A 70,383-nucleotide genomic window follows, 5' to 3' on the forward strand; every position below is an offset into this window, starting at 1 on the left:
TGTGCTTTCCGCTCCAGGCACGGCCATTATCACACCATGCCACGATATCAGCGGTTTTCACTTGTTTTTGTTTTGCTCCTCCTGAATTTCATCAAAATACATTTTTCTCTGGTTCCAAACTGATTTGAACGCTGCTGTTTTTGGGGGATATTTACCTACTGTACAGTATTTTCTTTCACAAGCCTACCTTACATTAGAGGGAAATAGGAAAATGTTTTGGGAGTGTAACTTTCCAGTCAAATTCATCACCAGCATCCAGTGATGTGGTGCATAAGTTGGTAAACACTGACTGGAGATATAACTTACATCAGTTTGACAATAATGTGTACTATGAATTTATGTCATAAGTGCAGGTAAACTGAGTTTTGGTGGGCTTATTCTCCACTCCAGAATAGTTTCAGGACCCTTTGTCATTTCCCCGTGACCCAGATTTGGGTGCTGAACCCGTCTCTGATGTGAAAGAATACAGCTTACCCACTGTCTGCATCAGCCAGCAGATATGATTTTACCACACAAACAGGGGCTGCCTCTGTCATTTCTCTTACTTCTCTTAAAACAAATGAAAAAAGTGAGAAATGTCACTTGCTTCCATTGCAGTTTCGACTGTTTCACCTGAGAATAATCTCCTGACGAAACATCTTGAAATAAGGCAGATCACTCCCATAGTATCAAGATTAACATTCTTGAAAAAAGGTGATGTGCATTGGAAACAAGGGGAATTATCTCACCCCAACTGACAGATTTATTCCCTTGTTGTAAGAAAACATTCTGTGCAATGTAACTTGTGTTAGAGATGAAATTAGTCCATACAACAGTTGAAAGATAGGCGGTAGGGGAAGGAGAGGGGAGGTGTAATTTGCATGACTCAGCTCTGAGGTAAGGGCATTCCTGGAGACAGCATCTCCGCTGTCTAAAGCACTGGGGGGGGGGGGGGGTCCGCGGACCTCCAGGGGTCCTTGAGGGGGTTCCAGGGTTCCCCAGAAGAAGAAGGAACAGTTTCATTTCACTGATATTTGATTGAAGTCACTTCCCTTATGCAAAACATTTTTAAAACCAGATTTTACCGTATCATTTTTTTTTTAATTAAATGTCAACCACGCATTATCAGATGAAGACGGCGATAAATGGATAATGAAGGATTGCACCCCGCTTGTTTGCATGCATACTTCTTACTAAATAGGAAAAAGTTCTAGGGGGAAAAATCACTATAATATTCCTATATGTTAATAGGGATTTCAACTGTGTCTGTGGTACTCAAATGTGCATTAATACCAACCTTATCATAGTTTATGGTGTTTTCATCTCCTATGGTAGCACTATAATATTACTATAATATTCCTGCAGGGACTTATAGTTTTGCTGTGATCTTTATAGCTACGCTATCCTTCTAAAATGCGTTATAGGATTACTATCCTTCTTTTGCATACGAGTGCATAAGTCATGTTTCATGCATTATAATGTGTCCATCATATAAACAACAAATGACTTACCTTGAGAGGATCGCTGCGGCGGAATGCAGGCAGCCCGCACACTTGCTGGGGATATATTGCATAGATAACCCGATCAGAGCATTACAGTAACCTTGTAGAAACACGTCGTATTGGTTACAGTGGTGTTTATCTCTGTTTTAATCCGCGAAGAAACTGAAACCACTGTTTGCTGTTTCTGTTGATGTCCTCTGCACCTCAGCTCAGAGAGGGAGCCTACCTGTAGTAGCCAAAACCCTAGTCTGTCTGACAGAGAGAGAGAGAGAGAGAGAGAGAGAGAGAGAGAGAGAGAGAGAGAGAGAGAGAGAGAGAGAGAGAGAGAGAGAGCGCGATGCTGCCTTCAAGTGTTGCTCGTAAGCCTATAGCCTCAACATCGGGTAGGTTATATATTCTAATTGATTTTTTAATTAATTCATTAATTCAATTCATGCTCTCTGCCCTTTAAATGTCACATTTCGGGTGTCATAGAAATTTTCAGCTTTGCCAGTCATTTGTTGCTCATGTGCGCTTCACTTGTAATTATGATATTTCCGACAGCACATGAAGGCAACGAGGGCAAGAATAGTGTGGAATATCTACGACAAACAAGACTTTATGCATGACATTACTCAATAATTAACGTTTAGTTCTGAATATTCATAAAAGTGAAGAGAAGAAGTGAAGTGATAGAAGAAGAAGAGTGTAATTTTCTCACTGAAAAAACATAAACAAAACAAAAAAACATCTCACATATAGCCCAGATATACGCACCTCAGACTATGTTCAGAGATTAATTTCAAAACACACAACAAATAGCCAAAACTGATTTTGTAGATGACATTCATTTGAAAAGTTCGGACACTGAAAAAACACTCTTTTCAAACGCGCTTTTCACAACATAGTGCTTCAACTAGGCTATATCCAAAATGTTTTTTGGCCATACAAACTATATTTCTAATGGCTGTAATTTCCCCCTTTTGTCTTTTTTGTGCACTATGCCCCCGTGTGGTAGTCTCTATGAACTGCAACAGTTGGGTGTAAACTTCTGGGTAACTGTAAAATAAATAAATAAATAAATAAATAAGAAAGAAAGAAAAAAGAAAAATGCAAGCAAGTTAGCAGCCATTTCACAATAATGTTTCACAATAATAATAATTTCTTTTCAGCTTCACTTTTTCCGCACCTGTCATCTAAAACGTTCATAAACGTCTTGATATTTGGCTTTCTGTTCTATATATACGTATATTCAATCAGATAGTCCACATCCTATTCCAGCCTGTGGGAAACCTAGTCCGCTAGACTGTAACATATAGACCGAACGTGAGGGTCTGCCGTTAAAACAGTTCCACTTTTAACTTATGATAGCTCGATAGCCAATGGGAATGCCAAGCGCAATACAGGCAGGAAAGTAAACCAATGGGTGCCGGGAGGAGGCGGGCCGTTTGTTGTTGTGGTTGACGTCTCACTTCCTGCTTTACAGCGTGAATCGATAAACTGCAGCGACTATCCGGACAGAAAAGGAGAAGAAACCAGAGAGCTGGCAGCCACTCGGGTAATTGTCAAACTGTTTTTTAGCTGTTTTCATTAAAGACTTCCTAAATTCACTCGTAGTACGCGAGAAAATGAAGGTTTGTTTATTAATTTGAGTTGAATTGGAACAACCCACATTCTTTAGCTTATCCCTGATGCTGCTGCTGCTCACAAGACTGAGGCATGTGATATTGATTAGAGAAACACGCGCACGCTCGCGCACTATTTGAGCTCAGTCTGGTCGACAGACAGCTAGCTAGAGAGAGATGAAGCTGGACGAGCTAACTTTCTTTCTCCAAATTAGAGGTGTCGTTTTGTCCCTTTTGTTACACCTATGTTGCTTTTTTACTTCTATTGCATCTCATTCATTTTAAACATTAGAACTGTTCTTTTTTGGGGGAGAAATTGGACTCGATTTAAAATAACGTTGACATTTGTTTTTTCCAGCGGTGGTGGCAGGTCTCTTGCTGGATGAAGCCTCCAAGAAACACTGCCCAGCGGGGGTGAATATACTGTAACACCAGCAAAAGAGGAGAAAATACCAGTAAATATTATATTTCCATCCAGGACTGAATCAGCTCTCCAAGACGTGGACTCAACATGGTGCATGTCTACAACTGCCATCCATTCGCCTCACAGCAGATCGTGCAGGTCAGTGATGGAGCCTATACACTGTTAAAAGAAAATGTTTTCAGTGATCATCAGCATTGATATTGTTATAGTCTATCAAATCCACTTTCCTTCTTTGTGGCTTCAGGTGGAGCAGGAGCCTGGACTGTTCTGCTGTGGTGGCGGAGCCCTGTTTGTGGTGGCTGTTGGAGGATGCAAGGTTCTATTAATATTTGTATATTTTTACACTAATATCAGCCCTATTTAATTGCTTTGTATATTTAAAATGTATTGAGTTCTCTGAAACCACACCCCCACTGAGCATTCTGTTTTGTTTTGTTTTTCATATCGCTGTCTTGGAAGATATATTGTCGAATTGAGACACAGAAAAACACCCAAACTATAAACAGAAACCACGCCAATATGGGTTTTTGAAGGTCGATATGGATATTTTTAGACTGAAGTCGCTGCTAGCAGCTACTTTGTGATATTCAATATCTTTAAAGCATATTTTTTGACCATTTTCATGCCAAACAATGACAAGTAGGCTATTCATTGTTTCCCCCCAGAATTGTGTTCTTGTCAGGATGGAAAAGCCTCTGAAACCGCATTTAGACCATCATGGGACACTAAAACTCTCCATTGAAACCCAGACTAATGAAATTCTCTCAGGGTTAGAAGCCTTTTAAGGCAGGCTGCCCCCCCCTCCCCAGCTGTGGTCAGGGAGGAACCTCCGTCATATCATAGGTGGATGACACCCACTGGCTGATATTCAATATTTAATAAAAGGCCAATATCGGCCTGATGTTTACCTGAAGCATTAAAGATGTGACCTTTTGGAGAAACGCTGACAGTGTTGTGTTGAACTGAACCCAGGTGGAGGCCTACAGTCTGGAGCAGGAGGGCTGCCCTCTCCTCTGTCGCTTCGCCACCATGGGCACCGTGAAGAGCATCCAGCACAGCAACATAGGTACAGCTGTCTGTCTCTGTAACTGCAAGTATAGGCGTGGATCTTCATCTGCTTGTTTGCTTTCCGGCAGAAAGGCAGCACAGTAGCAGCTACAGAAGCTGATTTTAGTGTGTGTGTGTTGGAGAGCGAAAGAGTGAGAGAGATCATTTTAACCTCCTGGCTTTCCTTTCTATGACCTCTCCCCCACACCCCCAGGAGACTACCTGGTGACCATTGAGGAGAAGAACAGCGCCACCTACCTGCGAGCCTACACAAACTGGCGCTACCAGGTCAGCCCTAAGACTGGCTATGTTTTCTCACAGATACCTTGAATTAATTAAGCACCATCACTGCCTGTCCAGCCAACTTGAAATGATCAGTGTGGCTCTGAGAAGGATGACTCGCCTTCTTTTGGTTTTCGTATTCTGTCTTTATTCCAGGCGGAGGAGAAGGCGCGTGTCGGGGTGCGCTTGTTGGGCCACCTGCTGCGCGGGGCGTCCCTGCGGGGCGCGGCTCAGATGGAGATCATCGAGATCCCTCTGTCGGAGCGGCCCGTTGCCATGGCTTGCTGCTCGGTAACGGGAGATCTACTGGTCGGCTGCGACAAAACTCTGGTGCTGTTCACTTTGAGGAGACAGAACCAGCAGAACCTGGTAAATTATCCACGGTTAAGGCCTTAAAAAGTATTAAAATATCTTAAATAGTTATTAGAGGTCTTGACTTTTTTCTTGTTTTCTACACAAACACAATTACGTCATGTCCCTTAACAATTAATTTCCTTCCAAATACCACGTCTTCATACTTCAACCTGGTGTCTTCACTGGTACACTTAGCAAATACATTTTTATGCATCTGGCCTATTTTGTATCGCATTTCATGACTGTGTCCTTTGCAGTATTTTATGTTGAGGTGAAATACTGTATTGTTTGTTTCACCTGTTTGTTGATAAATGATGTAATGACATATCTCTCTTTTAAAAAAAAATAAACAGAGTCAGCAGACCCTTCAGAGCCCTTGGCAGAACACTCAGCAGAGCTCCAGTCAGAATCAAGGTAACTCAGTATGAAAAGTTATATACACGTAAAGTATGAAAATATCTTCTGGCACATGCTCATTTTGTGCCAAAACTTGAATCTACTCCTTATAGAAATAGGGGTGGAGCATTGTAAATTGTACTTTCCTTTTACTGACCTAAATACTGATGCATGTACTGTGTGGCCTAGCTCACAGTGGGAGGGGTGAGGGATGGGGATTAAGGGGCCATGACGAAAAAAAGTGTTTGGCCCAGCTGTCTGACTTCTCCTGGGTTTTCTGCTCCTAGGTCAGAACCCTGGTTCAAACCAGAACCTTTCCATCCTGGACTTTGAACGCTCAGTCATCCTGCATCTGCCAGGAATTATACCCAATCAGGTACTTTCAACATGTTCTTTTCTCTTCTCGTCTTTTCTTTTCTTTCTCTTGTCTTGTCAAGAGACACATTAGCTTGCTAAACCATTTTTGTTTACCAAATTTGTTTATTGAAATTGTTGATTGGAGGGATAGCGAAAATCCTAGATATTCCTTGATGAGTTCACACATCAAGGACATTGGCACCACTCTGGCCCCCTAGGTGGCGCTGTGTGGGGGATACGTGGCGGTGCAGGCAGAGCTGGAAGTGTTGGTGCTGAAACTGGATGCGACCTCTGATCCTAAGAACCAGGAAGAAGCCCCAGACACACCTCAAACTGGTAATAACACACACCCTCATCACTATCAGAGAACCAGCAGACCTCTGGCCAAGGCTTAGTTGACCAATAAGGACTTACTTTATATTTGTGAACTAACTCTGTGTGTGTGTGTGTGTGTGTGTGTGTGTGTGTGTGTGTGTGTGTGTGTGAGCGCGCAGCAGATCCTGTTGAAGACCCAACTGACTTTCTGCTCCTTCCAAGACACCAGGAGTTGCTAGGCAACCGAGCCAAAGACTGTGGCTTATCTGTTACCATGGAAAAGACAGGGCTGGAGGACAGAGGACAATACACAGTGTCCTATGTTCTGTACAGGTGTGTGTTTGTCTGTTGCTATGTCTGTGTTAAAGCTGGAGGGATTCTTAACAATTTTCAACACATTTTTCTTTTTATTGAGAAAAGCAGCCAAGTAAGGTTCCATTCTGTTAAAGAAAAGTAAATGGCATGTATAAATGTAATGCCAAAAGTAATTTTCTCTGTCCCCTAGCTTTCATTCAACATGGCATCTGAATGAGCATCAGTATAGAAACATTTCCAGCTGTGCAAAACTGTGTGTGTGTGTGTGTGTGTGTGTGTGTGTGTGTGTGTGTGTGTGTTGTATGTGAGTTTGAGCCTCTCTAATTTCCCTTCTGTAGGCGTTTTGCTCCAGACTTCTTCCAGGGCTGCACTGTGGAGGAGACTCGACTCCACTCCCTACAGCTCCACCCACTGTTCACCAGTGAGTACAACATATGAGATGATGATGATTCATTATTTGGTTTGAACATGTGCTATACAACAGTAAAGAAGCATCAATATCTATAAAACCGTGGCACACTTCCAAAATTGAGAACATGTACATCTGCTCACAAAAACGTTTCAATGGCTTTTGGCCCGGTGGTTATGTTTCTGTCTCTCTCTCTCCAGGTAACCAGTCAGTGTGCGTTGACGAGCCAGCGTGTGTGTTCTGCTTCTTCTCCCTCCCCAACACCGGCTACCTCTACAGCCTGAGGGGCGGGGTCGAGCTGCTGTCGGCCTATCAGTATCCGGAGAAGGCCCTGGAGGCGGTGCTAACGGACCACCTGCTGCACGTCATCACCAAGTGCGTCTGTCGTCACATTTCCTCACTTATATCCTCACTTCCAAAAATATCCATCTTAAGAGTCGTTTAGTCTGACACTGTTCACGCGTGTATGTGTGTGTGTGTGTTAGGAGTGCGTTGCAGTGCTTCTCAGTGCGCTGTGCGGCGGTAGCAGCCAGAGTTGAAGACCCCTACATTGACACCACCATGAGGGTAGGAGCCTGACCCCTAACTGCTAATCCCTGCCTGACCTTTAACCCCGACACCTAACCCACACACAACCCATACCTCCTGGTTTATCATTAGATATGTATGTTCTTGCTATTTAGAACATAGATTTTAAATATTTGTGTATTTATATGTGCATGTATACATGGGCGTGTCTCTAAATATCTCTACGTATGTGTGTTTGTCTCTGTTTACGAATGCACGTGTATTTTATTATATATGTGTATGTCTGTGCAAATCCCTGTATTTGTGTGTGTGTGTGTGTGTGTGTGTGTGTGTGGGGGTTTTAAGGCCTGCCCTCCCTGCAGCCTGGAGGTGTGCGCTCTCAGGATGCAGCTGTTCATCGGCCTGCGCTCGGTGTGTGTCCACGGCCGCCACGTCGTCCTGCTCTCCGCCGCCGACACGGAGACGCCGGAGGAGGCTGAGCGCAACGCGCAGCGCCGGACCATGTACGTCACACACACTCAAACACAAACACATACATAAACACACTTGTGACTAAAACACCGAATTGATCACACACACGTTTCATTCCTAAAAGTTTTGTCGGATACATCATCAAACATCTCGCAGTGAGCTTCAGAATACGCTGAAGAGGGATTTACTAAGCACTGGAGATGTGTGCATGCGCGAGTGTACATGCATGCATTTATGAATTTGTTGACTGTGCGTGTGTGTGTTATTATTGTAGTGAGTTCAAAGAACACACCATGCTGACTGGTATTTTCCTGGCCGTGGGAATCGATCCCTCAACCACGCCGGCTCTGGAGAGCCTTTTGTCCCGCCCCTTCCTGTAAGAGACCCCACACCCCACCCACCTCCCATCCCCTCCATCTCGGTTATCACCTCCTGGCCAAGCTGCAACGCCAGAACTGCTCTTAATACTCACCCTAGCAGATGATTATTAACTCAATCCTTAAATAAACCCTCATTTTAAAGGGATACCCTGACACTTTGGATTTTCTTCACCACGCACGTCACCAAGCAAAAGGCTTTGTCTCTCAGCCTCCCTTGCATTCGTCATTGAAACCGATAACACTAGCTGCAATATAACAGAGGTAATTATCCTGAACTGGAATACCAAGGAAGAAAGTTTTCCCCACATTATGACAAATGCCTGGTGAAGAAAAATGACAGGCACAACTTCAAAATGTCAAGGTATCTCTTTGGCCTCACTTGAGACCTTCAGTTTAACCCTAACCTTAAAGGCAGTAAAGGTATTACGTGTAGGACTTATGAATGCACCACAAAAAATGGGAAGATTTTCGGACCCCTATAGCCCCTGTGAGCTGCCTCCCATCAGCAAAAACATTTTCTTGGCTGCTTTTGATTTGCCACTTGCCAGCCCAGTTGAAAGGAATTCAAACACTTAGCACTGTTTTGAACCTAAAACCTCCAGTGGAATTATCAAGTAAATCATGGATTTGCAGTAGTGCCACTTATCCAACAATTAGAATGTACCATGACAGTTGATATAACCGCAATATATGAGGAAAGCCATATTAAATCAAAGAAATCTATAGTCTACTGAGAACAATCTTAAAATTTACAATAGATTTGATGGCAACTTTTTTCTGATTAAAGGAAATTTTAAAACATCCATAACCCACAAATGCTATGACAAATGTATTGTATCTCTTCCTTGCATAAGGCTTCTGAATAATACCTTAGGTTTTGGTATAAAAGGTTCTTGCGTCTGCTCTCTGTCTAGGTGCAAAACCCTCAGCAAGGAAACCATGATAGCAATGTATCAATTCCTGCACATAGGATCTTAAATAACTGCCCCGAGACAGCCAATGATTTCTGTGTGCGATCGTAGATTTTCTAAGATACGGTTTGACTTTGCAGCTTGGTCTAATAGTGAGAACACTTCCTGTTTTTAGTCCCTAAGCTCAGCCAATCATAACCTCCCTAACTGTGTGCAGTGTGCGTGTGTCTTGTGCTCACAAACTAATCACATTTGGTTTGTTCTAACACACACGTACACATACAAACATGACGACACACACACACACAGACACATAGGCTTTTTTTTGTCCAGGGACCATCACATGAGACTTTTTGAGCCAATAAACCAGTTAAGGAGCAGCATGTTACCCTGAGCATCAGGCTCACTAACTGTTTGTCTAGTCATGTATAATGCATTACCTCTGTAATATTGTGCAGTTGATGTATTACATGGCAACAATACCCAAGAGTATGTTCTTTACTGTGATTATGGGTATGATGGTGATGTGAATAGTGCCTACAATTACAGTAAAGAACCCCCTCTCTGGTATAGTAGCTTTTATACAACGGCTACCAACACATGTGCGATGTCAGAAAAGTTCTCCTCAAAGTAGCGTGTTTACATATGAGTAGAAAATGGTAAAAAGCAGCTAACTAGCTGCCTGTTCCCCACTAGCAACCAGCAACATGGCTGGAACCCCTATCTGGCCAATCAGATCGCTTGGCTGGGAAAACCCGTTGTATAATGTGCGGTATACTGTATGTGTGTATGTGCCTTATCAGTGTCCTGTAGAAGTCTATCTAGAAAGGTTTTTCAATTACAGCACATAAAGGAAAATTAGAGATGAAAGGTTTTTGTGAGACACCTAAAGGAAACCCTAGTGTGCTGTTTGTACTCTATATTTATACATTCATTTGCCTGCTAAATTACAAATGTCTTTAGAATACTATAGTATAGTATATAGTATAGTAAGCTATAGCTCAGAACATTTTAAATATATATATATATATATACCAGTAAAATGAACTGATTGTTGATGAATGTTGATGTTGCATTAATGTAACTGTTGGTGTGTTCTGTGTATTGCTACTGTGTACTGTTTCATAGGAGGTATTCATTATGAAAGGCTGAATCTCAGTATCCTCACTTTTTCACATCACTGACGCCAGGAATTATGGTCAGTTCCCAAAGTTCACACTTGCTGATTTTGCAGCGAGACAGCCCTAAGCCTTTGTGGACTTTGTCGCTTCAAAGTCTGTGAGACGGTGAGACCGGACGTTTGGATTCGCCTAACCTCTCTCTGTTTGATTTGACTTCCCGTCGCCTCTCTGCGCGACCTCTGACCCCAGCAGTAGGAAGTGGACAGGTTCTCGTCCCAGAGAGTCCAGCGCGGTGGGACACGGGTGGAACCTCTACGTGGTCGGCACCGTCTCCCCCATCACACTCTACCACGAGATGGTAACACACACACTCACTCTCTCACTCGTTGTACAATAGACTCAACTCTCTGTGCGTGTGTGTGTGTGTGTGTGTGTGTGTGTGTGTGTGTGTTTGAATGTCTGGTTTGTTGGCTTGTGTATTTCTTCCATTTTATTTTGTTTTCATATACACAATGATGAACGATGAGCAGAAAAAAAAGTATAACCAGCACAAAAACCACACATGAATCTAACACACATAGCACATGCAGAAAAGAGAAACAGAAAGGAAACCAGAACATGCAAATGGAAAAAAATACGAAATACGAAAAGTATGAATTTGTGCGTGTACACTCACCTGTGTGTGTCTGTGTCAGGTTGAATACAGCCAACGCTACGCGGAGACCAACCCGCAGGCCCACAGCTGCCGCCACCTCCTCAGCGAAGCCCACCTCCTCCTCCGCGCCTCCTTACTCCAGCCAGCGGAACGGCAACGGACCGGCAGCGCCAACCCCGGAATTCCACTGCGGACAAACACAGACGGAGAGGCGGAGAGACAGATGGATATGTGCACAGACAGAGAGGCTGACAGACAAGCGCTAGAGGAGGCCTTCAGAGAGAACTGCGCCCAGCTGGCAGACTGTTTCAGCAGGTGACACACACACACACTTACTCACACACACACAGACTCTTTCTCACATCGAGCTCTCGCTTGGTCATGGAATTTCTGGAATATCATGGAATTTGGAGAGCGGGTAGGGACACATCGGCAGGCTGAATGCTTGCTTCCAGTTCTCTTTAATCACCAAGTCCTTGAATCTTGCTCTCTTCTATGTTGTGCTCTGTTCGTCTATTCTACTCTATTCTATTCTATTCTATTCTGTTCTGTTCTGTTCTATAAGGGGCATCCAGAGGGACTGCCACCTCGCTCTGCCGTACTACAGGATGTCCGGTCTGTCAGTCACGGAGGTCATCGGCAGGAACCGCCCCTTTCCCAGCAGTCCACACTCCTACGGCCACGGCTTCCTGTTTTACCTGAAGCACTTCCTGTTAGAAGAAACGGACCAGATCCTCAGTCAGGTACACAAGTATTTACAAGTATTTACAAATACTTGTTAATCATTAATATTTAATACTTAAATACTTAATTAAGCATTTAAAAGTGTTTACCTGGATACTAACAAATGACTAACACATTGTTAACTAAGGCAATCAAAAATCATTGATATCATTTCTCAACATTGTTTATTAACATGTCATTAATTCATGATTAAATAAAGTACACTATGCCATTTAATATTAACTAAACAATGTAGGAAATTAATAAGTTTTGTAAAATCCTCTTACACCCCCTTCCAACACACACACACACACACACACACACACACACTTGCACACCCACACACACACGATAGAATAAATGAAAGATCCCTTCAGAATAACCTTTTAAAAGAAACATTCTCCCTGCAGGAAGCGGCTGATGAGGTAATAGAAATTTTCAGCCAATCGGAGCCCTCCCAGCTCGTCAGTGTGTGTGCCAGCCCTGGCATGGTACACGCCAGTCCCACCCAGACGTGGCAAAGGTTACGACACCTAGAGGACGCCACCGGCGTGTCGGTTCCCCTGACCATCGCCATGGCAACCATGGCCCTGCGCTTGGACGACCTGCTGCAATACACACAGCTGATGGACAGACACGCTGAGGTTAGAGAGGGGAGGGGATGTGGTGTGTGTGTGGTGGGTGTAAGCGAGTTCATAAAATTATTGGTAACACTTTGTAATAACCATCTTTACAAAATGGTGAATTAATCATTATTTATGTGTGTGTGTGTAGATGATGCTGGTGTATGGGTTCATCGAGGAGCCTACGCTGTTGCTACATGGCGGAAGCGGCGGCAAGGACACACACACGCACCCCACGGCGTTGGCTCGCCACCTCACACACTGCCAGCCCGGACTGCTGATGGCGGCCATGGTGGCGCTGCATGAGAACAGCAAAGTTCAACTGGAACACGCTGACCAAGTATTCAAGGTGCGCATGTGCGTGTTCTGCCTTCAAATGGGAACTGCGAGCATGGAATGAGCCGGCATCATCTTAAAATGGAGGGATTTGAACTTTGCATGAATGAAATGATGTGTGTGTGTCTCCAGGAGCTGGGCTGTGAGGATGGCTTGCTGGTGGATTTCTGGGAGGCGGTGCTAATGGCCTCATCACAGGAGGTTGTCATCCAGGAACTCCTCTTCCGATTGGCCTCGGTCTACATCGACCGACTGGCGCACACGCAGCCCGACCCTCCACATACACCCGGTACCAGCAGGTCACTTAAGAGCGCTGACGACCTGGTACAGTTGCAGATAATAGTTTTTGATACAATAATTGGTTGATTGGTTTTGTCTTTGTTCTCCCGGAATCTTTTCTGTTTCTTAACAGCTATCATTTCCACCCATACGTAGGAAATATTTCATGACTGAAGGGACAAGCCAACAAATTATAAACTGCGATGTAAAACGTGTAATGCATCCTTGTCAATGGGCATGCCAGTTTTTCTCAAATTGACTTTGTGGAGATACAAGATTTCTGTTGGGGATTAATAAAGGGATATCTTATCTTATCTTATGAACAAATGCAAAAGATATCACTAGACTGAAATTAATTGATCTAGAAATCACTCCTAACTCCTAAGATGGAATACATTTTACAGAGAACTATGGCAAGTCATAACTCTGAGGTTTTAATGTGATATTGTATCATGTATTATAAATATATATACTGTATATATGTGTTTGTGTTTCAGATCAACTCATGCTCCCACTACGGTGTGCTGTACCCCTGGCTCAGCGTTCTGACTCCAGCTCACCCCACCAGCTCCCCACAGGAGGAGGCGCTACACAAACTGCAGGTAACGCTCTCTTACGCTGAATAATTAACTTAGCGTTTAACGTATTGGCCCCATGAACCCCCATCATGACAAACTCTCTCTCTCTCCAGTCTCTCCTGTGTGGGCCGTCCCTCTCCGTGTGCTCTGTCGTGCCTTTGCTGGAGCGCCTGTCAGAAGAAACGCTGTGGGGCTTCAGCCTGCACCTCCTCTGCGCCACCAGAATGGGGCAGTACGACAGCAGCATGGAGAAGCTGCTGGACCGATGCCCTCAGGCCATCATTCCCTACGCCAATCACCAGTTACAAGACACGCACATGGTCCGTGTTTTTTTTTTTTTTTAGAAGGAAAAGAGTTATAGCTGTTTCCTTGGTTAATGTAGAGCCTGTGAATGGCTGAGAGGAAAATAAAATTAGTCTACACTCTGGCTTGTTTAAGACTGAGTGAAAGTGATCATGCTGAATATCTTACTGAATATTTAGGGTTTCATTCACGATCCGGATGATGAGTATTGTTAAACAATACTGCTTCTAGGAATTTATATTAAAAACAGTTGTAGTAAAGTAACCTGGACTAAAGCCAAAACTGGCTCAGAAATAGGAATGAAGTTGAAACCGAAATGACAAGTGAAATACTGGTGCTGTGAACGGCTTGTTCAGTGTTGTTGACACTGTCTGTCTGTCTTATCTCATCTCTCTAGGCATTATGGTGGCAGAAGTTGCTCCCAGAGCTCTGCAACAGGACGAGAGCCGCTGCAGACAACAGCATCCTATTGGCTGCCCTCAAAGGTATACATTTTGTTGTCATTATTTCTATTGAAAATAAATGTATCACAAAGAAATACAAGTTACGAGAAAAAACTTAAATCAATTTTATTAGCTCTGTTTTATGTGATGCGTTTCCATACCAACAGAAACGCTGGTTGTGGTTGCCATGGAGACGAGCCCTGCAGAGTTCCTGGAGCTGTTGCCTGATGACGGCACGGCGTTGTACTTCCTGCCTCACCTGTTGACCTGTAGCCAGAGACACCTACTGGCCTGACACACACACACACACACACAGACTTGGGTTACTGTACTTAAGAACTAGCCCAGATTATATAACAACACTACATTAATAAAGGCAGGTGAATTGAATGTCTATACAAACACACCGGAACAACCACAGAAGAATGTGCCAGTCGGCTGAACTGGTTTAGTATCTGCTGGTCTGGTTTTAAAGCAACGCCCTTATTTATCCAGTGATAGCCGACTGAGCGCGCTTGCTCTTTTCCAGCAACGTCAAGCTTCACATTCATTCAGTTGCACACATTCACACTGGGAGCTGCCCAGTACAACCACAGTATCCAACCGGTTGCCACTGAGAAGCTCCGCTGTAGGAGGTGGGGAGTTAAGTGTCTTGCTCAAGGGCACCTTGGCAGTAGTTGTTGAGAGAGGGGAGAGTGATACTCAGTCCCCATCCACAGTGTCCCAGCTGGACCAGGGATTCAGACTGGCGACCTTCAGGTCACAAGCCAGCTTCTCTATCCTCTTCAGACAATCATGTACAGATATCACATGTGTCACAACACAAATACTGGATCAACTCCTCAGTGTTTAGCAATGAAGGATTCCTCTGCTTTCACTTAATGTCGCACACTCCAGTCTGCATCCATTTTGTGTTCCTCTTAAGCATGCATTCTGTTTGAATCATATGGGGAGAGAAAGTGATGCAAAAGCAACCCGTTCTCGTGAAATCCTGCAAGTATTTCAGCTTACAAGTTTACTACTAATGTTCAGCAGAAGCCAAAGTAAGCCTGTGTTATGATGCACAGAACCATATTAAGAGTTTGGTGATGAAAGATTTCATCATTATCCTCTGTAACACCGCCATTGGAATGATAAACTGGTGCAGAATGCATAGCTAAATACAACAAGATTCCTGTAAAAATGGAAGAGTCAAAACTCCTTTAATCAGTGGCTCTGATGATGTATCCTCCTGTTTTTTTTCTGCTGAAATAAAACCAAAGAAATGAAGGAGTACAACTCAGCTTTCAGACCTCTCAGTAGCAGCATCCATTCACTTATATAATTACACAGCCTTTTCATTATACCTGTATAACTGTTTGATAGAGTTAAATGTGGGTAATCGTATACGGTAACCGCTCAATGTTTTGCAGGGATGGAAAATGGGATTGAGTAATAATGTTTCTTTCCGCCTGTGTCCTCCCAGTTTTTATCGCTACCTAATGGTTCTTAATTTATTCTCTGAAGCATTTGCTTTGAAGCACACGTTTCCCTCTTTGGCTTAGAGTGTGAAGTCATATCAAAAGAAATAATCAATATAGTGTGTTTTCAATGTCTGCTTTTGGTAGATCATTACTCGGTAATCTATGTCTTATTTTGTCAGCCTATTGAAACTCTTTTCATTCTGCTGACTCTATCCAGCACACAGCTTGATTAGATAATCGGCCTAATAGATGGCTTTGTCTAGTATCTGGTATGTGGGCTACTGCTTAAGTCTGCAAACTTGAGTAATTAGTCAATTGTGAAGTTTACCAAGAAGTTTACAAAGTTCAAGAAATGCTTGAACTTTGTATAACTTTTTGGAACCCTATCTGCTTACAGTGACACAAAAGTCGATCTTGCTTAGATTCTTTTGAGGGCTTTTGGAGGCCCAATGAGACTTAAAGGAACATGGGCCATGCATGTTGAAGGGCCTGGGACCGTCAAGGGCCTTGAAAAAAAAATCATAAAATGAATATTTCCATACTATGTCAGCTAGCTTCAGTACTTGTACATTGTCCAGTTTTTAGTGCTGTGTTGGTGATCGCTGGCAATGCAGAGAAAATATGCCTAGATTTTAGGAAATGTAACATTTATTAAAAAGTAAGCAACAGCTTCTTAGGTCTACCATGAAGATACTCATTTTACTCTGGAATAATGTTGAATTATGTCAGAACAGGTGAAATTTAGAATATTTTATAATTATGGGATTCTTTTGGGGACTGATGTTTTTGTTTAGGGTTAAGTGGTCAATTAATTAAAAATGACTCAATCATCACATGGCTGAGGGAGGGGAAGGGTTGATTAGTGGCGTTAGTTGTCTATTGTCTGTCTTTTCAGTCTTGTGGATTGGCCTTCTACAGCCTCTACCTGCCCCCAGATACACTACCCACCTGATGAAAAGACACTTCTGAACCCAGGAATTTTCTATGGAGAAATTGGATTCATGTTTTTCTGAAAGCAAACTACTGAAAAACACTCTGAAACACAGTGGTTGGTTTAGCTTAAAAAGCTTTCTGTTCTGTCTCATCAGCAATGAATCAGAAGCATGTGAGGATGTAAGTCTGGTCCTGTTTTATCACCTCTCAACCAATGAGAGCCTGAAAACACACAGCTGAACCAATGAGAGCTTTAGAATGCACTTCTGAGCCAATCAGAGCTTTAGAACACACTTCTGAACCAGTCAGAGCTTTAGAACGCGCCTCTGAACCAATCAGAGCTTTAGAACACGTCTCTGAACCAGTCAGAGCTTTAGAACACACCTCTGAACCAATCAGAGCTTTAGAACACGCCTCTGAACCAGTCAGAGCTTTAGAACACACCTCTGAACCAATCAGAGCTTTAGAACATGCCTCTGAACCAATCAGAGCTTTAGAACACGTCTCTTAACCAATCAGAGCTTTAGAACCTGAAAGATCTCAGCTTGAGGTAATAAGGAATATGGGAGGTACTGTTTCAATAAACTAGAGAGGAAATCAGAAGGAATACTAAGGAGGAAAAACAAGGAAAAGCAACAAGGAGACAGACAAGGGCAAGAGGGAAAGAAAGAAGACAACATAAAAGAAGAAAGAGTGTATTGACAGCAACAGAGGAAAGGCAAGGCAAAAACAAGGACAAGGAACAGAGAGAGAGATGAAAGACAGAAGGAGACCATGGTAAAAGAAAAGTAGATTGTTGCGATAAAGGGCAGAACAATAAAGCTAAAAACGACAAGCTAAAAAAAAAACAAGAATAAAAGGTTTTTATCATACTGGAGAGGATGAAGTTGGGGGAGAGGAGGCCGGCGGTGCTGGTCATCACAGAAAACATTGAAATGGAACTGTTCACTTCAGAGGAACCCTGCATTGTGATATCAACACAGGAGACAGAGGAAGAACACGGCTTTTACCAGGTGTGTGTGTGTGTGTGTGTGTGAGGGAGAGAGAGAGAGAGAGAGAGAGAGAGTGTTTTGAAGTCAGTACCTTTAGTTGCCATTCTGTGTATTTGTGTTTTAGTAAAAGCCCTACCTAATGCAGCAAAAGTCCAAATATCACTTTGCCCGTGAACTGAACCCCCTGTGCCCCGTGTACCCAGAGGCACCTGGAACACCCTCTGGTCCCTGATACTGAGGAGGAGCCAGAGCCGCAGGTCCAGACCCACCCCGGGCAGCAAGCCAAGCCCAGCACAGTGCCCTGCACCAGGGCAGAGGACGAGGACTACCCCCCTGTCCCAGGCTGGATGGAGGAAATCGAGATCGAAATGGAGGTAGGTGTATATGGAGGACCCAATGTGCCAAAATAAAACCGAAATTGATAAATATGCTCTGTAAAAATATAAGAGCCTAAATTAAAAATGTTATTCTGGTGCCTGGTGGGTTAACTTCCGTGGTTTTTCCACCTCCTTTTCTTTCCTTTTTCTTTCTTTCTTTCCCTCCCTTCAGGTGTTTCCTCCCTTCAGGGTATCCGAGAGTGAGCTAGTGGAGATAAAGTCAGACCATCCCTCCATAATGACCCCGGTAAGTCTTGGAATTTGCCGATTAGCCTTGCACGCATCTACTGATCTGTCTATCAACCGATTTTACTGATCTGTCAAGTTAATCCACTCTAATCCAATCTGTCTGGTATTGTATTGTGTGCTGCAGCCGTCTCAAGCGGATTCCCCAAACAGAGCTGGGCGTCTCAAGTGGAGGAGACTGGCTCCACAGAGGACAGGACTGGTGGTTAAAGACATCGTCTGTCTACCCAGAGGACACTATCTGGCACAGCTAGATAGGTAGGTGTGCTATGTGTGTGTGTTTTGGAGGGAGATGGGGAGAATTTGTCTCTCTAATGAGCACTGCTTGGTTCAGTGGGCTGTGTTGGATTGATATTATAATATCTGCACCTCAGTGAGACTAGCCTATCCCCTTGAATCTAGCCATGCAATGCCTATGTGTGTTTTCAGCTGGGCTATGTCTACCATGTTATTCAAGTCTAAACAAAATCTTGAAACGCTACTCACTCTTGGAGATGTCTTCAGTAGTCTCAGTTCGTCTCACTTTAAAGAGTAACTAAACCCCAAAACCAAATCTGTGGTGAAGCCTAACACCTAATGGTGAAAAGTAGGGTACTGATCTGACCATCTGCTATTGGCTGGTCTGTGTGCCAGGTGATGTCACCACCTGTTTTGCTCTACAGAAGGTGACATCACCTGGCACAAAGACCAGCCAATAGCAGATGGCTAGTTCAGTACCCTACTTTTCACAGATATGGGCCCAATCCAAATGTCCGGACTGCAGACTCGCGGACTGAGCCCTCGCGGACTATGGTTTTATGTATGCTGACGTTGACTGAAGTGCTCAGCGTAACTACGTGAGTTCGCAAGGACTCAGGGGTGCGGGACTGCATACAAGGGGTGAATGGGACGGGACTTCTCCCCTCGCTCGTTGCCGCGGATACCACCGACGCGAAATCAAGGTTAAACAATCGATCACTGAAGGGTGCAGAGCAGAGAAGTCCATTAGCCGTTACAGGCTGATTACAGTCAATGCTGGCTGAATATATGCTTTATCATATAAGTAGATGTTAATAACGTACACAGGAAAACCCTCTTTGGCTGTTTTTCCGTCATGTTTGACATCTGCCTTTGTTTGTGTCAGCTGATGTATACATCTGTCGTGCAATGACCGATGGGAAATATTGCCAGAGAAGTCTGCAAGGTAGCGGACTCGCTGGAAGTCTGCATGGACCGCTCCAAAAGTCCGCATGAGAGCCCTTACAGACTTGATAAATTTTGACAGTGGACAGCCCTAAACCCTCCTGGACTTCACGGGAGCGCGCCGTAAAGTCTGCAAGTCTGCCAAAGTCCGGACATTGGATTCAGCCTTGGGTTTGGGGTTACGTTACTCTTTAAAGGCAAACCACACACAGACTACTTTTCAGGTTTGACTGACATCTACTGGTTAAAAGCGTGCTATTGCAGGCGCAATCTGCTATTGGCTGATCTTGGTTATATGTGTGATGTAGGTTACCTGGTTTTGTCATGGTTTGTCAGTAGTGTTGGCCAATTCTTTAACCAGTAGATGTCAGTCCAACCTGAAAAGTAGTCTGTGTTTGGTTTCCCTTTAAAAAAAAATTTTGTTTTATTTTCTAAAGTGATGTCAACAACATAACTCACTTTCTCTGTCACCTTTGTCTTTCATAAACAAGGAAAGTTGAGATTTTACTGATCTGATTGTAAGCACAATGGGCCTCCAGTCATGACAGTGGTCTATGGTGGTTTAGAAACGTGTTGATGACATAATCATGAACAGCTGATGTATCAAATTCCGATTGGCCAATGAACATATAGAAATAAACTAAATATTGCTCTCTCTCTCTCACTACAGACATATTGTTCCACGAGGCAAAGATCGAGCAGCACTGGTCGCCATGGGAATGACTGCTCGCATCACCATCGACTATGGCTGGTCAGCCAATCAGATGGAGAGCAGACTGGCGGTGCACTTCCGGGGGCGGTTCTTAAGACAGCCGGGACAAAGGTTCTCCTTCACGTATCTACAGGTGTGTGTGTGTGTTCTTGTACTTCTGTACGTCTTGTACCACTTTTAGGAAATGAGAGGACGCGATTCTAAAAATACTCAAGTGTCTCTATTTGCATTTTGTGTACATGTCTTGGTGTGTGTGTGTGTTTCTGATGGTGTGTGTGTTGTGCAGTGCGTGCAGGGCTCCAGGGTGCTGTTCATCCCGGACCCCCCTGCTGAGGGCTGGACTGGAGATCAGGTGCTCAGGATCGCCGGACACGGACCGCTGTATATCCTCAGCCACCAGGATTACCCCCAGGTGAACAGCAGCAGCTAGGCTTTCAAACATAATGTGGGATTATGGGATATATTTTTGTTTTCGCTGACAAATTGAGTTTTATGTATTTGGAGTAGGTAAATCTTCAATGTAAAACACAGGGATGATAACTGTCAGTGTTTAGAGTTTCATTGGGATAAACTTTTTTTCATCTACAAGTTCCACTCTTCAAGAATCTCTACAACTATACAAATTGACCAAAAAACCCCAAAAGAAAACACTGGTTTCGAGTTGAATTTGAGGTGAAAATTTTTTGGCAGACTCCCTTTCCATCTCTCCAATGTTGAATATTACCTTTTTGGTCATACTGGTACATTGTATGTGTTTTTTTTCCTTGTTTCTTCTACAGTGGATCATGTCTGGATAGATCATGATCCAGTGTTTGTCACAGTTTTGTAGTCTGCTCTATGCCCAATTGTAGGCTTTATTTAGCCTTTTTTGTTAATAATGTTAAGATAAAATGTCTGTGAAACTTATAACGTTGACACCCTAAATCTTCTCTTACCAGACAGAATCTGATTGGTCAGCAAGCAAGACACCAGTGGTGAACAAGTAAGCAACAAGTAGTCTTATCTTTCATTATTTAAACAGTTTTTCAATGCAGGGTTATATGGCAAACTGTCATTAAGGTGAGTTTGTGCGCAGTAGGTTCTGCTCATGCCAAAAATCACATTCCATTTAACAGCAGCTTTGATGGAGAGCTCTAGTATTATGTGGTTTAAATGCTGTTTGAAAGGCCGTCCCATCCCACCAAGTAACATTTCTGACAACGTTTATATGTCTTGAGTTGGTGTAAATGTGGACCGTCTCGTCTCAGGAAGGAGTTTTGTCTGGAGGCCAGCACAGAGAGCTGCTCCGAGGAGGAGAACCGGCTGGGAAGACAAAGCCAGCCTCGTGTCCGCAGGACCACAGAGGAGGTCAGTTCATTCCCTTATTCTGAAGAGAAGAAGTGCTACTATAGCAACTTCTGAAAATGCATTTTCAAGTCAACACGTCTCTCTGTCCCTGTCCCTCTCCCCTCTGCCCCGTCTACACCTCTTCTGCCCCTGTAGTTCACCTTAGACTTAGACACCGTTCTGCGTCTGTTCAGACAAGAGAACATGGACCGCGAGGTGGAGGCCCACGTCCAGGTGAGGAGGAGGGATCCGCTGCACAGCGCTCTGAAGGCGCTGAGGAGGCCGGGCTTCTGCTTCAGGACGACACCCATCTTCTCCTTCGCTGGAGAGGAGGCCAACGGCCACGAGGGACCTCTCAGAGAGTTCTTCAGGTTACCGTTATTTCCCTTGTCTCAGAGCTGAAGCGCACGCAACCCGTTTTCTTAGGTGATTTCAATTGTGCATCTTAAAAGTCCCATATCGTGGAAAACAGGATTTCCCTCGCCTCTGTGATTATAAAGGAGTTGGATGTGCTATCTAAACATGGTGAAAGTATCAAAACGCACGGTCGCCAACTAAATCCACACAATCCATATTAGAAAAGCGAGCCTCTAAACGAGCCGTTTGGACTTGAACTTGAAGCGGTTAGCCAATCAGAACAGAGGGGTCGTTAATATTAATGAGCCTTAAAGACACAGCGACAGAAACAGCCTGTTCTTGGTAAGGCTCAGAGAGATGCTGGAAAATGAAATAAAAATAAGCATCCCTCTAGATTACATCAATAAATGAAGCACCAAGCCCCTTCTCTTGCAGGGAGTTCTTCAAATACACCAGGTGGTATTTAAAATGTTTTCAGCCTCAAATTTGAGCATTTTTTAAAGGATAGTAGGTACTTATAGTACTTGGTTGACACTTTTCCAGACTGGATATTATATATTTAGAGATTAACTTTAGATACATTTTTTTCCATAATGGATATATACTGTTTTGCTGTGGAATTCCTCATTCATGGTTCGTCATATTACACAGACTCATTAAAGCATACTAATACTCTTGGTCTCCCAACCCATAATCTATGAATCACTGAGCTAAGATGTTGTTTTTCCATTCCTCCTCCCCAGGCTGGCTCTGCTGGAGCTGCAGCAAAGTTCTGTCTTCGAGGGTCCTGAGGGGCGCCTGCTCTTGACCTATGACCTCACAGCTCTGGAGGACAGGAAGTACTACGAAGCAGGTGTTCTGATTGGCTGGTCACTGGCTCAGGGCGGGCCCGGCCCTCGGTGTCTGCACCCTGCACTCTACCAGGTAGAGTTTCTGTTTGAGACTTGGTTGACTGAATATAGCAGTGTGTTACATATGAAGAGAATCGGATATGAATCTGCTGGGAGATCCAATAGATTTAAAGAAACATGGCAGCTTTTCCTTGCTTGTTTCCTTGCTGCATTGTTCAGTGGCTGTGATTAACTTTATTTCTCCATTGGCATTATATTCTTTCTCATCATGCTGTATTGTATTCTCACAGTTGATGTGCGGCCAGAATCCCTCTCTGGAAGACTTCAGCTGGAGAGATGTGGTTGATGTTGAGGCTCAGATCCGACTTCAACAGGTGACACACACACACACACACACACATACACACACACACACACACACACTGTCATAATTAATTTGATCAACAAATGTATATTTAGAATTTGCGCACAGTTTCACTCTCTTGTATACAGACTCATTCTCACTCTCTCACACACACAACATGCACTCTCTATCACACACCCAATTTAGCTGTATGTATCTGACCAGACCAGTGCATGTACACACACACACACACACACACACACACACACACACACACACACACACACACACACACACACAAACAAAAATAACACTCTTCCCCTCTCCTCATAGCTGCAAAGTTGCACCAATGCCAAGCTGCTGTCTCCCAGTCTGTGTGACTGGGTGGCGAGCTGTGGGATCCCTGGTGTCTACTCTGCCCGCTCTGCTGACCTGTCAGCCATCTACACCCGCCTGGTCAAACACTACATCTACCACAGGTAGCACACACACACACACACACACACACACACACACACACACAGATAACAACACATGCATTCACATTGCTCTCTGTCACTTACAGTGGAAATCAAAGCTGTCAGGCTGGAGTTGCCTTTTGTGTTTGTTTTTTAATTGTAAAATTTAGTATTAATTGATTGTATTTACTGAAAAAAAATAAAACATAACCATAATACATAGCATAACAATACAAACAAAGAGGTCAAAGACAAAAACAAACAATAACAGATACAAAAATAATGATGACAAGACAATGTGTTGGGTATGTGATAAGTAATATGTGTTTTTAAAAAGATCCATATAGTCAGCCATGCAGTAAAGTACCATACAAAAATACTATACAACGCACTAGTCAGTCAATCAGAGAGTCACTCGGCCCCTCTGCTCTCCTTCAGGGTGGCCAGTATGATCGCCCAGTTCACCCAGGGGCTGGACAGCTGCGGAGGATTGTGGGATACGGTGCGGTCCCACTGGGAGGCGTTTGTGCCGGTGATGACCAGCGCCGGGCGGCGGCCTCTCACCCTGGAAGAGTTCGCGCAGCTCTTCACTGTCTGCTACAGCGGTCCAGACAGCCGGCTCAGGCTGGCCGAAGAGACGACAGCTGCACACTGGGAACGAGTCCTCATCTTGGTCCATGGTAAGAAGAGATGGAGGGATGGAGGAAGAGAGAGAGAGTCTTGTAACTCTCGACATGCACCGGAGGGAGAGGAAAGATTCAAGATTTTAAATTTAAATGGATGAATAGGAGGACAGGAGGAATGAAAAGAAAAAAAGCACTTAAGTGATATGGAAATGCAGCAAATGTTTTAGTCCCTATCACCAGTGCTATTCACAGTAGTGGTAGGGGAGAGCGGGGTAAGTTGTCTCAGTGGCTTTATTTCTGAAACTAAATATTTTAGAGGCAAAAGTCCAATCACAAAAATGTGTACTTTCTTAATAAGAGGTTACCTATGTTAAATACAAAAGTCAAAACACTCAACTCAAACATTCAGTCAAGCAATTTGTATACCTAAAAGTAAATAATGAATAATAAAAGTGTGACAACATGCCCTGCTCTCCCCTACTGTGAGAAATTTTACGCCAATAATAACGTCTTTCTCCTTGTTCAATCAGACAGCCAGACAGATTTTTCCTTTGAAGACCTCCTCGCCTTCATCACCGGAGCCGATCACCTTCCTCCTCTCGGCTTCCCCAGATCCATCTCTCTGCGTTTCTACTGCCAGGTCGGTAATCAATTCATGTGACACGGAAATCTCACTTGAAGCCAATGCTAATGAAATAGTTTAAGGTGATGTGGCTGTATAGGGGGAGCCGTCTCAATCTTTTCACCAGTAGGAGAGACACTGCTGTAAGCTTTAAAGGGCAAGCAGGGGGAATGTGGCTTCCTGAAGTTTTTGGCACTTGTGGTGCTGCTCAGTTCAGTCAGATGCGGCCTCTGGCTCCCCCCGGTGGAGCTAAGTGGCAAGTCATACTGTAATAACTGCCGGATAATGAAATAACTTGTCAAAATGTAATGAAAATGGAGCAAAATGTGATAAAAACCTGTTAATGTAATACATTGCTGGATAATGTAATAAATGGAGTCCAATTGAAGGGAATAAATATAATTAAACTACACTCAATATGTGGTTTGGTTATGGGATGTAACATATTTTTAAATGATGATGTAACAATAACATTGACTAATTATGTAATACCTTAAACCATTCAATTCTTCTCATTTTTAGAAAATGTTACATTATTAGTCAGTATTATTAATACATCATCAGTTAAACATATGCTGTACTTTTATGACGTTAATGATGGCTGGTAAATGATGTAATGGAATTTACCATAAAACAGGTTTGATTAAATTTTATTACATTATCCAGCAGTTGTTACACGCTAATAAATAATGATACTGTCTCACTGTTGCCACACTTCCTTTAGTAGTAACTTCACTTAGTGAGACCTTTGATTGCTTCTCTATAGTATAACCTGGCTGACAGCAGAGGCTTTACCCTCAGCTCAGTACATGGTTTCCAAATAGAGCGTGTCTTCAGGTCATGCGTGTCGAGGTGAAGCATCAACCTCAACGTCCCCAACACGGCGACGGAAGAGCTAGGTGTCAAAATACCAGTGGCTTCCTTAAGATGAATATCGCTGTGTGAATTCCCCACCTCCTCTGCCAATGAAAATCCAACCTCACCATGGCAGGCGTTTACTTGGCACTCGTTAGTAGAGTAAGCATCCAGGTTGTCTTGTTTTGTGAATATAAAAAAAACGACATGCATGTGACACTGCAATGTATCATGCCATTTGTTGCTCTATACAGCTTTAAAATATGGCTGAGTACAATCAAAAGCAATCTGTAGGATAGTCATTTGCTCATGTTTGCACAAATTGCAGTGTATGTGTGAGTGCATATGTACATGTAAAATGTACAGTATATACTGTATATGTACAATACGTAGTTCTTCTTATATCTACATTATCTAGCTTGTTATCAGCATTATCTCTCTCATTCAGTTTTTAATATCAGCTGCAAGTTACACCTCTGTATACAATAGACTGACACTAGGCTAACATGTCATACACCTACAGTACACTATGGACCCTTTTCACAGCAGCCATTTTGATGTGTCATAGCAGGTGTAACTAATAACATTATGATGGTTCCATTCCATTTAGGTGTTCCAGTGCCATTCCAATGAGTCAGTGTGCACAATACAAAGGCCCTGGCACTGGAACACCTAAATGGAATGGAACCATCGTTAATGTGATTAGATACACCTGTGTTTACCCTGCTATGCCACATCAACATGGCTGCTGTGAAAATGGTCTATTCCTGGCCCAAGAGCAGCATTTTATAACCTGTATACAATAGACTTATATGAGCGTTCCATGATAAATGCCTACAGTACACTATTCCTGCCCCAAGAGCAGCATAACTCTCACTCACACTTGAGGTGGGAAACTTTACCCGGAAGAATGGCATAATATAAAGTAGCATTACCTAAACACATAAGTGAGAACAAAATAGTAAATTATGGCAACGCTTCCCATGCTGGAGGCAATAACGCCTTGAATCCACTTTTCCAGGACGGGAGCGCATCAAGTACACGTCTGCCCCACGCCTCCACGTGCGCTCTGGAGCTGTTCCTGCCGAGGGGGGCGGGCAGCACTGAAGGCCTGTGTGCACTGCTGAGCAGAGCCGTGCACGAGGCCCTGGGCTTCGGACGCATCCAGACCGAGGGAGACGGAGAGGACGGCTGCTCGGAAGTGGTGACATGAAATGAAAGTGAAATAAAAGGGGACTGTGGTTCCTGCAGGATATTAACAATGTGACCGAGAAGACGACGACACCACAATTAGGTCCAACTAGCTTACTGTTGAAGTGCGAGCGCTGGTCTGTGAGTGGTTTGTTTCTGAAGTCAAGAGTGTACGTCATACAGTCATGTGACCTGATTAGAGACCCTGGATCAATGTTTGTGTTCATTGAAGCTTAATATTCATACAAGCGGCTGTGCACAGAAATGTTTCTGGGTCATGGGAGTATGACAGCAGCAGCAGCAGCAGGTGTGGTGAGTTAGTATAGGCTGCTGTAGTTCAGATCTACACACACACACACACACACTTTCAAAAAGCCTTTTTTCACTTGCTGATCACTGTACATTAATTTATTGAAGAAATGTTTTGCATTACTTAACAGTAACAAGTTCACTTTGTATCTTCATCATTTCTTGTATTTTCACAAAACAATTTTAAGGCAGAAAATCACATTTTAATATTTTACCTGTCATTGCATATGCCTTGAAATCATAGTGAATAAAGCATTTTTTAAAATTATTTATTCTAAAACTTATCATTTGATGTTTATCTATGTTAAAAGAACAAACAAAAATATGTTCACAAAGAGTGAGCAGTAAAAACAGACATGCCCAGTTGTTCAGTGCATCTTCCAAAATGGAAACATTTAAAAAAAAAAAGAAAAGAAAAAAAAAAAATCACATTAGAAACATTTGGAGAAGGGTAAATACATTCTGGTAAGATACAAAAATGTTCATCCGGTCAACACTATAGTCAAATATAGAGGAAACTACGAACTACTTCATAGTGAAAGTGCTGTACCTAAATCAAAATGTGAAAAATCCTACATTGTTTCTACAGAATTCATTGCTCCTCCTCATAGCCCCTATCTATCATGATCTCTTGTAAGCCTGTTTTACGTTCCTGCAGGCTTGTACTTCCTACACTTCACTGTCTAGCCTGTTTAGATATTAGATATAAGGGGCATCCCATGCAGACTGCTACTGTCCTTCGGAACATGTGAAAATCCTTCATGTACATTCAGATTGAACTATTTACAGGTGGGAGGTTGGCCTTGACAGTTCTGAAATGGCCCCGACCTCAACTGAAAGACACTGCAAACAAATTGACACACTAAATGTCCATTTTAAAAAGTCTAGTGTACACGAGGACAATAAATTAGATATATACTAGTATATAAGCTGAATATATCCAATCTTGATATTGTGAGAGAAACTAGATTCACATTTTGTATAGGTGGATGTGCAACTCTGATTCAAGGTGTGACAGTCATACACATGCACATGCAATGATAACCTTGGCAACCTTGGCGCCTCATCTGAGGCGCTTTGCACAAAGGCACAAAGAGCTTCCTGGTTGCCAGACTTGCCAGCATAGCAGCTAATCCTGTTGTTATAAAGCATAGGAATAAACAGCATTGCTTGAACACCACTTTAATCGATCAGATTGGCTGGAATTTTCCATTGTATAGTAGAATTGATTTGACAACTGAGGTTGATTTACTTATTGTCACAGGGAGTTAATGTTAATGTTTTTGATCCATTTACAGTATTATGGATTTAATATGACAAAAGACCATGAGGCAAAAGAGTGGACCATGTCAGCTTTAGCTTCTGAGTCTTTATCGGCCTCCATGTTTAAACTGTTAAAACAATGTCCCCAGCATAAAGGACTAACCTTGGCTTGCAGTCCTGATCCTTTAACTTTGACTACTGTACATGTTTCTGTTCATGTGAAACCTAGGGGTTAACTCTTTGAATGCTTCTCACTGTCACCGTGTGGACTGTTCCATTAAGCTGGTCTCTGAAAAACTGGAAAGGGAGACAACACAGAGGGAAAGCATCAGTCATGAGCTCAATTAGGCCTTCCAATGTAAAGACATATAGGGGCAGATGTGTTTAAATTGCACACTGCTGACTGCGTGTTTGCGTTGCTGAGTTATCTTTGAAAATGGAAGATAAAGATCATTCACAAACCAATCTCTTTCCCGCACACCAGTCTCTCTCACTTACCTGTTCAATAAGTTCAGTGATGGTTCCATTGCTGACCTCACTATACGAAATCATCTTGATCTGTAGATGTGCCAGAACTGATGGGCCTGTAGGGTTAAAACATTACAAACAGGGAAATAACTAACAAGCCAAACAGAAAAAAAATGACTTAATCACACTTATATCCTGGTAATTTGCCACATGATCCATAGTGTGTTCTTAAACAAGACTGTTTATAAATGCTTCACTCTGCTCCTTTAGCTGAGTAAATGTAGAGTTTCATTAGCAAGTTTCAAGGTAAAACAAGGAAACAAGCACTAAACAAGGCGTATGAAAAGAATGGCTCTGTTTACAGTAATCGTCAAACCCACATTCTCGGAACCCACAGAGTTTATCAGTCATCTCTCATGCCAGACTTGCAGATATACTGATAATGTTTGTATTCAAATTGCTCATTACTGCTTCCGAAAACGAAAAAATATTTTTCGTCCTCTTCTTGGACTCCTGGCTGTGGAACTTTTTTTTACTGTTTTAGCAAGTAACTTGGAACTTCGTTAACAAGTAGACATTATTTACAGCAGCAATTTGGATATCAGTCAACATATCTGTGAACAAGCCACATATACTGTACATACACAACATATCTGCATGAAATTAACCTTGACTAAATAAAATTCCAAATTTTTGTGTGATGGTAGGATGCTTATCATAAGAGGACAAAAGATCAGGGAGAAAGACATGATAACATTACTATCTTTCCTTTTAGTATTGTCCAACATGGTGGCATGTCCCTAGTAACCACTCTACAAACACCCCATGACCGGCCTATGTTGAACTTTGTTGGCTTACTTTCTCCCATTTGCAAGGCTTGTTAAGTTGTCCAAGTATATCAATGATAGCCCAACTAAAATCCAAAAGATAATCAAAAGTACTGAGGAGTCACGTACCTTGGGTTGGAGTTGTCAGAGTGGTAGGAGTTGGGGTCTGGCCAGTTGTCCTGGTTGTGGTGTGGATTGTTGTAAAAACAGGAAGACCTGTAGTAGTCGGGGCCGCAGTTGTAGTAGTTGAAAGTGCAGTTGTAGTTGTTGGGGCTGCAGTTGTGGTAGTCGAGGCTGCAGTTGTGGTAGTAGTAGTTGGGGCTGCAGTTGTGGTAGTAGTAGTTGGGGCAACAGTTGTGGTAGTAGTAGTTGGGGCTGCAGTTGTGGTAGTAGTAGTTGGGGCTGCAGTTATGGTAGCAGTAGTTGGGGCAACAGTTGTGGTAGTCGGGGCTGCAGTTGTGGTAGTAGTAGTTGGGGCTGCAGTTGTGGTAGTAGTAGTTGGGGCTGCAGTTGTGATAGTAGTAGTTGGGGCCGCAGTTGTGGTAGTAGTAGTTGGGGCTGCAGTTGTGGTAGTAGTAGTTGGGGCCGCAGTGGTGGTAGTAGTAGTTGGGGCTGCAGTTGTGGTAGTAGTAGTTGGGGCTGCAGTTGTGGTAGCAGTAGTTGGGGCAACAGTTGTGGTAGTAGTAGTTGGGGCTGCAGTTGTGGTAGTAGTAGTTGGGGCTGCAGTTGTGGTAGTAGTAGTTGGGGCTGCAGTTGTGGTAGCAGTAGTTGGGGCAACAGTTGTGGTAGTAGTAGTTGGGGCTGCAGTTGTGGTAGTAGTAGTTGGGGCTGCAGTTGTGGTAGCAGTAGTTGGGGCAACAGTTGTGGTAGTAGTAGTTGGGGCTGCAGTTGTGGTAGCAGTAGTTGGGGCAACAGTTGTGGTAGTCGGGGCTGCAGTTGTGATAGTAGTAGTTGGGGCTGCAGTTGTGGTAGTAGTAGTTGGAGCTGCAGTTGTGATAGTAGTAGTTGGGGCTGCAGTTGTGGTAGTCGGGGCTGCAGTTGTAGTAGTCGGGGCAGCAGTTGTAGTAGTTGTGGTAGTTGTGGTTGCAGTTGTAGTCGTTGGAGATGCAGTTGTGGTCGTTGAAGGTGCAGTTGTGGTAGTTGGGGCAGCAGTTGTGGTAGTCGGAGGTGTAGTTGTAGTCGTTGGAGGTGCAGTTGTGGTAGTCGTGGCAGCAGTTGTAGTTGGAGGTGCAGTTGTGGTCGTTGGAGGTGCAGTTGTGGTAGTCAGAGGTGTAGTTGTGGTAGTCAGGGCAGCAGTTGTAGTAGTCGGGGCAGCAGTTGTAGTGGTTGGGGCAGCAGTTGTGGTAGTCGGAGGTGTAGTTGTAGTCGTTGGAGGTGCAGTTGTGGTAGTCGTGGCAGCAGTTGTAGTTGGAGATGCAGTTGTGGTCGTTGGAGGTGCAGTTGTGGTAGTCAGAGGTGTAGTTGTGGTAGTCAGGGCAGTAGTTGTAGTAGTCGGGGCAGCAGTTGTAGTGGTTGGGGCAGCAGTTGTAGTGGTTGGGGCAGCAGTTGTAGTCGTTGGAGGTGCAGTTGTGGTAGTCGGGGCAGCAGTTGTAGTAGTCGGGGCTGCAGTTGTAGTAGTTGGTGCAGCAGTTGTGGTAGTTGGGGCTGCAGTTGTAGTCGTTGGAGGTGCAGTTGTGGTAGTCGGGGCAGCAGTTGTAGTAGTTGGGGCTACAGTTGTAGGCATTGGAGGTGCAGTTGTGGTAGTCGGGGCAGCAGTTGTAGTAGTTGGGGCTGCAGTTGTAGTCATTGGAGGTGCAGTTGTGGTAGTTGGGGCTGCAGTTGTAGTCATTGGAGGTGCAGTTGTGGTAGTTGGGGCTGCAGTTGTGGTAGTCAGGGCTGCAGTTGTAGTCGTTGGGGCTACAGTTGTAGTCGGAGGTGCAGTTGTGGTAGTCGGGGCTGCAGTTGTAGTGGTTGGGGCTGCAGTTGTGGTAGTTGTGGCTGCAGTTGTGGTGGATGGTGCAGCAGTCGTAGTAGTCGGGGCTGCAGTTGTAGTAGTTGGGGCTGCAGTTGTAGTCGTTGGAGCTGCAGTTGTGGTAGTTGGGGCTGCAGTTGTAGTCGTTGGAGCTGCAGCTGTGGTAGTTGGGGCTGCAGTTGTGATGGACGGGGCAGCAGTTGTAGTAGTCGGGGCTGCAGTTGTAGTAGTTGGTGCAGCAGTTGTGGTAGTTGGGGCTGCAGTTGTGGTAGTCGGGGCTGCAGTTGTGGTAGTCGGGGCTGCAGTTGTAGTGGGTGGGGCTGCAGTTGTGGTCGTTGAAGGTGCAGTTGTGGTAGTTGGGGCAGCAGTTGTGGTAGTCAGAGGTGTAGTTGTAGTAGTTGGGGCTGCAGTTGTACTCGGAGGTGCAGTTGTGGTAGTCGGGGCAGCAGTTGTGGTAGTTGGGGCTGCAGTTGTGGTAGTCAAAAGTGTAGTTGTGATAGTCGGAGGTGCAGTTGTGGTAGTCGGGGCTGCAGTTGTAGTGGTTGGGGCTGCAGTTGTGGTAGTCGTGGCAGCAGTTGTGGTAGTTGGGGTTGCAGTTGTGGTAGTCAAAGGTGTAGTTGTGATAGTCGGAGGTGCAGTTGTGGTAGTCGTGGCAGCAGTTGTAGTGGTTGGGGCTGCAGTTGTGGTAGATGGGGCAGCAGTTGTGGTAGTCAGAGGTGCAGTTATAGTAGTCGGGGCTGCAGTTGTAGTAGTTGAGGCTGCAGTTGTGGTAGTTGAGGCTGCAGTTGGGGCTGCAGTTGTGGTAGTTGAGGCTGGAGTAGTAGTTGAGCCTCCAGTTGTAGTTGAGCCTCCAGTTAGGGCAGCAGTTGTAGTAGTTGGGACTGTAGTTGTAGTAGCTGGAGCAGCAGTTGTGGTAGTTGGGGCTGCAGTTGTAGTAGCTGGAGCAGCAGTTGTGGTAGTTGGGGCTGCAGTAGTAGTTGAGCCTCCAGTTAGGGCAGAAGTTGAAGTGGTTTGGGCAGAAGTTGTAGTAGTCGGTGCTGTAGTTGTGGTGGTTGGAGCTGCAGTTGTGGGAGTTGGGCCTGCAGTTGTAGTTGAGCCTCCAGTTGTTGTTGAGCCTCCTGTTGTAGTTGGGCCTCCAGTTAGGCCAGCAGTTGTAGTAGTTGGGGCTGCAGTAGTAGTTGAGCCTCCAGTTGTAGTTGAGCTTCCAGTTGTAGTTGAGCCCCCAGTTAGGCCAGCAGTTGTAGTAGTTGGGGCTGCAGTAGTAGTCAAGCCTCCAGTTGTAGTTGAGCCTCCAGTTGTTGTTGAGCCTCCTGTTGTAGTTGGGCCTCCAGTTAGGCCAGCAGTTGTAGTAGTTGTGGCTGCAGTAGTAGTTGAGCCTCCAGTTGTAGTGGAGGCTCCAGTTGTAGTGGACCCTCCAGTTGTAGCTGAGCTTCCAGTTGTAGTTGAACCCCCAGTTAGGGCAGCAGTTGTAGTAGTTGTGGCTGCAGTCGTAGTTGAGCCTGCAATTATGGTAGTTGGAGCTGCAGTAGTAGTTGAGCCTCCAGTTGTAGTGGACCCTCCAGTTGTAGCTGAGCTTCCAGTTGTAGTTGAGCCCCCAGTTAGGCCAGCAGTTGTAGTAGTTGTGGCTGCAGTAGTAGTTGAGCCTCCAGTTGTAGTTGAGCTTCCAGTTGTAGTGGAGGCTCCAGTTGTAGTGGACCCTCCAGTTGTAGCTGAGCTTCCAGTTGTAGTTGAACCCCCAGTTAGGGCAGCAGTTGTAGTAGTTGTGGCTGCAGTCGTAGTTGAGCCTGCAATTATGGTAGTTGGAGCTGCAGTAGTAGTGGAGCCTCCAGTTGTAGTGGAGCCTCCAGTAAGGGCTGTAGTTGTAGTTTGTGTTCCAGTTGTAGTACCTGTGGTCGTTTGGGCTGCAATTGTAGTCTGGGCTCCAGTTGTAGCACTAGTTAGACCTGTGGTAGATTGGGCTCCAGTTGTAGTTTGAGCTGCAGTTGTACTTGAGCCTGTGGTAGTTAAGTTCAGATAAGCAACCAAATGGAAAAACTCAACAATTCTTTTACATATTCACAGTGGTGGACACGTTTCTGGGACATTTATCTTACATATTGTACAGTAGGCTATCCTATGATATGTTCCTGTCCTCTCTGGGATTAACGTTTTGTAATTTTTTACATTTATTACATGTAAACACATTGATGCTTTGCTTTGTTACAATTATCATTTCTCTAACAACGCTACCAAACCAATCCTGCTGTAATGCACATTCAATAACCTGTGTCCTCATCATCTCTCTGATTAGGCAAACATCAATTCAAAGATGAGGTAAAGGCACCTGATGCCCTTTAGAGTGTATGAAGTATACAAAGCATTCCAAGGGTCAAATCAAACAGGAATCTGAAAGTGCCCTCAGAGAGCTCAACTAAACATTCCAGTGAATGGGCCTATTTTAATGCTGATTTTATGCTTTGAAATGCTAGGTGGTATAGGCTAATTGTCAGATATGCAGGTAAAATGTGTGTAATCAATCAAGATCAGGCAAGATAAACACAAATTAGTGTGGTTAAATTTTTAAAGATTCTGTGCAATTATGCACGCTTCAAATTATACTGTAATGACTAAACTCACTGTGGAAATTACTGATGATTACTTTACAGCTTAAAAAATAATATTTTTTAAAGCTTTTTAAGTTATTTTTCATAAGCAGCAAACAGTAGCAGTTATTTTTCATAAGCAGCAAACAGTAGCAATATTTTCTAAAATGACAAAATGGAAGAAAAAAAAAGAGGAATCAAACACATTATTATTATTTTTAGGGCTTTAACTGCTTTGCAACTCATCTTCCTGGAGTCCACTCAGAACATGGTATGTTGCAAAGTAATGTAAAGACAATGCCAGGACAAAACATAAAAACTCAAAAGGATTAATTATGACGCATCGTCAAAGCCATAAATAATATCACTTGTAATGAAACTTGTAATGAATAGTTACCTTGGCCAGCAGATACATGAAAATATCCAACCAAAAATATCAAACAAAGTATTTTTCTGTCCATGTTGCTTTACACCGGAGACCAACACTGCGTCTGTGACACTGCGCTTGCTTTGTGGGTTGATCCTCTGTCACCTCTGGAGGCACATGAAACTGGTGGTGGCAGCCACTTTCATATAACCTGAAAAACAAGGTAAATCACAGAGCTGACCACATGAGGAGTTTACAAAATATAAGACGCTCTTGACAAGCTGTCACTGAACTCCATTAGTGATCCTTGTCAAACAGGTTTTCAGTTGTTTCTGTATTACCCTGCCAACATCATCATACCATTGAAAAAAGCTGGCATGACCTTGCACTATGCAGCATTACACTATGTTTACTCCAGCTCTGAAAGAATTACCTACAATCAGTTCAATCAGCAAACCAGTGTATGGATCAGTTCTTTGTAAATCATGGTCATGGACTTTTGGATTCCTGTTGGACTGTGGTTTTTCATCAGAGAAATTACCATTTTCTTGAAGGAAGACGTCACACATATGGTTCAATAACCAAGAAGGCAAACTCTTACAAGTGCTGTATCATATACAGTTAATCCGTGATTGTGGTTTGGCATTATACCGTACACGTTTTGTGTCACGTTTCAACACTATTAAAAATTAATGACAACTTTTGACACAGACACAACCTTTTGTCTCAAAGTAACATATGATGAAAATGGCATATCCTGTTTTGATTCACTAAATTCATTATGTAATAATAATAATAATAAATACAAATAAAAGTAATGAAAATAAAAATAAATTAATAAAAGTTCAATGACACCAAAGTCTGACAGAATTCTGTTTATTTCGGAGCCACAAATCTTTCTAGCAATGTCATTGGCTGGCAAGAATGTAAACAACAATTTAAAAATGTCATTACAAAGTGACAATAATATAATTTGGATGAAGAGCTTCTGAAATTGTGATGGGCAAGCGTCTCATTTGCAGAATAAAATATCGTGATATGTATTGTCACATTTTGGATATTGCGATATATTGAATTTCGATATATTCTCCCATCCCTAATAATAAAATAAATGAAATATTCAAACTGCTTTTCAGTCTTTCCTTGTGCATCCTTTAGAGGCTTTTTAGTTCATCTTTACATAAGAAGCCAATAATTCCTGATGTCCCTATAATATTCATCCTTCTGATTGGCACCTTTCAATTGGCTATACCTATTTTACCTTGCCTTGCACTCACAAAAATGTTAAAATTAAAAATATTAAACAAATAGTTTTGCTTTCCATTGTTGATGCACAGGCATCCTAGACTGCCAGGAGACTGATACTGCTTAAACTATTGACATTGCTCCTGGTGTGTGAACTATTATAGCAGCTGGTATAAAATAACTGGATAATAACTGGGGGAAATAGCATCACATTGTGAGTTCACTAGTAAAATGACATTGCGCTTCATTGGCCTTTTGCCAAAGCCAAACCATTACTGGAAACTCATCAAGATTCTTGTCAAACAGCTTTCTGCCCTATGTGCTCTTCCTCATGTTTCAGTCAGCCTGCAAATATATATATACAAATATACGCTCACTGATACAGGACATCCTTTGTGACCTGGGGTTTCAAACCAACAACAGAAACAACAATATTACCAAGATCACTGATCACATGGGATGGGAAGAGAAAGAAAATGGAGGATAGTAAACTCCGCTGAAACCATTATTGCTACAAACAGGGCCATCAGAGTTGGTTAGGTTAATAAACAGGGAAACATTCAACACCAAGAATCATCTAGTCTAGTCTAGAAACCAATGATGTGTTCAGTGCTACTGCCCCATGGGTACAGTATGAGTCAGCTAAGTATGGGGCAATGAAAGGGGCAGGACACAGGGAGACCTAGGGTCATAGAGTGAGCGAGAGAACTTCTGGATAAGTTCAAGAACAGATCAGTACAGTCTGTAGTGGGGCCATAGAGATGTTTCTTGAAGGCCATGCTGTATAAGTGTATGTGTCATAAGCGGGGTGTGTAGGGAGCGTGACCCCTTCATCTGGGCCTCTATTCCAGGCTTCCAGAAAGCGCAAGCACCAGGATCAACCAGGAAAGGAACATACACACTCCATTTATATCTACTTTTAACGTAGGTTCTACATTTTTGTCTGCTATCTTAATCAATGGCGCTTGGATGTGATTGTGATCTGTACCTGTGTGTCCCAACTTCCCTATTGCCGTGTGGGGAGGTGGCTGCTGGGAAGTGCTGAGAACTGCCCAGCTCCGCCTGTGAAATAAGATACTTACGCAGCCATTATTTTGGTTTGCAACTGGTCTCTGACTTGTTCCATAGACTGATTGTGAGAGGCTATATTCAACACTTGAGACATAGTCTGGTTTTGCCAGACGATTCTTTGAGTTTAGGCTGTAAACCACCCACAAAAGGTTTGTAATTAGGAACGTGGGAGGCAGGTTTCCTATTTCTGCTGCAGCCATGCCACTACTGTCATAGCTGTAAGTGGTTGTATTGTTCTGGAGATTCTTTAACGCTTTGTTTTGTGGCATGAATGACTGACCAGTTCACCTTGGGTTGGGTTTCTCTGCAGAACCACCTCAGCTACCAATCATCAGGATTATTATTACCATAATTGTCAAAGGCCAGTCATCTTTAATTTGACCTCTGATGTCCGAAGGCAGGATCAGGTTAATCAATTGATCTAAATCTTGCAGATTAGGATTATACACAGAACACACAGTTTCCTATTCCTGGTTCCTGCACCTACCCCGGGGGTCTTTGTGTACATCAGTACAATGTTTTTGGATGCAGTGTAATTCAAATTTAGACCATGGTATGTGAATTAATTATTTGTGACCACTATCTACACTATCTCCAGCTGAACCTGAATCATCAGGTGGAGGACTTGGCTTGTAGAGATGGATATACGGCTTTAATAGGTTTAGATTGTTTTTGCCGGATCTGGACTTCTGACTGTTATTTGCCTGTTGTTCCAATTCAGCTTTTTGTTTCTGGAGAATTTACTTTTTCTCACAGGTATCTTTGAATGAGGTCATATGAGATTATAATTTCTTGCATTCCCAGTGAATGAATGTCTTCCATTTTTCGAACATATTCTCTTACATTACTCACTTTAGTCAAATCAAAACTGGTTTGGAGGGAATTTGAGGAGGCCACCCTCTTTTGTCATATGAACCCATTTCTTAATTTTCTCGATACTTTCCTATGTTCAAACTGGACCTCGGCACCGCCCTTCTAGCTGTCACTACAACCCATTTTCTTTCTTTAAGTCAATCCTTTTTTTCCTAGTTTATCATTCTCTGAGTGTTCCCCGAACACTATTTAAACACTGCATCAACCTTCTTAAAGACTCAAAACAGACTTTTATTGGGTTTTCAAATGTTTCCCTTATCTCTTTAAATTTGGATAATGGTCAGGGCACCAAATTGTTGAGGAAAAAAATCTGTCCTCACTGTAGTTAGGTGTTGTTCAGCATTCAAGTTTTATTATTGCATATGGTGTACAATATACAGAGATAGTAGGCTATTAGTCTGTCTGAGTAGGCTGAACAGACAAAAGATAGAGCAAGGCCATTTATACAGTGGAATAAAAAATCCATGGGAAGATACTGATAAGGGAGTGAGCTAACACTAATAGCAACCTTTGTGATACTACTTTTACTCAATAACATTTCTGCGTGCAGGAAGAAAACTCCCAAACTCCCGACCACTATAGTTCCTAGACGGAACTTGTTTCTCACGGTACAGTTTAAAATGTAACACACTTCTCCAGACTATGTACGGAAAATGCTGCAGTTTGACGATGTTACTGTTTACTTATTATAAATTAAACGGTTTGTTTTTCGTATAAGAAATGGAGCAAGTGGGCGAATTGAAACTACCAAATTGCTGTGAGTTTTTGCGTAAGACGAAAAAGTGCTAAAACAACAAGCTAGCCGTTAGCACCACAGTGTTAGCATGCCTAGCGTGAGTTTTGCTAGCGAACGACGACTAACGTTGCATCACTCAGCTACCTCTTCCCATACATGTGCAATATTTAGCTAACTTAGCTGGCTATTTGACCCACTTGTTAAATGCAACTGGATATGTCCGTGGAAATGTCTGTTATGTTCTGTGTAACGTGAGTTAAAGCCCACCCTGGCTAATTTGGTAAAATAGTTTTAACGATAGTTTACTAACGTTAGGTAAACCATAGTACGTTAGTATTTCAGCCATCGCAGCTACGATAAATAAATTCATTGCCCACTTCTTTTTACCTGTTGTAGGATGATGTGATAGCAGTCATTAAAGAGCAGAGAATGGACAGAGACTTATTGAGGCAGTGTCTGACCTATCATGGAGAATCACTGTTCAACACCCTGAAATGTGAACAGACAGAAAACCCAGACTTTCAAGCTGTAGTCGCTGACCTGTCCAAGGCTACATATGAGAGGTAAGCCTTCACTTTTATAAGATAACTATGTAAAGAGTGGGTATGGCTTCTGTCATTGCATCTCCAGATGTAACCGTCATAGAAGTCCAAGATCCTAGCCCTGGATATACTGAGTAACTGTGATACACAGTACTTGCATAAAACAACTATGCTACAGAGGATTACATAACAAGGAGCAACTGATGAGTGTGTGTGTGTTTTGTGTGCAGGGCGGGTGGAGTGCAGGGTGGTCACTTAGTGGAGCAGTTCATTGCCAGGAAAGCTGACATCCTATTCTGTCCTGCATGGAAGACCGCCACACCTCGAGAGGAGGAGCAGGAGGAAGAGGAGGCTGCAGGTGTGTGTGTGCGCTGGTGCACTTTTGTGTATGTGTATGCACATGAGCACATATGCATCTTAATATGTTAATGTGATTGAATTGGAGAATCTATTAGTGGTGGGCCTGTCTGATATACAAAATAATATCTATGTTTGTGATATACCTGATTCAACATTCTGTCTATCCTCTCCTAGAGCCCTATGCCATCATGCCACCAGTGGAGCTTTTCATGGAGGTGTCTTTCGAGGAGAGGAGAGCCATGCTGTACAGGGACCTGGAGAGGGGAGACGTTGTGGTGGGGAAGATCAACAACATCAGAGAGTACGGCTTCTTCCTCACTCTGCTCTGCATGGCAGGGGGACTGGAGAGAGACATAGAAGACCTAGAGCTGTCGGTAGGTTTATCACCTAAGCCAGTTAATGCACATTAGCCAATGAATAAATACTCTGAACATTTATGTTCCAGTATAATTTGGGCACATGACACATAACTACAACGTTCTTGTTGGCTTTGTGGCATGTCTTTCTCTTCCCCGATCTTTCCCCTCTCTCTCTCTTGTGACTGTCTAATAGAGGTGAAAATGCCCCCCAAAATAATCTTAAAAATAGTTTTTCTGTCTTTGCTACCTCTCTCCCTCCAGGCGCTATGTCACATCAGAGAAATCCCCTCCACTGGCAGCCACGATGACCCTCTGTCCTACTACCAGATCGGAGACCTCATCAGAGGTCAGTGTCTTTGTTGGCTTTGTCATGAACAACCAGCTGAAGCTTAGCTGTGTCAAAAAATAAAAATAAATAAATAAATTTGGAGGATTATGGAGGGTCGATCCTAAACAAGTCGACTTCTTGACTCATACATTTTTTAATGTCATTGTCGATCAAGGTATAATTATTATAATAATCGGTTTATCAGGGTATAATTATTTGCTATACTTGTGAAGAGCTCCTACAGCCGTCAGTAGGAGCTCTATCACAAACAGCCCATTTGTTTCCGTCAGTCAACCACAAAAATCCCAGAGTCATACACCACAACTTTATTTCATAGTCACATTTTAATAGATGGAACAAAGATGCCAAGATAATAAGATGCATGTGCGAAACCCAGCCCTTGATGGAATGTGGCGGTTCAAGAAATGCAAATCAGCCTTTTTCAGGAAAAAATAAAAAAGGATCAAGAAGATAAATCAGGATTCAAAACTAATGTGGTTCAAAGAAAATGTATGCCCTTCCTAGTCCCTCACCAAACATTTTTTTCCCCCAAACCATTTCCTACTTCCTGTCTATCTTACCTGACACACCTGCCTGAACATAGCCCCTCCCCTCCCCATGCAATTCTCAGGACTAAAGCAAGGTGGGGTACTCTGGACTAAAGGATACACATGTAACATTAGTATATGTAAACAATCCAAAATAGCAACAAATCTCAATAATAGAATAAAGAATAAAGAGAATACTCCAAAGAAAGGCATAATGGCTCCAACAGGAACTATGAAACATAGTTGTGTACGATTCTGGGATCTCTGCGGTTGACTGACGGAAACAACTGGGCTGTTTGTCAAGGCTGACGTCATTCGACTTACGAGGTCTATACCTGGCCTGCTGAAATTTCAAAAGCAAAAGTTCTAGACTCCAGATAAAACAGAAGTATCCCCATTTTTTATTTTCTTTATGTATTTTTACCTACCTGCGCTGATAAGTAAAGGACCAGATGAGTGCAAATTATCAAGACCTACCTAAGGCAAATCTTTACTTAAGCTCTGTGCTTTCTTGTAGCTGGAGTGAAGGACATTGACCGCTACCAGGAGAAAATCACAGTGTCCCTCCAACCGTCCTGTCTTTCCCCGAGCCTGGAGCACATCAAACTGGGAGTCATTGCCCGGGAGGAGCTGCCCATACACTACAGGTAACACACTATTCTGACTGTCAGTGTTTAAGTTGGGGTACTCTGCAGCCCCGCTGTGGCAGATCCACATGTGTACACTGTTTTTCCTGGCGCAAAGCCAAGAAGGGTAAGAATTGTCCTTGGCAGATAAATCAATAAGGGTCACCCTCCATACTGGCCGGTAACTTTCTGAAACCATAACATTTGAATGCCTCAGTTATACAGTCTTTTGTCTTTGCCTGTTCTCAGACTTTTACCCTGCTGACCACCATACACTGACTGACCGCGAGCCAATCAAATCAAAGCAGAACAATGTCTCTGTATCTAACAGGCTCCTGTTTGGCTGCTTGTTGCGCTGCTCTACACCATCTGGTAGCGCCTAAACTTCTGTAAACTTTTCCTCCTGTGTCTCTCCTGCCTGGATGGTCAGCTAGCCTAATATTAGTAAAAACAAAGGTTATTACTGTTGACTAAAACTGAACTAAAACTTTATACTAGAACTGAAACTAAATAAAAACTAAACCTCTCCTCTCCTCTAGTCGTAGCGTTCGTGCAGCCAGCGACACCAACGAGACGTATGAGCGTCTACTGAGGGGTTGCCATGGTTACCACAACCCCTCTGTCGTGGAGTACCTCCTGGGGAATGTGGGAGTTAGCGACACCCAGCCGCCATCAATGATGAGAGGCCTGCAGAGGTAAACATGTTGGCTGGCTGGCCAACACACATTTACTGACAGGTTATTACTGGTGGGAGTCAGTCTTAGCCACACAACTGTCACTCAACATAGTGTATGCTAAAGTGTTAGCATGGAGCACTGGAGGGAACATGGAGGATTTGGTGTCTATGTTCACATCACTTAATGGGTAATTTGACAAATGGGCCGATCTCCCAAAAACAAATATGTGAGAAAAGGTGTTCATACTTTGAAGAATCGATTATTAGACCGACGGAGAGCAAACCTCATCTCCTCTAAAGTCAAGGACCTTTTTGTATTGCTGAACCAGCTGGGAGAGGCTTCTTTCCCATTTTTAAAAGGATTAACCTTGTAGGTAGGAGAGTGAGTAGAAGTAACCTTTAGGGGAAGGCAGCCAGCAAGGTCGCAGGAGGACTACTTTGAATGTCATTATACTGAGCAATGTATCCTATCCCTCTCTGTGCCTCCCTCCTCCACAGTAAACTTTTCAAGGAGGAGGACTTTGCCTCTGCGATCAGAAAGAAGCAGTCTGCATCCTGGGCCCTGAAGTGGTAATTCTCCCCTTTTAACTTTCACCACAGCAGACTAGGTCTCTCTAAGATGCTCATTGTCCCACTGATGTAACTAAGGTGGTCCTTCAACTAACTTACTTTCACCAAAGGAAAGGTAAGTAAGGAACTAAAGCACAAAATAAACTACTTAACCTTGGGTCCTGACAATTCTGGTCTCTTGTATTTTGCTCTAGTTATCAGAATTCTTCAGTTTCAAACATTGACTGGTCTTGCCAACATTAACTTGACCTTGTTTTCTGTCTGTCTGCCTGTCTCTCCATCTCTCTTTGTCCTGTCAGCGTGCGTGCCGGGGTGGATCATTTTAAGCACGGTCGCCATGTGGAAGCGATGAATGAATACAACAAAGCCTTGGAGATCGACACTAATAACGTGGAGGCTCTGGTAGCGCGGGGAGCTCTGTGAGTTCATTTTTATTTAAGCCCATATAATCCACTCTTGATATTATTATATTTTTTGGCACTTCTGCGCGGACTGAGAATTGCAGTCCACAAAACTGCAAGTTCTGGATTCAAAGCGATATTTCACACTGGTCGAATATTCAGTTTTCCTTATTAGTTTTCTTGTGGAACCCATGTGATCAGTATTGAGGCTTGTTTTCCAAGCTCTCAATATCAATAACAGGCAACAATTACCTCTTGAAAAATGTTACCCTAAACATAGAATGAAATGATTTTGCTTGGGGCTTAATTGTTCATGTCATAAATGTGTGAGAAGAATGACTTAGACTTGGTTTTTAAGTGCAACCGTGAAAAGTGTAGGGCAAAAGGATGTGCTAATATCAGATTGCGGAAATGAAGCCTTTACAGGAGGTATCGTTCATTCATGTGCTATCGGATATATCGGAAAAGCAACCTTCCTACTTTGAAATTTCACATGAACACCCTCCAAAGTCGGATTAAGTTGGAAACTCAGAGAAAATTTTCCTACAAGTTATGACACAATGGTGACCTTTAAACGTCTCAACAAGGCGAAGTGTCAGTATATAAATAAGTTTTACGTCTGGGATAGTTGTTTAGCTATCGGTCTTTGATTGTAGTAAGGCCACTTTGTGTGAAGGGTTTGGAAGTGAACTGGGCATTTTATCAATTTTCTAGTTGCATTTTTATGGTTCAGGGCTTATATAGACATTAGTGGTCTACAGTTAATTACATACTACAGACATATCGGCATAAATGCTTATAATGTCATGATCACAAGTGCCTATCAGTGCCAGTGGCCACCTGTTACATAATAACTGACTCATCCCACCAATTACAAACAAACACTACCCTCAAAATACACCTTGCCAAACATTCAAAATATACATATGCAACAGTCATTCACAACAATTCACAACAGCTCACTCAATAAGTTACAGTCACAACACACAACAGTAGCCCCTCTCTTCAACATCTTCACAGTTCTTACCTTCTAACCCATAGTCTCTCTCATATCTGCTCTTAATACCATTGAATGGCTTACTTTAAAATATTTCTCTCTTTCTATCTTAGACCTCAATCATAATACCAATCTTTTACCCACTCCAACATCCCTAACAAGGCTACCAAAACAAAAACAAACCTACACAAAGAACCACACTAACAAAAATAATCAGACTAACACCTGCTGCGGTCTGTGTACTGAATTGAGTACTTGTTATCTTTGTGACTGTTAGCTTGAATAAATAGCAGTCTGTTTTCTTAAGAAGTGGTTCGTATCTCCTTTTTTTTCTAGACTATGTTTGTAAAATGAAAGCGTGACTATGCATGACAGTGGATTGCTAAAGTGGCCAGCATTAAGTGTTGAATAAACGCCAAGAGTACACATAAGGAAATGCATTCTTGCGGGTACCGCCCTCTTAACACCGCCCTCTACCGCATGCAGAAATTGTAACATATCTTTGGCTTGGTGCCAAAGCAAAGCAAATGCAATAATACGTGTGAACACATGTAAAAAAACAAACCAAAAAAAACACTGTACACGCATAAAGCGTTACCAAAACACTCGCTGAGTGCTTTGCCTTTGAAACCTAATGAAGCACTGTTATAGTGTGACAGTTTAACATACAATAGAGCCTCATTTATTAAACATCAAACTTTACTGCTTAAATGAAAGAGGCATAACAAATAAATGATGCCGCTATGTGAAAATAATATTTCAGTAATGTTGTTAGGTTTCAATACATATGCAATATATGCTATTAAAAGCATTTCAACTGCAAATTAAACCAGACAGTGTTTTAAAACCGTAAAAAACTACATGCATTAGTAATATATTAAAACTAATAGAAATTACCTGAAATATAATTGTAAGGTTTTTCTTCATATTCCACTCCATTATGGTCATCTGAATAACTCACTAGTTTGAACAGCCACTATTTCCAAGGGGTTTGGGTTAGCAATCTTATACTGTAGTTACAAGTGGAGAAGTAACCTAGGAGTAGCATTAAGCTGTTTGACAGAAATCTTAAGTGCTTTCCCACCATTTAACTAAAATGAAAAACCAAATCCTTCTAAGGAAATGATTACCCAGTCGCGATAGCTACTGCTAAAAAGATGTTTGTTTTCTTTCTTTGGATGGCTTTTTTCCTTACTCTAGTGTTTCCCTCACTGTCGTGTCCCAGGTATGCCAACAAAGGCAGCATCATGAAGGCTATAACAGACTTTGAGCTGGGCCTGGAGAGCTGTCCTGATCACCGCAACGCCAAGAAGTACCTCTGCCAGACACTGGTGGAGAGAGGAAAACAGTGAGCACTGCTACGCTTTTGTGTGTGTGTGTGTGTGTCTGTGTGTGTGTGGGTGTGTGTTGTCGTGACAATACCAGAATTCTGACTTTGATGTCAACCAGTTTAGGTGAACTGGGATTTAGTTGTGGGCGTGGTAGACCCCCCCCAATCAGTCAGGAACATTTCAGGCTCAGAATGTTTTTTTGCTTTAAGCCCTGATATTATCAAGATTATTGAGATTTAGTATCAAGGAATTATGGATTCTTGTTAAATTTAGAAATACCACAGCCGTCTTGGAGAGTTTGCGGTGTAACGGAGACAAATCATGACCATGTTTCTGGGAATTCACTCATATTGGGAAGGACTGTGGGCACCAATGCATCAGGTGCTATGTTAACAAATAGCAAAGACCAGTCTGGCTCTGTATTTGGAGGATATCCCTGATGAAGTGATGAGGAGTGAGAAACATTGCAGCACGGAAGAAGGCCTTCACTTGTAATGGGCTGCAGATGGAGCCCCTGTTTACTGAAAACTGGATTGAATTTGACTCGGAGATTTATGAAATGGAAAGGCTTAAATCTCTTCTTTTTAGACAAAATGATAGTAGTGGATCATTTAGAGTTTAGAGTTTTTTGTATATAAGATTATGTCTGGCATGCTGTTTTTTTTGTGTGTGGGGAAAAAAAGGTAAAAAAAAAAACAGCATTAAAAATGTCTTAAATTGAGCTAACTAAATTCACAGCCTTGAAAGAGCTTAGATACAGAAAAATACAGCGTTTAGGTCTTAAATAGCGTTTCAGAGTTGTTAAAATAGGTTGGAATGTCCAAATAGGTTTGGCCAGGGCCAGGTCAGTATTAACAACACTGGGCTGAACGCACTAAAGAATGACAGAAATGCTGTTTTGTCCCTGTGTTATAAAGTAGGTTAATGGAGTGACCAGAGGTGTAACCGCTGCCAAGAGAGCATTGTTATACTTAAGTAGATTGGGCGTATATGATATAATTATGTTATATTATGTATTATATAATTGAATAATAAGTTACTGATTCAAACCCATGACCTTGTTTGCTCAGAGGTGTGTGTGTGTGTGTGTGTGTGTGTGTGCACTCTAGGCTTGAGGAACAGGAGAAACTAGTGACAGCGGAGGGGTTGTACAGGAGAGCTCTGTCTCTAGATGACTCATACCCCGAGGCACAGGAGGCCCTGCGCAAGATTACAGATACAATACAGGTGAGTTGGCCACGACACACACACACACACACTCATGCTCGCTTGCATGGATGGACACACACATACGGACAAAATATGAATTCACACACTCATTCAGCATACACACACATGCACACACAGGGCGTGCGTGCAGAAGCAAAGATACCATCAGATGCACACGGTGTATGAAGTTGCAAGACACACACACATGACACTATGGTTTGTAATACTGATGAAGTGTTTTGGTGTGTGTGTGTCTCTGTGACCCCGGGACTCTGCCCTTTGACCCTCCGACTGCCACGGCCTCGTCACCTGCCTGTCGGGGGGGAAACAAACAAACTACCAAACCACAACGACTCTCCCACTGGACGCTGGTTTGTACCAATGTCCCCGGTCCTAATACGGTAACTGTGAAACCCTCTCCGTCGCCATGGGGAACAAACGCTATGTGTGTGTGTGTCTGTATCTCTGCGTATATCTCTGTCCACCCTCTGTCTGCCTCTACGCCAACAACCTCGCTCTTGAATCACACCGCTTTCCACATGGTAAACGTGTTTGCCATAAATCTCTCCATCCTTCTGTCGTCGCACTTTCTCTGTACTGTATCTTCCTCTTTTTTTTTGGTCATGATGTCCTTCTGTTCTTCTTCTCACCTCGCCCTCTCCTCTCTCTCCTTCGACTCGTCCTTTCCTGTCCTGCTCCTCTCCTCCGATTTGAATGAATGGCTGAATGCTGTTTCGGGCTCTATTGCATGTCTGGTGTCAATGGTGTGTATTTGTTTGAATACGTTGCCTCTGCGGGTGTCGGGCTGCCAATTGTCCTGCCTCCCGTTGCCTTGCCCGGCTGCCTTTTAAAGAAATCGATTCGCCTGCGAGAAGAAGCGCTGGCTAAGGAGCAGGAGAAAGCTAAAAGCGGCCAGACCAGCGCTGAGAAATTGCGTAAGATCTTAAAAGAGGAGAAGAGGTGAGTTGATTCTGTTCGTTAAAGGTATGGAAGGTAAACGGACTGCTGGTAAAGGCATGTCAGTTATGTGCTGTATGTAAGTTCAAACGTATAAGGAAAATACACATTAAGAAACATAAATAACTTAAATCGGATAGCATAATACACAAAGACTTGCACACACAGGATATGCACATGGTATTCTTTATTTAGATGTCAATTGAATCGTAGAAGCAATGCAACTTTACAGCATCATCTCTGTGATCAGATTGTCAGTGGATGTCCTCTCTTTATCTCCAGGATGAAACGGAAACAGAAGAGACCGGCCTCTTCCTCGTCGTCCTCGTCGTCGTCCTCCTCCATGTCCAGGCGCTCCTCCTCTTCCTCCTCTGCCTCCTCCCGCCGGAGGTCCAAAAAGAGGAAAAAGAAGCGGAGGAGGTCTGACCGGGGGCGGGGGAGCAAGTGCCGCCGCAGGGTCTCCTCTCGGGACGACGGGAGGAGCGAGGAGGGCAGCAGAGAGAAAGAGAGGAAGGGGAGAGAGGAGGAGGAGGAGGACGAGGAGGAGTGGTATCCCGCGCCGCCCAACACCTCCGCCACCTTTCTGAACCAGAGCGGGGGGTTTGGGTTGGAAGAGAGGGGGGAGGAGGAGGAGAGGGACGCGGAAGACAGGAGGATCAGCCAGCTGTACTCCTTGTCAGCGGCCTCGGAGGACGAGGGCTCCGACTCCTCGCGCAGGGAGAGGAGGAAAAAGGACGGAGAGGAGAGCAGGAGGGGGAAAGAGAGCGAGAGTAGAAGCCCCGACAGAGATGAGAGGAGGAGGAGGAGGAGTGGAGAAGGGAGGGATAGGAGCAGGGAGAGAGGGAAGGAGGTCAACGGGAGAGATAGGAGAGACAGCGAAGCTGCCAGGAGGAGCAGCTTAGACGAGAGGAGAAAGCGAAAGGTGTCCTCCTCGTCGGCCGAATCCAATTCCCGATCCGAATATTCCCAGAAATCTCAGAGCCGGGACACGGCCGCCCCGAATTTTGACAGGAACTCTGGTTCTGCTTCCAAACGCCCCGACGGCAGGGCGAGAAACGACTCCTCCTCGTCTAAGAGGAGCTCCTTAGACGGAGGTAGGTATGAGAGCAGAGGGCGGGAGGAGGCGGAGGAGGCCACCGGAGAGAAGGAGGGGAGGAGGGAGAGAGCAGCGGAGGAGAGCAGCAGAGGCGGTGGCAGGTCAGAGGGAGGGCACGGCGCGAGATTGACAGGCGCCGGGAGCCGTAACGGACAGAGTAGCGCGACCTCAGTGCCAGGGGGAGGGCCTAAAAAAGCCCTCCCCGCCAACCTGTTGGATATCTTCAGTCAGATTGCCCAATTTGAGAAGGAGAAAGGAGTCAGGCCAAAAAAATAACCCTAAACCTTTTCTTTTTTTTGGTATTGGAGTCAGATTGTCTTCATTTGCAAAGTCCAGGGTGTGCACAATACAAGGAATCTTAAATGGAATGGAAAAGTGAGGTAGAGTTTTAAGAAAAAGAGACTGCCAATGTCTTTTGATGCCATGAATTCACTGTCTGGGCTATGCATGAAGAAACTATAGCTGGAATGGTGGGAGAATGTTGTTGTTAGTTACCTTCAGTGTTGGAAATAATCTCCAAATTCATTTTCCGTTGAAATGTCTTACTCTTAATCGTAGATTAAGGCCTTGTCACAACAGACAATGTAATAACTGGCAGATAATATAATAGCAGGCCATAATGCAATAAAATGTCCCTCTAAATGGGTGAAAATGTAATCAAACCTGTTAATTTCACCTCACATTATTTGTTTAACTGGTGATTATTATTTCATAAGAGGTGTAACATTTTCAGTAATGATGTAATAATGTAATAAATTGTGAGAATAACAATTCAATAGCTTGAGTTATTAGTCAATATTGTTACATCATCAGTTATAAATATGTTACACCCCTTATGAAATAGTAATCACCAGTTAATGGAGCTATGTAATGTAATGATTAACCCATTTAGATACATTTTCTTTCAAGTTATTACATTATCCAGCAGTTGCTACATTATCAGTTGCTACAGGCCTTAATATGTTCTGTTGTTGAAGTGGAATTCCGATACGTATGGCCTGTTCTGTTTTATTTTTTTCTTAAGTTGAGACATTTTTGTGTTCAGAAGATACTGCCTTATGTCTGCCATGCCATTTTAACACACTACATTCTTGTTAAACCTCTTCCAAAACAAGCTGACTGTTAGTGTTCTGTGTGCAGCTCTAGACTATAAACTTGTTCCATTTAATTCCAAAACATGTTCACCGTGGTAAAATGAACTCAATAATCAAATCAATAAAGCAAGTACAATAACTGAAACTGATCCCGCCACAGTGTCTTTTGTTTTTAGAAACATGATTATTAGAACCGATTATGTGTTCCGTGCTATATTACTGATTTTAGTTTGGTCAAAAAGCCCAGCTGCTGTAGGGTCTGACGTCTATGAGAAGCTGATTTCATTTCTTTAACAGACTCAAGACAAATTATCTTTGTGCTTTATGTCAACATACAAATGGAATGTTATTCTTTGAGGGCTTGCGTGTAGCATTTTTTAACATCAATATACCATTGTCATTAATTAATTATTACCTTGCTATAATTGCTGTAAACAAATGAGACTATGGTGGAGACAATTGGTAGCCTCCATATCACACCAGTGGTATTGTTAGTGATAGTATTTCTCAAAATTAAAGCCCCTACCTATAGAATATTTACCTCAATATAGCATTGTCAAATTTTGATAGCATAGTGTAATGGATGTAGAAAAATTAGACCATTGTGGTGAAAATTATTCATGTTATTTATGCTGAAAAAAACGATTACATTATTTTATTTGATTGAAAAATTGAGTTTGTTCAAACATTCTTCATTAAAATTGTAAGTATAATATATATGTGTATATATGTGTATATATATATATATAGTAAAGTAGAAATTTAACAGTGTGGGCCATATTTCAGCAAATTTTCCTATTACACTCCTCGCCAGCTAGTGTTACAACTTACCCCAGTAGTGGGGTATGTTGTAACAGTGGAACTTTGTATTTTAACGTTAGTACTAAAATCTGTAGTATACAAATAGGGTTGGCTTGTATCAAAATTTGAGAGATCTAGCACAAACAACCACTGAGATGTAGAGCAACATAGATGGACATTATATTGCCAACTATGTTGCAGGACAAATTATAAGAGAAAATGTATATTTTCATGTATTTTCATTCCTTATAACTCATTGTTATCCAGTGGATGTTGTCTACCTTCCAAACCAAGGCAATATTGCTGTCAAAATGTTGACTCTGTATGATGGCATATACACATCTAGTTGTCTCTCACCCTTCAACTCAGGAAATTAAACCCCGGAGTGGCCTTATGGCTTATTGGTGCTTTAAGCTACTTGGTGTCACATATTTGATTTAATAACTGGACACACACACACACTTGCACACACCAGTGGCTTGTGCGACCAGCCATGCATCGGCCCGTGCCAAAGTAGCTTACTTCAGGCTTAGCTGCCAACCTCTCTCGTTCCTCCTCCATCATTACTGGGCCCATCATCAGTGATGCAGCAGGGAGAGAGAGGCTACACGTCTCACTCTATCTTGTTAGGGCAGATTAACTACTAATATACAGGCAGCAAAGAAGCCTCTTCATCCATCTAATACCATATACACACAGGCTCCTGATCCTGTTCTTTCTGTCTCAATGGCCTGACATCTTAATCTTCATAAATACTGACTAGGAGATCTTGTAGCCGTTCAGCTGGTTCCTGTGTTCAGTAGGTGCTTGCTTTGTGGGTCATTATTAGTCCTTTAAAGGAGGGAAGTTGTTAAAAACTGGACACAAGAAAGAAATCGGCACAGACAGACAATAAAGTCAAATCTGATGTCATATCATAAAGGTAATAACACCAGAAGAGTGTCTTGTTAATCCAGACAACTTTTATATCTAGGCCTTCACAAAGGGAATGATTAGAAACTTTGTGGCACAGGTCTGATCTCAAAATAAGAAAAATCAGATTCCTTGTAAAATTAGATCTGTTCCAACGAGGAAAAACACATATATTGCACCTCTGTAATTTCAGCTGTAGTCACCACAGAGCATAGATGCCATAGTTAGTTCTTCTGGGTTCTACCTACTCAACTCAGCGTTCACTCTGCCCATTAAAGCAGTTAAAGTTAACACAAACAGAGAGGACAAAAGAACATGAGTTGGAATAAGAGAGGAACTCAGAAGCCCAAATACACCACTACATCCAGAAATCTCTCTACTAAGTCTTTTTATGTGATCCTTTCACCATGCGTTTTCAGGGCTATATTCACAAAACCTACAAAAAATGTTAATGCCAGAGAATTGAATGTGATAAATGCACATTGTAACCACTCGGTGTCCGATTTAAAAAAAAAAATCCTCAGATTTGTGTTTAGGTCCAATCAGAGACCTCTGTGAGTATAAAAGAATACACTTACAAAGAAAAAATATCCACTGTACATGCTGTACTTACTGTATAGAGTACGGGGGCCTTTTAGACTATTTGTGAATATTACGCTCTGACCCCCTGGATGAACATGCCTAGATATTTCTTAGGTTTCAGAATAGATTGAATAAGAAACATTCCTCATCACTGTGTGCAGATGAATGAGCGAGGTCTGCAGTGGTGCAGCTGTCCACTGGAGGGCAGTGCAACACCAGCTCTGTGGACACATGGGCCTCTCTAGGTGGTGCTGGAAGTGGAGGGCAGTGGCTGTTAGGAAAGAGTCCAGAGAGAGAAGCATTATAGCCTGTTCTTGATGCTCTCCATCGCTACTGCTGGAGCTCCCCGCCTTTGTTTGAATTGTGTTTCATGTGGAATAAACATTAATATAAGTGTAGATCCGTCTGTGAGCGAGCCTAAAAACAGATCACACACACTATAAACAAAAGTGTTAATTAATGAATGAATGAATGAATTACATTTTCCTTTTTGTTTTTAGTGTTTTCTACATTTGTTTCAGAAACTTTTTGGGGTAACACAACTGCAAAATGGAGGGAAATTATGTTATGTTGCACCAAAATATTTTCTGATCATGTCAAAGCAATATAAAAAATATTGTATTTCTGTAGTAAATGTTAGGATACTAAAGAAACATCATAGCAATTTTTTTTTTTTTAAATATCATGCGCCTACTGTAGTTAAAAAAATATATAAGAGAAAAAGAAAAGAAAAAGAAAAAAACCCCCAGCAAAAAACAGGAGTTAAAGTACGACAAGGTCACTATAAACTCACTATTGAGTACCACAGACGCATAAGTCCTTATAGCAGTATTAAAGGAATATTTCTGTGCAAAAGCCATGTTTTTGGAATGCATCCTATACATGGATGTAGTAAAGGATGAACCCACCCAAATTCAATTTTCCCATCTTTTTAGGCAGAAATAAATGATATAAATTCAGAGTATTTACCACATCACTCATCCTGTGGGTATATCTCCGTGGAAAATTCCATTTACACACTATCACCCATTCAGGGACACAAGTAAACACATGTTCATGTAGATTTCAGACACACAGACACATTGTCGCTGTCCTCTTCTGCCGTCCTGAAGGACTTTATTTCTTAGGGAGGTTAAATCCTGACCCTGCACTGTTGCAATAAACTGAGAGTGGGAAAAAAAGTAGCGGAGAAGGAAAGAAAGAGGAAGCGAGGGAGAGAGAGAAGAAAAAGAATAAGAAGACCTTTAGTCCTTGAAGGTCTGAGTCTCTCCATAGGTTTGGGAGGTCAGCGGCAGCAGCTGTCCTGCTTGACCGACTCTGATGAAGCTGCAGATTCCAGCCTTCATGAATCATCTCCCTCTATTCTCCTCCTCCTCTTTCTCCTCCTCCTCCTCCTCTCCCACCTGGACTCCTTTTCACAAAGAGGGGGGATTCCTCCTCTTAGGACTCTTTCTTCAGCGCCGAGGCAATCAGACTGTTGAACACGTGGAGGGAGATGAGACATTTTAAATTAGTGTTAGGAGAGAGAGGGAGGGAGAGAGAGAGAGGAGGGGAAAAAATGACATTTTTCATTTTCTACAATAAAAGGTACTACATTGAATTCTCGGAGCATGACAATACAGAGGAGTAGGTAATGGAATAGGAGCGGACGTGGTGTCTGTGTGTTAGTGGATAATGAGGAATTTAAAGATGTAAGGTCCTCTACTGCCATTCAATCAAACTCTGCACACTGTTGCTGTCGCCGGCCCTCTGGCTCAGCACCGTCACAATGTACAGCGCGCGTTTTCAAAGTTGTTATACGGGGAGACACCTTTTCTAAATATGTTTTTGTAGTCGCCCAAAACTGATTTTACAGGCTTTAGAGTGTAGGCTAATCAAGCAGCATGCACCCTGTTACTAGCCTGCTAACCCACTGCAACAGTGATTCTCAGCCTTTTTCATATCAAGGACCCCTAATTCAATATACATTAGGGCCACAGACCCCCATTTGATGAGATTTTGTCTCTCGGACCCAAATCTGAGAATATTTTTATTGTTAGATATGATTTTGTCCAGAATTCCATGACTATCTGTATTGTAGGTAGAGAGATAACTATGATCAAAACAGTCATTCTTCTACATTCTCTAATTGTGTTAACTTCTCATAAATGAAATAATAGTGAAGTTTAACAATTCATCAGTTTGGGGACCCCCTGGAACCCCCTCAAGGACCTCACGTTGAGACCCACTGCACTACAAGACAGTGTTTATGTAATCTACTTTGACTTTCTCAACATAGCAACCCCCAAGACTTTGAAAAATACCTCTATTGACCTTATTCACACAGCGGCCATTTTGAACACTCAAAGGTGGGAAATTCTATCTGGAAAATTGGCATATACAAGCATTACTTAAACACATCAGTGGAGACTGAAGTTAGACCTAACAGCTATCAAATTAGCTAGAAGTCTCGGGAACAACAACCACAACGACTGCTTGAAGTTAGCAGTTAGTTGGCTAGGTACTAGCTAGCGAGGTACTAGCTAGCTACCTAAACTAGACTCTGGTAGCTAGTGATAATGGGCCAAATATATTAAAATGTGAAATATATTAAAATTCAGTGTTGAATGTTTTTCAGTGGGGAACCTGTGAAATGATTTTGAATGTTGATTTTGTTTGTATGTTTGTATGATATCCGCTCCCAGGTAGAGTTTCCCACCCCTACTGTTCAAAATGGCCGCCGATGGAATAAGGTCAATTAGCCACAAATCCAGTCAAAGTTTGGTTACACTTTAGATTAGAGAACACATTTTAACTATTAATAAGTTGCTTATTAACATGCATATTAGTAGTGTATTGGTTCATTATTAGTCATTACAAGACACTTATTAGCACCCTATTCTGCACTATTGTATTCTACAATTATAGCCTACTCCATAAACATCCTAGTGCTTATAGCAGTTAAGGAAGTTGTTGCATATGAATTGGGCTTTTAGTCTGCTTTGCTCAGTATGGGGCTTATAAGGTGCTAGTATCACGTATTATTGAGGGGAATTATTAAACTATTGAGGAAAAACCCATAGTTAATAGGTAATATGTGTTCCCTAATCTAAAGTGTTACCAAATTTTATTTATATAGCACATTTCATACAACAGTGTAACCCAAAGTGTGGTACAAACATGATTAAAAACAGGAGAAAGCCAATAACAGAAACAAGATAGCCAACATCATAAAGGAACACAAGAAGTACTGTTTAAAAAGTGCAAAAAGTCTATATATATATCTATAAACTGACACTTTTAAAATACAGTGATTTGCACTCATTTGCACCAGCTTTCATTCAACAAATCCATTGTAATTTGTATATCCTGATCCTAAAATGCCAGGTTATATTGGCCGATATCTCATTTAGTTCATTCTTAAAACATATGCTGCATGCATCATATCTTTGAGCAATGCTTTGCAATATTGTAGTGATTTCCTACACCTAGATTTTAAAGCCTGTTATAAACTCTAACCTACCATAACTTATAATCTGTTTTTGTATAATGTACGCTTCCCAGTGTTAAATGACACTGTACACATTATACTTTGCATATGAGTTGATAGTGAATAGTGTGGACAGAATGATATGTTTCCAGGGTTTTTGTTCAGTCCTTACCCAGCTGTAATAATAACAGCAATCTAAACCTATCTCCTTCATTATTGTAAACCACTATAGTATATCATTTAGAAATGCTACGCAGTGACATCATCACAAAGCGCCATAGTAATTTCAACTTCAGCCTTCCTCGGGCGTCAAGAAAACCTGTCAAGCGAAGGATGGACTCATATTCTTTACTGTTACAACTCTAAACACTGTTTTGAGATAATTGGTGCGTGTGTGAGTGTGTGTGTGTGTGAAGTGGAGAGCGAACCTCATTTATTAGAGTCTTAACAACCCCCAGGGGCCATTTTCCTCACAGCGAGCAGTCATTAGAAAACACGCGCGCAGCGGGGAGCGCGAGGCGAAACGCAAACATCAGCGAGGGAGAGACATTGTTCTGTCTATATGGTGTTGTGCTTTTCTTTTCTTTTTTATTTCATCTTTTCATCATAATGCTTTTCTTTCACCAGGGACATTCTGTGTTTTAAACATTTTTGCATCTACTGTACTAGACTTTTTTTTTCAAACCCCGACGCATTGTTTTTGCCATACGGTTTTGACAGCCCTATTGTCTCCTCTGTCTCTCCTAACAGCCAGGCGTTTTTTTAATTCCCACAATGTCAGGATGTCACCTTCGAGTGTTCAATTCAGTTCCAATTTAGAATTTTGAGTTCCAGTTTGGATCCCCCACCCCCCCCACCCCCTCCCCCACCCTACACACACTCATTATTGAATCAGCCGTTGAAGAGGCAGGAGTTCAGGATGGAGAGAGAGGCTGCTGCAGCCAGCCATCCGAACATCCTTCAGCTTGTTTGGATAGAAAGGATGAATGTTCTGGAAGTGTTCAAGGCCAAAGAGAGAGCTGAGAGGAATCTGTTGATTTGCTAATGGAGCAGAGGTGACAGAGAACATACAGCGCCCTGCGTACAAAAAACACTCCTGCTCTGACCTCTTTTTTCCCCACCCCCCCTCCCCGACACCTGGCCGACGTCCCCCTCCCTCCCTCCCTCCTTCCTAATTTTGTTTTTTTTCTCCCCTCCCTCTTTGTCCGCGCATAGATAAATATTCCAGTCACTACTTATGATTGATATTTTTTTCCCAAGCCTTCAGCATTCAGCTGTTACATCCTCAGCTAGTCTGAAGATGCAGGGACAAGCACATTGTAACACCCAAAGGAAATTTCCCTTCCGACAACAAAATTACACTCGGTTACAAAAACAAGCGCGCGCACTCGCATACAAGCGTACACACACTCGCATTCACACACAAGGCCGCATTAGCATATGCAAGCACTGCACACACACACACACACTCTCAAAGAGCTTGCAAATTCCATTACACTATAGAAGTCCAAATATAAAAAAAAGATTTGGGTTAATTTAGTAAACACAGGGTCAGAGCTGCCACAACAGCAAGAGCTGAGTGGAGGTGTGTGCGTGTGTGTGTGCAAGCATGCTGTGTGTGGCGCACAGACTTATGCGTGCATGTGCGCCTCCGTCTAAGCGTGTGTTTGCATACGTGCGCGTGTGAGTGTGTGTGTGTGTGTGTGTGTGTGAGAAACGCTGACTGTGTGAAGCAGAGAGTCCTGGCAGCAGCAGTCTAAACCCAGCCACTCTCTCCAGAGATAGCGCTTCTTTCTCATTTGCTCTGGCCCTATTTTAATAATAGCTGTGCATAAGTAATTTCTAAAAGGCCAGGCAGGCACATGGGGGCGCGGGTGGGGGGTGGGGGGTGGGGGGGAGAAATTAAACTCATTTTATCTGTGAGCAGGTGGATTCCTATTTATCATTAACATGCATAGAATTTGCACAATGTTATTTCTCGCTGCCGATACTGATGGAACGTCATCCAAAATAATGTCGGAGGAGGGTCTGCCTTTTTTTTTTTTCTTTTTTTCTTTTTTTTTTTTTTTTTTTGCTTTTGCCGGAGTGAAATTCATAGATAAAAGTAGTAGGGTTTTTTTTTTTTTTCTCGCAATTTCCTTGCAAACGGAAACTAATTCTGGGAAGCTTCTTATTACAGTGCAGGCTCATTTGGTTTGCATTAAAAGGGGGGGACAGGAGCCGACATTAGGATTTTTGCCAGATTTCCAGGAGATGCTCCAGCATTCGCTCTTATATCATTAGTAACGCCCCCACCCACCCCCCCCTACTTACAGAGGCCCTTTTCCTCTTTTAACTGGCATTAAACAATCTCTACTCATTATTGGCCCAATAATAAAACTGGAATATATTTGACTTCCTGATTTAGATCATATCAAAATATTGGAATATAAATGTGCCATTTTTTAATGCATGATATCGAGGTTAATAATTGCTGGGTATTTCCGTATGTTATTTTAGCGTAATTCTGGCGGTGGGATTATTTGTCATGTTTTTAAATTAAGATGGGACGTTTTAATTTGTTTCGGATTGTTAATCGTTTCTTTTTTTTTGTTACAACTTGGTTCATTTTGGACTGTTTGTGCCTGGACTAGTTCTCGGCCTCTGAAATCCAAGCGCCACTGGAATCCAAATCGCACCGCCACTCACATCGAAACCTCCAGGATATCGAAACACAACCGCCGCTAGAATCGAAACCCAACCGAAACTCTACATCAATCCACCGCTAACTGATGTTAGCGTCTGTGTCGCTGTGATGTTGCGGAACAGCGCCGCGCGCCACGCTTCCAGAGGGGGATCATGGGAGATATGGCTTTTGGGGCGGGGGGGGGGGATTAGACTCTGTGTGACCAGTCATTCACACCAGTGTTTACGGCGATGAGGCGCGAGATGATGATGATGTGCGTCTCCGTCTCCCTTTCTCTCCCCCCTGACAAATAACAGCGGCGGCAGCCACGGGGGCCTCCGCGGCTCCTGACAGCCAGCCAAGCAGCCGAGCAGGCAGGCAGTCAGCCATTGTTTTGTAATGTGTTTCACTCTGCCAGCGCTGATCCTTGCTAAGGTACTTACCACGCCATTGTTGTCTAAGTATGCTATTTTCTGGCTGGGCACCTCCACTATAGAATGATGGGGGGGGGGAGTTTTTTTTTCTTTCTTTTTTTTTTTTTTTTATTCAAAAGAGAGGTTTGTTACAGTCAATGTCATGCTAATCCCGGTGTGTGATATGTATATGTGTCAACACAGAGAAAGAGAGCGAGCGAGAGAGAGAGGAGAGTCTTAGAGGAGCTAACCCAACAGAGAATGGCGTGAGTGGCAGAGAGACAGATAGACAGACAGGCCCCATTCACTCCTCACTGTCCTCCATGACACCAAATTACTGTTTATCAAAATAAGACGAGCGGCATAATAAGGCTACTTTAGGAGTGCGGCGTCTAATACCTCCGTGGGTGTGTACGGGCCTCGCGGCGTCGCCAACAAAACATGCACCCGACAGCGGGATTAGCAGAGCAGGTCAGAGGAGGAACTTTTCCTGCTGCGGTGATTGATAATTCATTCATATACAGTCAATAAAAAGAGGGAGAGTGAGGTAAAGTTTTTGTTACCGACTCTTCTACAGAATAACCCAAATTTCATATTAATCAATGACTTTTCTTCTTGGTCTTTAATGTTTTAAATGGTCAAACAATGACTTCTGCTTCCTCTTATTTACACCTTTGACTGTATTTTGAACTCCAGCAAACGATGCACACAATGCTATTTCTTAATTCTAATTAATCATCACCACGATACTTTGTATTTTCCATATTTCTGGTTAAGTGTGCATATTTCGCTCGCTCATTCCGGGCGGCGGAACAGTTTCTTGTAAATCTGCGGGAGCATTAATAAGCCTAATATAGAAACATATTTGAACCCCGGTCCTCCAGTAAGTAGATTATAAACATTTATTATAGCATGTTATCATAATATCCTGCGCAGCATATTGCAAAAACTTCTGTGGGCCCGTTTTTCTCCCGGTGCAGTGGAAGATCATAGTTAATTCAGCAGCGTTATGGTAATGTAGAGGTCCCTATCGGTCCCGGCATCACACATACTAACAAGCTTAGGATAAGCCCAGCCTGGAATGGTATGAGGTTTGAATTTCTGGAACCAGCGCTGGTCTCTGCAGCCAAATCTCACTTCAGCAGAAACCAGTGGGGTGATTCCTCCGCTTAAAAAAAAAAAATTAGTGCTAGTGCATATATATTTTTTTGCAAGGAAAGGAGGTTTGGTGCCTCGCAAAGGGGGGAAAAAATGCACTGTGTGTGAAAAAAAAATAAAATATTTTAGGGATGGCAAAAATCGTCTTGAGAGGGCTAATCAGCTGGGAAGTCTGAAAAGCCCGTAATGTGCATTAAGAGATTTATGCGCGGCGCGGAGGTAAAGCCTCGCAACATTGTTGACTCATTTAAAGATGCCAACATCCTCAACTTTGTGCACTGTTAACAAATGCACACATGTTAAGTTGGTGTACTCGGCACTTCTCCTGTCTCTGTAAATCGCGGCGGATCTGCCATAAGCATGTTATGCCTCAGGGCTCATCAGGGACCATGTGATCCCGGGCAGGGGCTGCCACTGTGAGACAACATGCTAAATCCTGTTTGTGAGTCTCGGCTGCTCTCGGCTCTCAGGCTAATCTAACCACCCTCCACCCCGAACACGGGAGTGGTGCATCTGTCGATCGGAGGGGAGAGGAGAGGAGAGAAGGGAGGAGAGGAGAGGAGAGAGAGGCTGGGGAGCAGGGAGCCATGTTAGGTCATGTATATACAGTAGGTAGTGAATACAGGCCGCAGCAGGGAGAGGGAAAGCACGCTCCCCTTTTAACCACAGTGGACCAACTGACGGGTCATTAAGTTCCTCCCAACAGTTCAAGAGAATGGAGTGGTTTATGCGTGAAAAGTGCAGAGGACAGTTGTGTTCGTAACTCGAGGTTTCTCAGTAAGCATTTGACCGACAAATTCGTATTAAAACAGCTTTGGAAACTCAAAACACAAAAACGGTGCAGGCAGCAGCTATGGACGACCACGTCAACTTTCATTTCTGTGCAATATTTACACAATGTTGGTGGTAACCCAAGTCTGTGGAACCGGCAAAAATGGACAAAACGCACAACAAAAGAATGAAAAAGGGAGCAATATTTGTACATCAAAAGATATGTGTTGAAGTGACCGGCACTAGACCATCATGAGCTGCTGGTGGTTGACATGTATCCTGATGAACCATCAATGATGACCAAAGCTAGGTGCATAAAGAGGGTCCTGGTTTGATGTTCCACTTCCCACAGTTCAACCCACCCAGGTGTCAGCATCTGCTCTTGCCAGTTTGGAAACTGTGATTCTCAACCTTTTTCATATGAAGGACCGCTAATTTAGTCCACATTAGGGCCACAGACCCCCATTTGATGAGATTTTGTCTCTTGGACCCAAATCTGAATTTTTTTTTATTGTTAGATATGATTTTGTCCAGAATTCCATGACTATCTGTATTGTAGGTAGAGAGATAACAGAGAAACTATGATGAAAACAGTCATTCTTCTACATTCTCTAATTGTGTTAACTTCTTGTAAATGAAATAATGCTGAAGTTTAACAATTCATCAATTTGCTGTGGACCCCCTGGAACCCCCTCAAGGACCCCTGGTGCTCCCTGGACCCCACGTTGAGAACCACTAACCTAGAGGACTGAATAACCTCACGATACGGACAGTAGATCTGGATAAATGCTCTGGGTAGAATATGTTGTTCAGGCTATTTTCAACATGGGACATTTGCCTCTTCCCACTTTGAGTATACAACCAGACTAGCACAACTGTAGCCATTTGTGAAAGTCTAAACATTACGCATTTTTATGAGCATTACATTTTTATTTTTCCTTTTTAGGCCACTTTTGATTTCTATAATTGTGTTTGTATGGAAGTATGCGTCAACCAAGTTCCTAGCGCCTGTGGTGAATTAATGTGACTGTGACTGATGAAGTACATCAGATGTTTGAGTTCTTGTTCTGTTACTTGTTTGGTATATGATGTAGTATATGATGTATGTATATATGATGTAGTATGGTATATAGTGATGTATGTATATGATGGTATGTAAAGCCCTTTGAGACATGTAATGACATGGCTTGTAATAAAGGGCTATATAAATAAACATAAATAAATAAACATAAGCATGACTCCCAAAGGATTGGCGTGTGCTGCTCTGCATAATTGCATATTTAGGTTGCGTATCATTGTCGTTGCATGAAAGTCTCATATCTCTAAATATAAGTAACCCATGGATTTTTTTTTTTTTTTTTACATTCACCAAAGTTTGAGTTAAAGGGTTTTTACATGACAGGATATGACATAACTTGCCAAGACATGATACCACAAGAAGAAAGAAAAAGAAGAAGAAGTATATGGAATTTGTTCCTCCCTGTGTCTCTCTCTGCCTGTCTGTCTGCCTTTTCTTTCCCTCTAAATGATAATTCGGAACATCACAGATTTGGCACTTGTAACAGGTCTCTCGGAAAAATTAATTAATGCAAACTCCAAGTGCTATCAAAATTATACATTTGGAGCGCGCGCAGATACAGAGGGGGAGAGAGAGATGTGAGAACGTTCTGGTCTCATTAAGAGAGCAGGCAGAGTGGAATTAGTCTGAATATAATGACAGGCCACACTATCTCATGTAAAAACAGCCCTGTTTTTCCTCTCTCATTCATTGGCACTAGTAATTAGTTTTGGCCCTAAAACTGTCACCCTTTACTCTAGAAAAGGCAGATGTGATTTGAGGTGCAATTTAATCTTGCTTTAATGAAGAACTAATGGACGCATTGCAAATTACTTTTTTTTCCTCCTCTCCCCCCTCCAACCCCCTGTGTGATTGAACAGGGGCTCAGCAGAGAGAGAGAGAGAGAGGAGAAAAAAAAATCTATTTCCTGCTTTTGAAAAGATCAAGAGTATCTTTGATAATGGCGAGAGCGTCGCCGGCAGCTCCGTCGCATCGAGCCAACAAGCTCTTTTTTTTTTTTTTTTACACCCGACGCACAATTCAGCGGTGAGGAGGCCACAATTAGTGACAAAGCAGGCAGGGAGTGCCGGCGGGGCCCGGGGCCAGGCAGAAAGCCTCTCTCTCTCTCGGCGCGCTCCGGGGGCTCCTCGTTAGGAACAGGGCCCCGGAGGTGTCACGCAGGAACAATGAGGCCTGATAAATTACCCCCGCAGAAAAAAAAAAAAAGATGTACTACTAATTTTCAATTACACCTATAATGCATTCCCGATTGGAGGGAGAAATTGGACGTGTGGAGGAGAACAAACAGTCATAGACTCAATGCACCTCTCTCTCTCCCTCCCTCTCTCTCTCTCTTTCTCTCGCTCTGTGTTTGTGACACTGGAGCTTACTAAGAGCCTATGATATCCAGAGTGTATTAGCAATAAATGACATGGTGTTTAATATAGCAGCTCACTGGTGATTTTGCTTCACAGGGAGACGGGGGGGGTGATGAAGATTGGCGCCAAATAATGTCTCGTCATTACGTTTTATTTTTGTCCGAGGATAATCATGGGCAAAAGACAAAATTGCATTCTTATCTAATTTAGCCTAATTTCGAAAATTATGTTGTTGTTTGAGGAAAAAGAACATTTGTACAGGAGAGGAGAGAGAAGGAAGGCTGTGCAGCAGTTTGAAGTGTGTGTGGGAGAAATGCCTGTATGCAGCCCTCTAAACCACTTAGGGGACGCTGTGTTTCAAACTGGCATCGCTAACAGATGATGTTGTACAGAATATATCAAGGCCAAATAATAGTCCTTGAAGCGAGTGAAAAGGGGATGTGAGAACTGAGGAGGGTCAGACATGTGGAACATGTGTATCTGTCTCTCTGTGTGTGTGTGTGTGTGTGTGTGTGTGTGTGTGTGTGTGTGTGTGTGTGTGTGCGTGCATTCGACTGAACTCGCAGCACGGCTGAAAGCCTAATGGGAGTGGGCTTAACTCCTGCACACAGCCTCGCTACATATCTGATTACTGGGCCCAGTAATTTTCTTTCCTTAAATAAGGAAGAAATTGGATAGGATGAATGAAATTTGGCTGTCATATTGCAATGATGGCGCGGCGGGGAGATTATGTATTTCACATAATCGTTCATCATTTTCCCAACCAGTGTTCGGGCTTAGCATAATGGAATTGGTAAACTGGTTTAAATCAGAACGTGAGGACAGACTATCAGGCAGACCGCGAGGGTCTGTGGTAATGTCTTCAGACCGAGCAGAATATTTTCACCACAGAAGCAACATACACACTGCACACACACACACACACACACAGTACCCACACTTCACACTGTCAGAACACATCAAAACATATCTTAAAACACGCTCACACAACCATAATGTTTCTAGTTTTAGCTGTGTGACAACGCACATATCTTATTTCATTCTATGACACCTTATATTAAAAGTTGAAAGCTATCAGTAACCCAGACAAAAAAATAGCAATTTATAAAGGCCTGCCTTCACCCTTGATTTAGTCAAGAATTGTACTTTCTGTTTCATGTGCCATTGCATTTAATAATACACTGTAACTACAATGTCTTGTTCCTAAATGACAAAGACAAACCAACAATAGCAAAGCCTGAAAATGTTTTATATAACATTACCAATTCCCCTCAAGAGATAAATCAGCATATATGTATTTATGATCTAAATGCACGTTTGATGCTGTACAATATCAATCTATCAATATGCGCTATGGCTTGTGCTTTTTTGTATGATGTTGTTATGATAAGTATTTTACACTTGTATGTATTATTTTTGTAATTGTTTGGCCATTTTAGTTTAGTTTTAGTAAACTTTCTACCTCAGCTTAGTGTTAACCCTAACTGTATGGGAGGGATACTTCCTCCAGATTAACACATTTTAGGCCATGCCCAGCATTCATTTGTATATGATAATACTAATTTCTGACTTAATAACTTGCGGTCAGTTTTTGTGTGTCATCCCAACCCGACCCCCCCAAAAAATTCTAGCCAAACCCAAAATGACAGATTTGTGAACCCAAACCTGACTAAAGCTCAAAATCACTCAAATTATTTCTAAAGATAAACTGCTAACAGTCGTATTTTTGGACAATATTTTTGAACCTGAGTTCGGTCCAAACCTGAGCAAAAAAAAAGTGTGATATTCAGCTTGAGTCAACCCCAGGTGTGTCGAGTTTTGGCGTGAACATGAAGCTCTAACTGTGAACTAACGTAGTCTCGTGATGCCAAGTCTGAATACACGTCTACTGTATAGGAGGAGCAGTCGATCCCAGGAGGTTAACTGTTGGCCACTAGGTGTCACAGTGGCTGTTTGTAAAAGAGCAGCACCGGGTTGCTGTCTGTCAGACTGCCTCCCTGTCTAAGACCTTGTAAGCCTCAATAATATTCCCTGTGCTGTATTGTACAGGGAAGGTGTGGGTGTCCTTGGCTTATTAGTAAATGATTGGGTTCCAGGAAACACCAAGCCTGTCTCAGACTATATGCTAGTATGAGCGGTCTAGTTTAACGAATGGATGAATATGTTGGAAACCCATTACTAGTAATTAGCAGGAGGGAATTGGACATATTGGTCTTATGTGGTCTTATTGGTCTTATGTGGTCTTAGGCAAGGAGTTCTTCTGTTTCGGTGTTTAACCTTAACATGATCGGGTGTTTTGCATTTCACACCTTGCAATTGAATTAAGTGAAGGAATAGATTAGTGAGCAGACTTGAATAAATCTGAAGGTAAAAGTATGTTTTCCACTGGCAAACGTCTAGAAACTGGCCCCATCATCTTGATTCCAAGGCTGAAAACAGAAGACATGTAAGTGACAAAATAACAGAAACGTCAAAATAAAGTGTCTTAATAGAGGCCACTGTGAGTTATCGGAACAGCTTCAGTTCACCTCAACCTTGATTCTACAAGTGTCTGAAACGCCGGAGGGACACAGCACTATTCTTTCACTTGAAATCTCATCATTTGGTGTTTCGATGATGGGCACTAGACTCTCCCATAAGTGCCCAGTTGAGATCTGGTGACTGGGACGGCCATGGTATATACAATTTCCATTGTTTTCCAGGCTCATTAATCCCATTTAGTAACCACTGCTGCCCTATGGATACAGGTATTATCATCCTGGGAGAGTCCAGTCTCATCAGCACAGAACTGCTTCACCATAGGACAAATGAAGGGGTTCAGAAGGCCTAAACTACACCAGTAAAATGCAAAAGAACATGACATTTGCAATGAACCGATCCAGAATGGTTTGTACATGCATCTGCAAACAATGCACAGACATCATGGTTTTCTTTCAGTTGCCACTAGTTGATTATGTCTGTCCCTCTGACTTGTGCCAACATAACATTGGCTGCTGCTCCTCATGAAACACCAGCAAGTCTTCGTCACTAATGCTCCAGACAAACATGCCCTAACAACCAGACCTGCAGGATCTATGATGATTTGAACAACTAGTAGCCAAACTGTCTGTCCAGCATTTTTATACATAATAGTAAACATTATGGGGTATTAGTTTAATAGATGTTAATATCCTTTGTACCACTCATCACTTAGAGTGTTTTCTTTTATTTTGGTATCTGTTATTATTCAGTTACTGCCTAATCCTGGCCTGTCAAAACTTGTTGCTATGGAGGGCTAAGGGCCAAAACACAACTTGGGTGGTGGACTGTGGGCCAAGAAGTACTTAGGCACATTCATTAGTTAGAAATGTAACCAGTAAGTCATACAGTTTCCTAGTCACGTACTATCGTGGTGCTGGCAAGTTATCTTAAAAATCTAACCTCAGAAATTAAATTTCATTGCCTCACTACATCCAAATAAATATTATCTCCATCAAAACTCTTTGGATGGACAAACTTTTGTGGAGGGCTAAATTAGCCCCTCGGACTCCACTTCGTTCTAATCTATAAATTATAAATGTCATTGGTTAATATAGAGCCAGCTTTACGTGTATCGTCGCGGCTTCTAGCAACTCTTGTAACAATTTCAGGAATATTCCGTTGTTCAGCAGGTTAATACCTCTGTGAATTGTCTGTAATGTTAAATTAATCTTTACTACATCCTCAGTTATGTTGTATGACAACAACAAAAAAATCCCCTGGCATGGTACGGTAGCTGTCAGGCTGTGAGGCTTCAGCTGGTTAAGCTGTAGACCGAAGGCAACATAGTCAAGATTTTTTTTGTAAATTAGTTTTATAGAAAAGTGCAAATCGCTTAATTTGAATAACAAAGTTATCACGAAACGGTTGCTTCAAGGAGCACCTGTCATCCCAACATGCTTTGCGTGTCCAATATGGAGGAACTGGCGGTGGAGGTCCGTGGCTCCAACGGGGCTTATTACAAGGTAAATACCGGCTTATCACACACCAACAAACATTACATTGTCTATAACATGACACATACGTGAAGCCTAATGGACCACGGTAGCATCTCCCCGTTGTTAGTTAAAGTTGAGACCGGTAACTGCTTGCCATTAGCTTCTCCTAGCTAAGCTAGCCAAAGTTAGCTGGCTAAGCTAACTAAGCTAACTAACATTGCTCGCAAGTCCTCCCCGACTGTCACCTGTAAGCGACATTCTTTCAAACCCCAAGTTGAAGAAACGTGGGGATATCTACGATAACTGGAATTTGTAACCGATGGCGGTTGTTATTATGTGCTTGGCATTTGGTTGCCGCTGTCCTGGGCTAAAAGTTAGCTAATGTTAATTGCTAGTTGGCTAACTGTTAACGTCAATAGATGATGCCAAACTAAGTTAACGTTAGCAGCAAATCTGTTTCTCTGGACTCCTGAGACGGCTATTTGTGTAGCCGGCTTGTCGGTCAAATACATTTTGTAACTTCGGGTAGCTTGTTAGCTAAAACTGTTAATTATTTATTCGGTTAGCAGTATCGTGTTTTTATTCGGCTCTTACAAATTCCAAACATACTTGACCGTATAGCTTTTAAATGTGTGATATTTAGGATACAAACACTAGCTAGTTGTGACGCTGAGTTTGGAGCGCTCATTGATCTTAACTTGCCAGACGGTTGTCTATCGCTGTCTATTATTTGATACTGCATCATGCCCAAACTATTTGGTGTGTGTGTGTATGTGTCAGCCAGCTGTTCCTTGTCAATCCTGAGCAGTTGTCATGTCAGGAGAGGGTCACTGATACCGTGGACTGAAAGCTATTTCTAGACCTGCTGCCCCCTCCTCTCCTCCCTTCTCCCCTTCTTTCCTCCCCTAGCCTCCACTTCTTTCCTCTCTTCTTCTTTTTTCCCCTTTCACCCCCTCTCCTACACTCCTTCCTTCCTTTCTCCTCCCTTTTTCCTTTCCTCTTCATTCCTCTCTACCTCATACTGCTCTTCTCCTCGCTGCCCTTTTCTGCCCATTCGCCCCTGAATTCATGAGTGGCCCTGTGCGATCCTCCACCCTGCCAGTTGCTCAAGCCGAATTCCTGAGTCGCTACAGTAGTCTACAGTGCTGTGTGATTGTATTTCTGTTAACAGTTGATGTAACTCTCAACCCCCCCCCCCCCCCCCCCCCCCCACACACACACACACACACACACACACACACACACACACACACACACACACAAACAAACAAACAAACAAGATGAAAATGGTGGTTTGAGGTTCCCAATTGGCTTCAGGATACCTTGGAAATGGTCAAGACACTGGTGTGTTTTGTGACCAACCAATATGTTTCTTTCTACCCCAGTCTCAGAGCTTATTTGTGCTGTGTAAAAGTAGCAAAGCATTTATACACACGTCATTCTTTGTGTTGTCGTCATTAGGGATGCACTGATGTTCACTGCCAACACCTATTCTGGCACTGAACTTACAGTACCAACCTGATCTATTACTTTTTCTGAACAATCTAGGAGTTATTGGACAGCTTTAAACTCTTTAAATATAGTAAAGCTTTGCTATGATTTCTGACATGTTATAAGTGAGTTTTGATATGGGAGATTAGTATTGGGAAAATTGTCCATTACTGACACACCCCACTTTATGCCTGTCATCGGCCCAATATGTGCTACCAGTATCTGTGTCAGTGCTGCACGTTCTGTTTTGATTGATTGATTTTGCCTGCTGGTTCACATCAAACTTTTAAAATATCTGTGACAGTGCAACTGTGTGAAGTGCAAGTGCAGAGGCTCTGAATTGTGTTTTATGTAGCCAACACATTTGGGCGAGCAAAAAACTGACTACAAGCAGGTTTGCTATTAAAACTGTTAGAATTACATTCTTTAAAAACATTAACATTATAATAATTTAGTCATGCTTTGTTTATGCACTGTGTGAAGTTAGGTCCATGGTTTGATTACTTGTTTTACTAAGCCCTTTTACCTGGTGTGTAGCAAAACATTTTTACAGCTTTGTGGAGAATGTAAAAAGTGAGTAAGCATTCAGTGTTATGAATTGGCAGCTGTGCACTCCACATACGTCATTAGATAATCATAAAAGCCAATGCAATACACAGTATGATCAAAACCCACGCTATTCTATATTAAGTACAAAATACATGTAATAATTTGGCCATAAGCCTATGAAACAGTTGTCATCAATTATTAATATACACTAACAAATAAGACTGAATTATTGGCCAGGTATGATGAATCAAGAATTGTTTCTAGTACTAAAACCTGTCATTCAGCAGTTGTAAATTCATGCTATGTGCCTCCTAATATTTTTATTTTCACCACAAAGCTGAGAATGAAGATTCAAGTGTCTTTGTATCCCTTCTGTCATATCCACTTGTGGAACTGAAATGGGTGACACGTTCTGTCAGTAGGTTGTCCATGCACTTGGTAAGCTAACCTGTGTCTGTGTCTGTCCTGCAGGGCTTTGTCAGAGATATCCACGATGACTCTCTCACCATTGCCTTCGAGAACAAGTGAGTGTCTGTCTGTCCTGCCACCTGTATTCCAGCTGCTTTCATAAAACGTGTGAGGTGCAAAATCTTGTAAGATAACTGTCAGTTTGTTTATCCCCTGAAACCAAAACGATGGGAAATTCAGTTGTCTCAGGCTGATTATCACCTTATGCTTTGTAAGCATCAATAGCTTAGCCTATTTTAGGTGAATGCTTGGTGCTTCCCATGTGGGCATCCTACGTTTGAGTATGTCAGACTTGTCATAGAAGAAAGTATTGATTGTTGTTTTTAATTTTTTTTAAGTTGGCAGCCAGAACGCCAGGTGCCCTTCAATGACGTCAGGATGCCACCTCCTGCTGATGCCAAGAAGGAGATCGGAGAGGGGGAGGAGGTGGAGGTGAGGGACACACACACACACACACACACACACACAGTCTTTCTTTCGTTCTTTCTTTGTCCCTCTCTGTCTCGTAATCTCTCTCTCTCTGTCTGTCTGTCTCTCTCCTGTCAGATCTTCTCCAGAGCCAATGAGCAGGAGCCTTGTGGTTGGTGGCTGGCTAAAGTCCGCATGATGAAGGGAGATGTGAGTATCGTTCCTTATGAACACAAAGTTCTTACTCCATACATTAAGACAATTAACTATGTTTATATGCAAACAAATTGTAACAATATTAAATGTATTCATATTTTATATTAGTAATATTAACATTCATTAAAAGGACACATTTACTTTTTACAGTCCAGCACCATTGAACATTCAAATGGACTTTTTTTTTTTAAGCCAAACCAGAAATTAACCTCTGTCTGTGCGTTTGTCTATCCAGTTCTATGTGATCGAGTATGCGGCCTGCGACGCCACCTACAACGAGATAGTGACCTTCGAGCGCCTGCGTCCGGTCAACACCAACAAGGCAATCACCAAGAGCTCCTTCTACAAGTGCACTGTCCCTGTTCCTCAGGATCTACAAGAGGCGTATGTATAGCAACTACAGACAAACTACATCCGCTTACCACCATAACCA

General features: G+C 42.7%; 4 protein-coding genes and 1 long non-coding RNA gene across 11 annotated transcripts in view; 4 read left to right on the plus strand and 1 right to left on the minus strand.

The window, feature by feature from the left end:
- The first annotated feature begins 2,953 nt into the window (after positions 1-2,953).
- hps3 (HPS3 biogenesis of lysosomal organelles complex 2 subunit 1) lies at positions 2,954-15,599 on the plus strand. 3 transcript variants are annotated; one of them, XM_078285839.1, is made up of 24 exons: positions 2,954-3,018; positions 3,444-3,647; positions 3,754-3,825; positions 4,482-4,575; positions 4,771-4,844; positions 4,995-5,207; positions 5,546-5,606; positions 5,876-5,964; positions 6,164-6,281; positions 6,440-6,593; positions 6,914-6,996; positions 7,185-7,359; positions 7,470-7,551; positions 7,858-8,015; positions 10,645-10,753; positions 11,091-11,365; positions 11,616-11,793; positions 12,184-12,417; positions 12,548-12,745; positions 12,865-13,056; positions 13,509-13,613; positions 13,703-13,909; positions 14,290-14,377; positions 14,503-15,599. In XM_078285839.1, exons 2-24 carry the CDS (start codon positions 3,597-3,599, stop codon positions 14,628-14,630), a joined length of 3,138 nt encoding a protein of 1,045 aa, XP_078141965.1. In that variant the 5' UTR covers positions 2,954-3,018; positions 3,444-3,596; the 3' UTR covers positions 14,631-15,599. The 3 variants fall into 3 exon arrangements, with proteins under 3 accessions (XP_078141965.1, XP_078141966.1, XP_078141967.1); XM_078285840.1 differs by having other exon boundaries at positions 10,648-10,753; XM_078285841.1 differs by having other exon boundaries at positions 4,496-4,575.
- An 8,353-nt stretch (positions 15,600-23,952) lies between these two features.
- LOC139915567 (G2/M phase-specific E3 ubiquitin-protein ligase-like) lies at positions 23,953-27,123 on the plus strand. The gene is made up of 3 exons (XM_071904221.2): positions 23,953-24,255; positions 24,732-24,841; positions 26,700-27,123. The coding sequence occupies exons 1-3, from the start codon at positions 24,024-24,026 to the stop codon at positions 26,889-26,891; spliced, it is 534 nt and encodes a 177-aa protein (XP_071760322.1). The 5' UTR covers positions 23,953-24,023; the 3' UTR covers positions 26,892-27,123.
- Positions 27,124-27,408: 285 nt separating this feature from the next.
- Positions 27,409-30,268, minus strand: LOC139915568 (uncharacterized). Its single transcript, XR_011784816.2, has 3 exons — positions 29,866-30,268; positions 28,940-29,025; positions 27,409-28,738 (listed from the first exon to the last, which is right to left on the minus strand). It is a non-coding gene; the product is annotated as an uncharacterized LOC139915568 (long non-coding RNA).
- An 8,190-nt stretch (positions 30,269-38,458) lies between these two features.
- ttc14 (tetratricopeptide repeat domain 14) lies at positions 38,459-49,800 on the plus strand. 2 transcript variants are annotated; one of them, XM_071904219.2, is made up of 13 exons: positions 38,459-38,582; positions 38,958-39,124; positions 39,334-39,461; positions 39,638-39,837; positions 40,084-40,168; positions 41,216-41,345; positions 41,864-42,019; positions 42,499-42,570; positions 42,870-42,989; positions 45,194-45,316; positions 46,409-46,526; positions 47,362-47,468; positions 47,748-49,800. In XM_071904219.2, the coding sequence occupies exons 2-13, from the start codon at positions 38,991-38,993 to the stop codon at positions 48,835-48,837; spliced, it is 2,463 nt and encodes an 820-aa protein (XP_071760320.2). In that variant the 5' UTR covers positions 38,459-38,582; positions 38,958-38,990; the 3' UTR covers positions 48,838-49,800. The 2 variants fall into 2 exon arrangements, with proteins under 2 accessions (XP_071760320.2, XP_078141878.1); XM_078285752.1 differs by lacking the exon at positions 47,362-47,468 and having other exon boundaries at positions 47,748-48,021.
- A 16,991-nt stretch (positions 49,801-66,791) lies between these two features.
- The window catches only part of fxr1 (FMR1 autosomal homolog 1), a 14,690-nt gene continuing 11,098 nt past the window's right edge, over positions 66,792-70,383 (plus strand). For 2 of the 4 annotated variants that reach the window (XM_078285568.1, XM_078285569.1), the window contains exons 1-4: positions 66,794-66,845; positions 69,330-69,382; positions 69,665-69,944; positions 70,186-70,334. In XM_078285568.1, coding sequence (XP_078141694.1) covers positions 66,795-66,845; positions 69,330-69,382; positions 69,665-69,944; positions 70,186-70,334 — 533 coding nt within the window. In that variant the 5' untranslated portion in view covers position 66,794. Of the gene's footprint in view, positions 66,846-69,329; positions 69,383-69,664; positions 69,945-70,185; positions 70,335-70,383 lie in introns of all 4 variants that reach the window. The other 2 variants (XM_078285570.1, XM_071904217.2) reach the window with 2 other exon arrangements.

This window comes from Centroberyx gerrardi, chromosome 9 (assembly GCF_048128805.1).
Source record: "Centroberyx gerrardi isolate f3 chromosome 9, fCenGer3.hap1.cur.20231027, whole genome shotgun sequence".
Taxonomy (NCBI): Eukaryota; Metazoa; Chordata; class Actinopteri; order Beryciformes; family Berycidae; genus Centroberyx; species Centroberyx gerrardi.

Coding starts and splice junctions, on each gene's coding strand:
- LOC139915567 (XM_071904221.2), top strand. CDS start 24,024: ATGATCGCCCAGTTCACCCAGGGGCTGGACAGCTGCGGAGGATTGTGG. Junction 24,256..24,731: donor AGTCCTCATCTTGGTCCATG/GTAAGAAGAGAT, acceptor TTGTTCAATCAG/ACAGCCAGACAGATTTTTCC. Junction 24,842..26,699: donor CTCTGCGTTTCTACTGCCAG/GTCGGTAATCAA, acceptor CCACTTTTCCAG/GACGGGAGCGCATCAAGTAC.
- ttc14 (XM_071904219.2), top strand. CDS start 38,991: ATGGACAGAGACTTATTGAGGCAGTGTCTGACCTATCATGGAGAATCA. Junction 39,125..39,333: donor TCCAAGGCTACATATGAGAG/GTAAGCCTTCAC, acceptor TTTTGTGTGCAG/GGCGGGTGGAGTGCAGGGTG. Junction 40,169..41,215: donor GATCGGAGACCTCATCAGAG/GTCAGTGTCTTT, acceptor GCTTTCTTGTAG/CTGGAGTGAAGGACATTGAC.
- hps3 (XM_078285839.1), top strand. CDS start 3,597: ATGGTGCATGTCTACAACTGCCATCCATTCGCCTCACAGCAGATCGTG. Junction 11,794..12,183: donor CGGACCAGATCCTCAGTCAG/GTACACAAGTAT, acceptor TTCTCCCTGCAG/GAAGCGGCTGATGAGGTAAT. Junction 12,746..12,864: donor ACGCTGACCAAGTATTCAAG/GTGCGCATGTGC, acceptor GTGTGTCTCCAG/GAGCTGGGCTGTGAGGATGG.